Genomic DNA, 72089 nt, shown 5'->3' with positions numbered 1-72089 from the left:
GTAACATAATTATTCAGGACCATACACACAATCTGCAGACCGCATACATCACTTGATGTATCATTCTGTGATTGTCCATTGTCACCACTAGGTGGCAGCAAAGCCTATATTTTCTTCTATGTTGTAAATGGAGCTGAAATTAAGTGACAGTACTTCTCTCTTTTCTTACACTGTACCTTATCATCTGCGCACGTGTAGGCACGCGCAAACACACACACACACACACACACACACACACACAGTCGAGCCGAGATGAGGTTCCTGTAGTCGAGCCGTCCACAAACAATGGATTAAACCTGGTTCACATTATCGTTATCTAAAAGTAAACATATCAGAACAGAGATAGAGTTGGTAAACTTCACACAGGAATGTAAAATATTAAGTCAGGGGTGAAACAAGCGCTTAAATCAGACTTAAATGAAAATGTAGTCCAGTCAACCCTCGTCCGCATGCGCAGTTCTGCTTCCGTAAGATTGCATTGTGAAAACATGGTCCTGTTTGTCTTCATGAGCTTTGTTAGGTTGTTTCATCCCCGGTTCTGATACCTTTACTTTAGGGAAACGATATTTAACCCACTGGTTAAGTACGGCTCGACTCCATTTCTACCTGCTCAGGGATATCCTGACACGGACCCTCCTCTCGGAGCTAAAGCATTAACTCGCCTATTAGTTTGTATTGTTGCTCATTTCAGAACGCGCCCAATATTACTGACATACAGACTGTATGTATGTCAGTAATATTAGGCTAATAGGCTCTTCTACTGTATGATACAGTAGAAAAACATGTAGAAATAATGCGCAGCTGAAAGGTCCAATATTAGACTGACCAAACACACATACATGTAAATAGAAAATAGAAATGCGCAGCTGAACTCGTCAGAGTAAACACAACACAGAGAACTCTGAAATAAAATACCTCGTTACATTGACCGCTATTGTTATTATTATTACCCGTTTGGCCTCTCGTTCTTTACATTTACTTCTTGTTGTGGAAAACCACGTGTCGTGTAATTTGAATCATATATATATACTTGGTTAGTTATAGTGCAAGCCTTTCTCCCTTCATCCCATTTGCATATCAATTGTCCTACAGGCAGGAAGCCTTGTGGGCCTTCTTGGGGCATCTGATATTATCTATAGGCCTTCCTGTTTGTTTGATAAGGACAGGAGGCTACAGTTTGGCTGCATGCATTTTATGAGGACTACAGGGACTGTCACAGTTGGGGGTCTTTGAGTAGCTGTTTACACACACACACACACACACACACACACACACACACACACACACACACACACACACACACACACACACACACACAGGGACAACAGGTTACAACCCACTGCATGAGAGAGATGTACGGTATAAAGGTGGCAGTTGGAGAGAGGTGGGGGGACTTGTGAGTTGGGAAACGGAGGAGGCGAGGCAGGACAGGGCTTGACCTGGCCTGGAGGTATACCATGAGAGGATGACTTGAATGCTTGTAACTTGATGTAACTATGGGACATGCCTTGATTGAATAAAAGAAGGACTTTGCCTGGGAAAACGGAGCTCATTTCTCGTTCTTGTACAGTGGGGAAATAAGGTCATAATCTACAAACTCCTGGAAGAAAATATACCACACCCGTTCTGTTCTTCTGGAGTTGTTGAAGTTCTCAGAATGTTGGAGCGTCTGTCCTTCCATGGCTCCACACAACAGCACCGCGATATATAATAATAATAATTATAAATAACTAAACACTGACAATATAAGCTGCAAGTGTAGAGTTATAGTATAGTACAGTAACTATGTAGGCTATGTAGTAATACATTATAGTAGTGTACAGACTCCCGAGTCCTGAGTGAGACGAATTGTTTGCACCAGCTGTGTTCAATCAATCAATCAATGGTCCAGTGTAGTCAGAGATGAGTCGGTCATGAACGAACGAATCAAAAGAACTAGTTCTTTTTGGTGAACGAAACCGATCCGGTCACTTCCGTGAACGATCCGTTCTGCGTCCGTTCTTAATGACGGGGATTCGCCCGGCGGCTCTTCTCATTCAGAGCCTGCTCTTGCTCTGTTACTTTATTATGAATCATGGAATCACTATGCATTATGTTTTATGAGCTTATGACCATGAATGTTAGTATTTTAGCTGTTTTAGTATTTTTTTTATAGTAAGCATTTTAATGACAGCATTTACAAACTTTAAATTAATGTTTGTGAATTAAATTAGTATAATGTTAAATTCTATATAACTACAACTAGTAGTTTATATTACTTTAACTTTAAACCAAAACTAGTATTTATATTACAATGTAGGCATTTATCAGGCATTAATCCATTTATCAGGCTTTATCCAGTGATTTACATTATGCAAGAACACATTGTAATACATAAAATGCATAGCCTAGAAATAGTCAAGGACCATATTCATAAGCATTACAAATATAATATGAATTATTCATAATTGTTTAATTTAAATGAATGAATTAATGATAGGTGGACAGACAGACAATGTTGGAACTATGCACAAAAACAAACTTCACCCATTTTTTTTACTTGTAAACTGTGATGCATTTCACTCCTATGCCATATAAAGTTAGGTGTGAATCCCTAGACTCCTTCAAACCCGCTCTCAAAAAGAGCACCTACGGACAGCTGCAATGGACCCTGATGTTAACCAGTGTTGTTTTTGGCAGCAAATTTAGATTTTAGTTTTAGTCAAAGTCTCTTACTCTCTCAATAGTTTTAATTTAGTTTCAGGCACATTTTAGTCACCTGGAATGTTTTAGTGTTAGTCTAGTTTTAGTTGACTAAATATCATAAGATTTTAGTCGACTAAATCCACAGTTGATTTAGTAGACTAAAATGTACTTTGGTGAGCCGTGATGCCGTCGTAATGACTGATTTTACACTTGCTGAAAATAGCTGATCTACAAGCTCACGTGTTGCGCTGCGACACACGAGTTTGTAGATCTCAGCTATTTTCAGCATGCAATCAAGTGTAAAATTACTTATACTGGATCTCTTCCTATAGCATTTTAAAGTTTAGTTTTTATCTGTTGACAAAATTGTTAGTATATTTAGTAATCATAGCTTAGTTTTCATTTAGTTTCCATTTAGTTTTCGTCAGTGAAAAAAGGTAGTCGATGAACATTTTTCGTCTTAGGGCCGATTCATACTCCTATTTTAGAGCCAAATAAAAGTCGGTTCGGCTCTATAGAGCCTACAATGTGACGTCATTTGGCTCTGTAGAGCCTACAATGTGACGTCATTTGGCTCTGTAGAGCCTACAATGTGACGTCATTTGGCTCTGTAGAGCCTACAATGTGACGTCATTTGGCTCTGTAGAGCCTACAATGTGACGTCATTTGGCTCTGTAGAGCCTACAATGTGACGTCATTTGGCTCTGTAGAGCCTACAATGGGACGTCATTTGGCTCTGTAGAGCCTACAATGGGACGTCATTTGGCTCTGTAGAGCCTACAATGTGACGTCATTTGGCTCTGTAGAGCCTACAATGGGACGTCATTTGGCTCTGTAGAGCCTACAATGGGACGTCATTTGGCTCTGTAGAGCCTACAATGGGACGTCATTTGGCTCTGTAGTCGAGCCTACAATGTGACGTCATTTGAGGTTCGGGGGGGGGGGGGTGGGGACCGTCCTAAAGTCGGCTCTTCGGTGCTACTGAAAAGTTCTGACGAGTCGAAATCATTTCGGCACTACAGCGCCGAAACAGCGGTAAAATAGGAGTATGAATCGGCCCTTAGTTTTAGTCAACGAAATCAACACTGTTGTAAACAAGTGTTTTTTCTGGTTTTATCGTCGTAGCAGTAGATTTTGTATTGACCTGTATACTTTTGTTTGAAATGTACCCATTCTACATACTGTGAAATAAACATTTCAATCAATCAATCATACATGCTGTACCTGTTGATCACAGACAAGGCCTTCTACTGTCCTCTGGCTGGCTGAAGTGTGTAGAACATCTCCTCAGTATGAACATTCTGCCAAAATAACCGAGCTACAAGCTCTGATAGACATTCAGCCAAAACAACAGATCTACAAGCTCACAGTGCAATGCATTGTTTGGTACGTGGTCTGCTCTTTCTTCCCTCTATGCTGAAAATAGACGATACACACTTAGGGATGTCAATGGCTAACCGGATAGCCGTTAAAACAAATCTGAATATACTTATGGGCTTCACGGTTAACTTTAAAAGTAATAAATGTATGTTCCTGATGGTGTTATTTAGTTATGGAGAGATGTCATCATTCTAAACACTCACAAGGTGCAATAGAGATTTCTATGTCCAAGAGAACACTAGATAGATTACATACATTTTGGGTTAAAAGAAAATAAATAAAATCAGCAACCGTTAATTAAGCTATGGGGTAACCGAATGGAAAATTATCCGTTAGCGACATCCCTAATCACAACATAGAGCATTAGAACAACGGTCAGGATATTTAAGCGCCTTGGAGAAAGGCACTATATAAATGCACCATTTACCATTTATTTAACACCACAGAAGAAGACAGCAGGAAGTGAAGTCGGGGTTTCAGACATTTTATTGATTTAGAATTCGTTACCATGTCAAAGGTCGTCAGGGACAGGTGGGTGTGGCAAAGCTTCTTATACACCTGTAAAGGTCAGAGTTCAAAGGTCATCAGGGCCAGATGTATGGAATAAAGCATAACTAAATCTAAAGATGTAATGATGTTTTAGTCCGACCAGCTGAAGAGATCATTAAGGTTGCTTTTATTACATTTAACTGAGACCATTCAGTTAAAGGAGAATTCCATACTAAAAGGCTTTCTTACCTTTCTTTGTAGTTGTTACGTCCCCACCAAAGAGGTCCAGGTGTTATTTTGTGCATAAGCTCCTTATTGGCTATTTCCCCTACCATGAGCCCTACATGAATTGCATTGAATTGAATGGGAATTGAATGGGGCTATGGGGTGTTGTGCTAATTCACTTATTTCCATCGCTCAAAATTATATCCTCTTTTCATAATGTAAATAATATCCCAAGCGGCACACTTTACTACTTCTTTCGATGGAAATAAGCGAATTAGCATAACACCCCATAGCCCCATTCAATTCCCATTCAATGCAATGCAATTCATTGAGGGCTTATGGTAGGGAAAATAGCCAATAAGGAGTTTTTGCACAAAAAAACACCTGGACCTCTTTGGTGGGGACGTAACAACTACAAAGAAAGGTAAGAAAGATAAGAAAGCATTCTAGCATGGAATTCTCCTTTAAAGCTGCTTCTAAACTTGTATTCTATTGCTAGTTTGATCACTTCAAATTAGAGATGCTCCAATAATCGGCCACTGATCAGTGATCAGCCAATATTCAGCATTTACCCTATCTGGAGAAACCGATCTTTTATACAGATTATTAAAACAACAACAAAAGAGGCAAGAATGGTTCAGCACTAGTTCCCGTCCTGAATGGGTTAGAGTTCAAAGGTCATGTTACCTTGCCGATGAGGAAGTAAACCAGAGACTCTTTGGGAACGATTTGTTTCAACTCCTCCGACCTAAAAAACCCCCAGACTCTCCTGTACTGACCGTGATGCAGCGAACGTCTGCACACACATTGCTTGTGTGTCTTGCAACGACAGGTCACGGACTGTGTGCATGTGTGCGTGTTCATTATTCAAACAGGTATAAGGACTAGTCATTATAATTATCATACATACCACGCCAATATGACAGAAGCACTGACGACTGAGGGTTGATACTCAGAGCTTTCTTGAAGTGAATTTCTGCGAAGTTGAACTTCTCCTGCTTAGATCATCCCATATCCATAACTATAGCGCACGCACACCCATACACACACACGGACGCACAGAGAGAGAGAGAGAGAGACACACACACACACACACACACACACACACACACACACACACACACACACACACACACACACACACATATTTTTTGTGGACATATTTACCAGGCATTGTGTAACTATGATTCCTTTATTTTTTATTTTTGTAACCCAATTTCTACGGGGACACGGGGAGAACATGTGAGGGTACCTACCCTAGGGGACACGGGGAGAACATGTGAGGGTACCTACCCTAGGGGACACGGGGAGAACATGTGAGGGTACCTACCCTAGGGGACACAGGGAGAACATGTGAGGGTACCTACCCTAGGGGACACGGGGAGAACATGTGAGGGTACCTACCCTAGGGGACACGGGGAGAACATGTGAGGGTACCTACCCTAGGGGACACAGGGAGAACATGTGAGGGTACCTACCCTAGGGGACACGGGGAGAACATGTGAGGGTACCTACCCTAGGGGACACAGGGAGAACATGTGAGAGTACCACTACCTACCCTAGGGGACAGTGTCTAATGTGGACTCTAATAATAATTATAATAATTACCAGGCATTGTAGTGTCTACTGTTGACTAATAGCGTTCCTGCAGCAGGATAAGGCTTTGTCCAACTCCTCCATCAAAACAAACTTGTGTCAGAGCAGAGTGTAGGCGTAGGCAAAGCTGGGGTCCACCTGGGGAGGGAGCCAGAGAGACAATTTAGTCATTCATCAGACGCTCTTAATCCAGAACGATTCACAGTAAGCAACAACAACAACACCACATGGTAATACATCACATACATGAACCATAAGCACCATAATCATTGTCCGGGCCCAATTCTAAAAACGCCTACTAAAAACTGACCTAAGTTTTCTGGAAAAACTTCAAATTCAGCACGTTTGTGAAACAAGCTTGTATACATCTGGAAAACCCTTATTTGTATTGTAATAAGATTAGAGAGACCCACTAAGAGAAACCTGTGTGGAACGAGCTTCTTATTTATTTCTTGCCTTGATCTACGTCCTCTCTACTCTTCTCACTTCTCTAAAACACCCTGGACAACGCTCCACACGTCCTAGACTCATCTCCCTTCTCTAAAACACCCTGGACAACGCTCCACACGTCCCAGACTCTTCTCTAAAACACCCTGGACAACGCTCCACACGTCCTAGACTCATCTCCCTTCTCTAAAACACCCTGGACAATGATCCACACGTCCTAGACTCTTCTCACTTCTCTAAAACACCCTGGACAACGCTCCACACGTCCCAGACTCTTCTCATTTATCTAAAACACTGAATAGCCTCTCTGTCCGAAAGAAAATACAATATATAATTGCCGTGAAGTTGCTTGATTAAGTATTTAATATTCATTTGATCCATTAAAGCCAAAGGCCATTCAACTTCAAACTCCATGTTGAAAACACACGTCTCTGCTTCTGGTGACTGATATTGTCCTTCCAATGAATGATAGGACGCGCGTGCGTGTGTGTGTGTGTGTGTGTGTGTGTGTGTGTGTGTGTCGCAGTTAAGTATGGAATTGTGCATTTCCCGTCAGTGTGTGTTAGTCACACCCAGGGTGAGAGAGCATGTGACATCACGTTTCATCATCAGGGATGGAGATCCCACATGTCATCAATATTAAGCCCATGTATGGAGATCGCTGATGTCATCAATATTGGCCAACAACTCTACATCTGACCTCAAAACTCATACTCTTAGATCTCCATATATGGAGCAGACCTGTTCTGACATTCCATATGTTGATCCTTCCCCATCCATCCTTCCTCTTCGATGTCTCCTTTTTGACTGATACCTGTCCATTTAAACTCTAGACGGGCCTGTTGACTGATACCTGTCCATTAAACTCTAGACGGGCCTGTTGACTGATACCTGTCCATTTAAACTCTAGACGGGCCTGTTGACTGATACCTGTCCATTTAAACTCTAGACGGGCCTGTTGACTGATACCTGTCCATTAAACTCTAGACGGGCCTGCCCAAAAGTTATTAGTGCAGCCGCGCCCGGCAGCCGGCGAAAACTAGAGTTCTCAACAGGTCCGAAAATTAAGATATGCTGTCACCCAGGTGGATGCGTGCACGCAACCTCGAGGTCGCTTCTCGCCCTCAGGTGTCTTACTGGTATTGTGTGTGTTGTAGTGTGTGTGTGTGTGTGTGTGCGTGTGTGTATACACCTGTACATATTTGGCCAGTTCAAAGTGTGCGGTAGCGATGTGACTCAATGGTCTGTCTGTGTGTAGTCTGTGCGTGCCTGCGTATGAATGAATAAACTGCACTGACCGTAGCAGGCAGGCTCTGGGTGCCAGGCTGGGATCTGCAGGCTGAGCAGGGTCTGACGCGCTCAGAGTTCCATCCCACATGAGGCAGCAGGTGTCTGGGCTCGGCCTGGTAGAACTCCCCCGGGGGCCACGAGAGGCTGGCCAGGGCCTGGGAGTAGGGATGTCAATTATCAATTCAATCATTCATTGATCACTGATAGCCTTATCGATCGATTAACCAGTTAGTTTACATTAGACATAGTGAAGTCACGAAACTATCAAATAATGAATGTTCAAATGTTTTCTTGCAGTCAATGTTCAGTTCCCGCGTCACTCAAGTGTGAACCAATAATGTTCAAATGCAATATGACGCACAAAGAATGTTCAAGCACGCAACACCAATATCAGACTTAATGAATGTTCCCCACCTCAAATAAAAGAAACCAGTCAGTCAAAACGTCAGGCAGTCGCGGTCAGAGCGCTGTGGAATCCCTTACTCCCGCCGTAGTCTGAAAACCCACCTTTTCAGACTCGTGGCCCATAGCACTTACCCTACCCCCTTAGATAGCATTTCTGTAGACTTAGATAGCATTTGATACAGACTTATAGCATGTTATGAAGACAATTGCATTGTATGTAGTCATAGCACGTCATAGTACATATGTATAGCATAGTAGTATTATGTATAGTTTATATGTATAGTTTCATTATATAGATATTCCACTGTTACGTTCTTAGCTTACGCATGTTTCATGATAAATGCTTTTTATATATGTGATGTATTCCCATGCTTTTTTGTTCTTGCTTAATGTAAGTCACTCTGGATTTAAATGCCTAAATTGTAAATTGTAAATTGACAGTTGATGCAGGTTGGCGTTTCTTCATCGAAACCTTCTGGGATGAAACCGGGCGTCGGACGAGCAGCCACGCTCCGTTGGGGAAATTACTACAACTCACTTCTTGGATTGTGTGAGTGTTGACTAACCCACAGCGGGCTACAAACTACAGAACGTTTTTCTCTCACAAGCCAGAGGTAGGCTACACACGGACGCGAGCAGCGGACAGCTGAGCTGACAGCTGACAACAGCAAACTCCTCAAAGCGCGCGCCCGTTCCGTTCATTCATTCTCGCTCTCGTAGTGTGCGGGCATGTGACGTAGGGTAGTGTTAAAGGCACAGAGCGCCACAGTGTGTGTGTTTGTCTGTGCGCGCATGTGTGTGTGTGTGTGACTGTGCTCGCATGTGTGTGTGTGTGTACCTGGCCTGTCGGTCTATGTTGGCCACTCGGAGGCTCTCCCAGCGTGAGTTGAGGAAGTTCATCTGCTCCCTGATCTCCTCCTCCTCCTCCTCTGTGAGGTTGCCCTGGGCGTCAGCTGGCAAGAAAAAAATAAAAAAGGTTAAGGAGGTTCTGGGTCATTCCATCTTCCACCTGGGAACACTGGCTGAATTAAAAACACACACAAGCTCGTAGCGCGGCACCGAGTGCCGCGCTACGAGCTTGTAGGTCTGCTATTTTTGAAAAATCGCGAAAATGTGGCACAACTCTTTTCAGAGCGAACATTCTTAACTCAAAGCTTTGCTTCTGGGGGGGTCCCTGGAACAACATATTTTCAGATGGGGGTCGGTGGCCAATTACATATCATTTTTGGGGTCATTGACATGAAATATGGAGCACCACTGATACAGAAACATAGTTATTTCAGAAAACTGTCAGAATTTAGAAGACATTCTTTAAATTTCGATGTCAGGCCTAAATGGGTTAAGGCCTGCCAAAATACATTGTTTTGTCAACAAATTCAACTGTAGACGAAAATTGCACAGCAGAATGAAATCAACTAAAATCTTGATATTCAGTAGACACACTAAAACATTTTAGATGACAAAAATATGACAATTTTTTTATTCAAAGGACTATGAAATTTGCAAAATGAAGACTGGCTTTAAACACATCACTTACACTCCATCTTCAACAGTTTAGCCATTTATCGATTTAACGAGCGTCGACTGACTTACCGATAGGGTCTCTGCAGTCAGACCATGGGTCAGAGGTCACCGATGGGGTCAGTGCAGACCACGGGGTCAGAGAGGTGGGCAGGTTGACCGCGGTCACTCTGAAGTGGTAGACGGCGAGCGGCAGCAGGCCTGTGACAAAAATGATGGCGGCCGACCCCCATCTGAAAAGATGTTGTTCCAGGGACCCCCAGAAGCAAAGATATGAGTTAAAAGAATATATATTCAAAGATCTGCGCCACATTTTCTTGACTTTTCAAAAATACCAGATCTACAAGCTCAGACAATTATTTGACAACTTTAGCTCAAATTACTTTGTAGACCGTTTAGAAAAATAAAATAAATCTAATCACAATGCTGGCACAAATATGTTGGTCTTAAAGTGTATTTATACCTGCCAACCAGTGCTGCCCGTCTGAAAAAAATTGTTTCTTCCATATTCATTTCCAAAAGTAAAAATATCAATTGCCTTCCGTCTGTTAGAAAAGTACTGTATTTGAAGGCCCTAGTCAAAGATATTGGTTCTGTTCTAGCCCTGAAACATGACTGTCATGATTATCATGACAGTCATGGCGCAACTGCAGCCTGTTTTACGCAATCGCTACATTTACAGTCCAAACGTGTACATAAACACTCAGATTCCAAATATAAAGTCCTCGCCACATGTGCCACGGGTGTTAGAAATGTGTTGGTACAGCGATTAGCATTGCTGCATCCCGCGTTGTTTAATAAAAAGCATTTTTATCCGAGCTGTTATTTTGCCATTGGCTTTCAACTACGCGCCCCTATCGGTCGGGAGGAGTGTGGACCTCTGTGTTCGATATCGGCACACTGACCGCCCTGTCAATGCAGACTAATAGGGAGTGCGCTCCCGGTGTGCAACTGTGGATTTCCCAAACGAACCCCGTTTGAGAGTCATGTTTCAGGGCTAGTTAGTAGTTACTCCATAGCTCTGGTCCATAGCTCTAATGAAATGCAATGCATTAGAGCTATGGACCAGAGCTTAGAGCTACTTACTCCACACCTTTCAGTTCAGTTCCAATACAGTTCCCAGTCTATCAAAGCCCTTCAGCACGTTGCATAAAACCAGACAGTTAAATTCATTGTAAAGCCACATTGTACCAGTTTATAAACAACCGTATCGGTACTCACTCACAAAAGGTTTGTTGTTTAAATCCCCATGCACTGCTCCTTGTTCTCCAGACCCGTAAGGGTCCATTTGGTTCCATGTGTTACTCTGAATACTTTCAGAGTTACAGGGTGCATTTCGTTACAGGCAGCTACAGAATGGCGTCACGTACGTCAGCTGTAGCTCCCTGTGTTGTTTGTTGACGTAATCACTAGCAGGTGTGAAAACAGCCGATGTTCTGAGCTTGAAGATCGGCAGTACAGAGTCACAGAATTCTATAGGTTCACCGACTTCAATGTAACACACCGGAAACTAATTAAATAACTAATAATAAAAATAACTAAAAACTAATTGTCCCATTAATAAAATAGATCCATTAATTCACATTTTATTACATTATTTGTTCTGCCTGGTTTAAGAAAATAAACATAATTGTCTATTCTTTGTATTAAATAACTAGTTGTTCCATTAAGTTCAAACTAGTTCTATTCATTAATACATTTTAAATATGTATTTATTTAAAGAAATAAACACATTGTCTATTATTTATTGTATTATCTAATAACTAGTTTTTCTATTAATAAACTAGATCTATTCATTAGATTGTTAAATTATACTTTATTACATTTGTTCTGCCTGGTTAAAGCAAACATTATTAAAGACTTGTTTACATTGAGGTCCATTTGCTTCAGAACATTTAATAACTAAAAGTTATTCTAATTTCTAAAGTTTTCAAAGGAGTACAGAGTCATTTCCTGGAGGAAAAGTACCACACTACAACAACAAGCCAAACAGTCTTATTACTTAAAATTCTGTCTGGTCTTCGTGGTAAAAAATGTAATACAATTTAAAATTGCATACAGTAATTTAATTACAATATTCAACATTCATGTTTGGTGGCATGGCTCTGTTCTGGGAGATTGTCAGCATTCATATTAATAAGCCAGGTCATTCTGTAGAGACCTTGGGGTGAAAACCTTTGAATACCTGAGGCCTCCTTTTAGCCCATTTAGACCTGGTGAAACCTATACCTTATACCATTCATGCCGGGATCCACCCGTCTACATCCTTTATTTATTGTTTCAATAAGAATTTGAAGGTTTTCAGAAAACCTTGGGCTAGGTTTTAGAAGGTCAAAATGTGTAAAATACATTAACTATAACTAAATATTCCTTAAACATGTAAATAGTACCACTGTATTCCTCATCCTTATTATGAACCATTTGATCTAGGGGTAATGGACCCATAACGGACACCCGGGTATAAATGCAATAATTTATTAAGAAAATAATGATTTACAGATATATGGCATCATTAATAAAGTACAATCAACATGAAACATATACTATGGCGTCTTCTCTCGTGTATCATCAGATGTCCGGCTCCATGCCTCTCCTTGGAGGCCAGTTGGGTCAAAACACAGTTTACCACATTGTGACAGCTGTAGTGAGTCTACAGTCCACCTGCCTGCTGGCAATATAGCCTGGTTGTGATATGTAGATGTGATTGATACGTTTGTTTTTTTAAGTAATTCTATAATTACAATACAAAGTAATTGTATTTATTTTATGTATTACTATTGTATCAATTGTATTTTATACATTACTATGTTATTACTAATTTTATGTATAACTTTATTACGAATTGTATTTATTTGATGGATTACTATGTTATTACTAATTTTACTTCATGCATTACAAATTGTATTTGTTTTATGTGTTACTGTTATTACTAATTTTATTTTTATGCATTTATTTTATGTATTACTGTTATTACTAATTTTATGCATTACTATATTGATAATTAAATTTATTTTATGTATTATTGTCTATATTAATTAAATTTATTATATCCATTACTAATTTTATTTTATTTTGTGTATTATTTATTTTATTTATTTTATTTATTTTATTTATTTTATTTATTTTATTTATTTTATTTATTTTATTTATTTTTTACTATTTTAATTTACTTTTATTTTAATTTATCTATTATTTATCTATTTTTTTATCGTTCGTTTTATCCATTTATTTATATTATTATCTAGTTATTTATATTGGTTTATTATTTTCAAAGAGCCCTGATTGATCACATCTACATATCACCACTACCAGTCAGGATCTGAGTGACTCAGAACCCTGCTGACCTCCAGATGGAGCCACACAGGAGACCAGCAACGTCCTGAAGAAAAGAAAGAAATGCTCATTACTACTTTGTTCATAAAACAATATTGATTGAAATATTTATTAACAGTTTGCAGAATTACAGTACATGTCAAGCACAAACTCAATACAAAGACTGTTAACTTTAAGTGGACGATCCAATTAAGCATTACACTTGTTTACAAGAGGGTCCACCATGTTCAATTAATCAAAACATTTAGAGACGTACAAATAAGACACTATGGGGAAGGGAGGGAAAATAAACTTATACAGTGAGGGGGAAAAAGGGAGTCAAGGGATTCACATGTCTTAATGACTGTTGGTAGGGCGTTCCACATTTTGGTGGCATAGGAGTGAAAATAATTTAGTCCCTTGTTAGTGCCGAATCTGGGTTGTACATGGTTCGTTGCACTCCCTCTGGTGTTGTGGGTGTGGACTTCGTTAACATTAAGGAAGTATCTAGACAGGTACATGGGTATCTTGGTGGTGTATCGAATCTTGTGGACCAGACCCATTGCAAGATGCTGTACTCAGTCGTCGACCCTAAGCCATTCCAGCCTGTCAAAGTGGGCAGGAGTGAGGTAGGTTCAGGGGGTGAGGCCAAGTAGGAGCTTGACCAGTTTGTTTTGGGAAGTCTGGAGCCTAGTTTTAAGGGCCTTTGAGGTGCTGTGGTACCAGGAGGTGCATGCATAGTCAAAGAAACTTTGTACGAGGGCTCCTGATAAGGTCTTCAAGGTGTTTTTGTTGAACAGTGAGGAGATCCTGTAAAGGAATCTTGTTCTTCGGTTGACTTTTTTGATTACGATGGTGGCCATTTTATCACCGGAAAGATTAGCCTCCAGGATGGAACCTAGGTAGGTAATTTCATCTTTACGTGTGATAACATTGTCACCAACTCTAACCAAGAAGCCATTTGCCTTGCTGAGATTACTATTAGATCCAAAGAGAATGGATTCAGTTTTTCCCAGGTGTAAGGATAGTTTGTTATCAGCGAGCCAGGTACAGATTCTACCGAATTCAGAGCTGAGGGCCTTTTCAACCTGCAGTTTGTTCCTGTCCGAGACTAGCAGTGCCGAGTCATCTGCGAACAGGAACAAGAACAAGTTGCAGTCACAAGCTGATGTCATGATCATAGTGTGTGTGTGTGTGTGTGTGTGTTGTATAGTTACCTTGCTGTGATGTAACTCCAAAGGTGATCAGAAATAGTTGCTCCATTGGCTAGAAACGTGCTCTTCACCGGCATGATGATCTTGTTCCTAAAAAAAGTCTGTAGTCAACCCTAACTGATTACAGAACATGATATAAAAACACAACTAGAAGGATTTAGGCCTGTCACAATTACCTAATCGCCAAGTAATACTTTTTTAGAGATAAGTCATAATCGTCTCCATGTTGAAAATGTTCATATATTTTCAAACATTTTAAAGAAATAATGGAAGCAACCGATCTACAAGCTCTAAATGTGTCACTTTGTAATTTACTTATCTTTTTTAGTGTATAAAGTTATTGAATTATGCCATGTGCAGCTTTTTGTTTACAAAGCCTACAAAAGCCAAGGTTTTATTTAGAATGTTAGTATGACGACAATTAAAATGATAAAACCTTAGATTCTGACAGGCCTAAACGGGTTCCAGTGGCGTCAACCGAACCTTCCAGCTCCGTCCGAGCCTCCCAGCGACCCAGAAGTCCTCAGCGGAAACACCCGGGGAAAGCTTCGGATCTCGGGCATCGGCTGAGATCTCCATTCTAACAAAGAACGAAAGAGACACACCACAAATTAGCTTTGCTGTGTGTGCGTGTCCTGTCACAACATACACATGCACTTACAGTAACGTTTAAGAATAGGGATCGACCAATTATCGGCAACGGACGATTATTGGCTTTTTACGAAGCCTAAAAAAGCCCTAACCCTAAAGCGGTTCGTACCGTTGAGTTCCTCATAGGGATGTCAGTAACGGATAGTTTCCCAACCGGTTACCCGTTAGGATTAACCGGTTCATTAACGGATAGTGGTTGATTTTTTTCTTTTTTTAATAGGCTACCCCAAATGTAATATGCATGTATAGCAGGCTACATAATTAAAGTTGGTAGACGAATGGCATACATTTATTTATGCTCCTTTTATAAAAGACAAACAAAAAAGCAACATTTAACAATATAAATAAATTGTTGTAGGCTTCTGGCTTAATCATCAATAAACAACGCATCGCATCTGCATGATGCATGCATCTGCGCGTCTACAGTACAGAGGTCCGCCGGTTCTAGTCCAACAAAACATAAATAAATCCAGTCCAGATCCGAGCAACCTATACCTATAAAGCCACTGGACGCATGGGCTAAGCCTTTTTTTATTATTAAGGAAGATCAGCATGCATGTCACCGTGTTCCGTTTGTTGACTTTTCGCTGACGAGAAAACCCTCAAACATCGAAAGCACATGGCTAACTTTTGATAGCCGTAAGCCGTGCCAGTGTGGAGACGGATAGGAGGAGAAGGAGGAGGAAGCGGCAGCGGCGGCTGTAAACGTTCTCCCTCCAGGCCAAATGGCCAATAATGGATTTAATAATGTAGGTCTCTGCATTGATACGGTCGACATGTGTTCATCTCGTCTCGCTGTCACTCGCTTACATTTTGACTACCGCAAAGCTACCGTTGTAACTTGTAGCCAACTAGCCATTGAAGTACAACAGAGAACGGGGACATTGAGCCCGAGCGCTGTTCATGTAGCCTGGAGTGCGACAAGCTGGGCGGCGCAAATAGCAATTTTAGGCATGTGTGCAACATGACAACTGTTTTAAAGTATTGTACAGTGACAACTACAGTCTCTGTAATGTTTATGTTGTACCATTACTAAAAACGATCTAAAATAAAGGGATTTAAGATCAGAAGACGCATTTATTATTATGCAAATTAACCGTTAAAAGCTGATAAAAATATCCGGATGTTTCTTAACGGTCGGCTAACCGGTTAACCGGTTAACCCCTGACATCCCTAGTTCCTCACAAGGCAGGCCTAGGTCCGAAGTCCTCCAGCGTCTACCCAGATCTCCGTCCTCCCATCCATCCATGGACAGACCTGCAGATCTCCATCTCTAGAGGCTCCAGCTGTGTCTACTATGATCTCCATCCTGAGAGAGAGAGAAAGAAACCATTAGCTCTACAAGCTCACAACATGTTGCAACGCAGTGCGAGCTTGTAGATCTGCTATTTTTGCTGAACGCTCCCCCAGAATAGGGATGCTGGGGTTAAAGTGGTTACAAAAGTGTCATTAAGACTTTGATTAGCTTGGAAAGCTGACAGACATTCAACCACAGTGCCACTAGGAGGCATCAACACATGTACAGTCCTCAACATCTTTTGTAATTTGTATTCAAGTGCTTCTAAAAGCAGATGAGATTGACTCTCAAACTATTGTGCGGAGTCATTTAGATTTACCATAAAATATTTAAAACATTTGGATTACTGTCAATGGCATTCTTCGTGCCATAACAGAACAAAAGCAGTTATCCATCCTCAGAAACAAGCAAGAACTGTTCCTACTCACAGCTCATCAGAGTCCTCTGAGGAAGCCCCCAGGGGGGGGGGGGGCTTTGGAACGGATCTCTGTCCAGGGAACATCAGCTCGTCTATCGATATCTCCATTCTAACAAAGAAAAAAACACACCAAATTAGCCTTTCCGTGTGTGTGTGTGTGTGTGGGGGGGGGTGTGTATGTGTGTGTATGTGTGTGCGCCCCCTGTCCAGCAACGGCATTCCAGCGACATCCACCACGATCTTCATCCTAACAAAGAAAGATTGATTAGAGTGACCAAGAGCCAGATATATATTCTATCCTGTCACAACATATATACATCCTAGTACATCAAACTTTTATTTATAGAGAACATTTAAACAGAAGCTAAACATATCACTTACAGTAATAAACGTTTAAGTTAGGGTTCTTTTTGACAGGCCTAACAGGGTCTCTTACTTTGAGTCGTCTTCAGAGGAATGCAGATTCCTGGACAGCGGGAGACCTGCAGTACATCTGGAAGAAAGACATAGCGGTTTTCATCTATGAACGGCTGAAGAGCTTCGCACATCACTCCCTTGTTGTTGCTGCCAATAGTCTACTGTTAGGTTCTTAGCTTACTTCTTATTCTTGATGACAATTGTTTATGAATTTGATGTATTACTATGTGTTGTTGTTGCTTACTGTAAGTCACTCTGGATAAAGTATGTGATAACTGCCTAAATTGTTGAAATTCCTAGACGTGATCAATTAGGGTGTGCTCTTCGGTGATAGCAGTGGTGTCATTTGTATATTTTTACAGTCCCATTCCTCCCCATCATATCTTGCGGTGAAGCTGGACAGAACACTGTCCTTTAAACAACACCTGACAGCGTCAAGAGAAAGACCCCCACCTGTGCCGCACCGATACGGCGTCTAGCCGGTACCGAGGCTCTACAAGCTCTAAATGTGTCACTTTGTAATTTACTTCTTTTTTAGTGTATAAAGTTATTGAATTATGCCATGTGCAGCTTTTTGTTTACAAAGCCTACAAAAGCCAAAGTTTTATTTAGAATGTTAGTATGACGACAATTAAATCGGCCATTATAAAACCTTAGATTCTGACAGGCCTAAACGGGTTCCAGTGGCGTCTACCGAACCTTCCAGCTCCGTCCGAGCCTCCCAGCGACCCAGAAGTCCTCAGCGGAAACACCCGGGGAAAGCTTCGGATCTCGGGCATCGGCTGAGATCTCCATTCTAACAAAGAACGAAAGAGACACACCACAAATTAGCTTTGCTGTGTGTGCGTGTCCTGTCACAACATACACATGCACTTACAGTAACGTTTAAGAATAGGGATCGACCAATTATCGGCAACGGACGATTATTGGCTTTTTATGAAGCCTAAAAAAGCCCTAACCCTAAAGCGGTTCGTACCGTTGAGTTCCTCATAGGGATGTCAGTAACGGATAGTTTCCCAACCGGTTACCCGTTAGGATTAACCGGTTCATTAACGGATAGTGGTTGATTTTTTTCTTTTTTTAATAGGCTACCCCAAATGTAATATGCATGTATAGCAGGCTACATAATTAAAGTTGGTAGACGAATGGCATACATTTATTTATGCTCCTTTTATAAAAGACAAACAAAAAAGCAACATTTAACAATATAAATAAATTGTTGTAGGCTTCTGGCTTAATCATCAATAAACAACGCATCGCATCTGCATGATGCATGCATCTGCGCGTCTACAGTACAGAGGTCCGCCGGTTCTAGTCCAACAAAACATAAATAAATCCAGTCCAGATCCGAGCAACCTATACCTATAAAGCCACTGGACGCATGGGCTAAGCCTTTTTTTATTATTAAGGAAGATCAGCATGCATGTCACCGTGTTCCGTTTGTTGACTTTTCGCTGACGAGAAAACCCTCAAACATCGATAGCACATGGCTAACTTTTGATAGCCGTAAGCCGTGCCAGTGTGGAGACGGATAGGAGGAGAAGGAGGAGGAAGCGGCAGCGGCGGCTGAAAACGTTCTCCCTCCAGGCCAAATGGCCAATAATGGATTTAATAATGTAGGTCTCTGCATTGATACGGTCGACATGTGTTCATCTCGTCTCGCTGTCACTCGCTTACATTTTGACTACCGCAAAGCTACCGTTGTAACTTGTAGCCAACTAGCCATTGAAGTACAACAGAGAACGGGGACATTGAGCCCGAGCGCTGTTCATGTAGCCTGGAGTGCGACAAGCTGGGCGGCGCAAATAGCAATTTTAGGCATGTGTGCAACATGACAACTGTTTTAAAGTATTGTACAGTGACAACTACAGTCTCTGTAATGTTTATGTTGTACCATTACTAAAAACGATCTAAAATAAAGGGATTTAAGATCAGAAGACGCATTTATTATTATGCAAATTAACCGTTAAAAGCTGATAAAAATATCCGGATGTTTCTTAACGGTCGGCTAACCGGTTAACCGGTTAACCCCTGACATCCCTAGTTCCTCACCAGGCAGGCCCAGGTCCGAAGTCCTCCAGCGTCTACCCAGATCTCCGTCCTCCGTCCTCCCATCCATCCATGGACAGACCTGCAGATCTCCATCTCTAGAGGCTCCAGCTGTGTCTACTATGATCTCCATCCTGAGAGAGAGAGAAAGAAACCATTAGCTCTACAAGCTCACAACATGTTGCAACGCAGTGCGAGCTTGTAGATCTGCTATTTTTGCTGAACGCTCCCCCAGAATAGGGATGCTGGGGTTAAAGTGGTTACAAAAGTGTCATTAAGACTTTGATTAGCTTGGAAAGCTGACAGACATTCAACCACAGTGCCACTAGGAGGCATCAACACATGTACAGTCCTCAACATCTTTTGTAATTTGTATTCAAGTGCTTCTAAAAGCAGATGAGATATTGACTCTCAAACTATTGTGCGGAGTCATTTAGATTTACCATAAAATATTTAAAACATTTGGATTACTGTAAATGGCATTCTTCGTGCCATAACAGAACAAAAGCAGTTATCCATCCTCAGAAACAAGCAAGAACTGTTCCTACTCACAGCTCATCAGAGTCCTCTGAGGAAGCCCCCAGGGGGGGGGGCCTTTGGAACGGATCTCTGTCCAGGGAACATCAGCTCGTCTATCAATATCTCCATTCTAACAAAGAAAAAAACACACCAAATTAGCCTTTCCGTGTGTGTGTGTATGTGTGTGTGTATGTGTGTGTGTGTATGTGTGTGCGCCCCCTGTCCAGCAACGGCGTTCCAGCGACATCCACCGCGATCTTCATCCTAACAAAGAAAGATTGATTAGAGTGACCAAGAGCCAGATATATATTCTATCCTGTCACAACATATATACATCCTAGTACATCAAACTTTTATTTATAGAGAACATTTAAACAGAAGCTAAACATATCACTTAAAGTAATAAACGTTTAAGTTAGGGTTCTTTTTGACAGGCCTAACAGGGTCTCTTACTTTGAGTCGTCTTCAGAGGAATGCAGATTCCTGGACAGCGGGAGACCTGCAGTACATCTGGAAGAAAGACATAGCGGTTATCATCTATGAACGGCTGAAGAGCTTCGCACATCACTCCCTTGTTGTTGCTGCCAATAGTCTACTGTTAGGTTCTTAGATTACTTCTTATTCTTGATGACAATTGTTTATGAATTTGATGTATTACTATGTGTCGTTGTTGCTTACTGTAAGTCACTCTGTATAAAGTATGTGATAACTGCCTAAATTGTTGAAATTCCTAGATCTGCTAATTGCACAAATTCTGTGTGTGTGTACGTCTGTAATCCACGTAACTCGAGAACCGTTCGCCCCACCGACTTCAAATTCGACACACACGTTCCACACACCCACAGGGAGTGCAGTGCCCGGTCTCGAGTCGGTCGGACCCACGGTTGTCCAGAACCGCCACAAATGGCCTTTTTAATTTGGCGGCCATCTTGAAAAATGGTGTCCATTTTGTTTTTTCAAGTGGACAACGTACTTTTCTGAGAGAGTAGGTTCCGAAGCACTCGTGTGCCAATTTTGGTGTTTGTACCATAAAGTGAACGATTCTCATGAAATATTGACTTAATATCCTCCACTATAGACAGGAAAGGGGGAAAGAGATGGGGAGTGACACGCGGCAAAGGCCGTCGGGAGTCGAACCCGCAGCACGCCATCCGGCTGGCTTGGCAGCCTAGGTGCCCAGACAGTTGAGCTAACCATCCGGGCCACACTTAAATATTTAATTGCAATTTATTTAAGCGACAATAATCGTCCAGTAAAAAGAAACCTCATAATCATGAAAGGCCTAGAGTGGTTCTTACTGTGCGGTTCCTCACCGGGCAGGCCCAGGTCTGAAGTCCTCCGGCATCTACACAGATCTCCGTCCTAAGAAAGAAAGAAATAAAGACCAAATTAGCTTTTGTTGAGCTGCATATTCAGAACCACTTAAACGCTCTATAGATTTGATAAAACAGACCTTTAAAGAGAGCATTTGGTATATGCTCCGATTTCACTCTACACAAATTGATTTGCCAAAAATAGCAGATCTACAAGCTCACAACACGTTGCAACGCAGTGTGAGCTTGTAGATCTGCTAATTTGGCTGAACGTTCCCCCCAGAATAGAGATGCTGGGGTTGAAGTGGTTAACAAAAGTGTCATTAAGACTTTGATTAGCTTGGAGAGCTGACAGACATTCAACCACAGTGCCACTAGGAGGCATCATACTGCCATGCTATACTTCATACCATAACAGTACAACAGATATCCATCCCAACAAGAAATATTCCTACTCACAGCAGAAGTCCTCCGGGAGGGAAGCTTTGAAACGGATCTCTGTCCTTCCACGACGTCTACCACGACCCATCCACCCTAAGGAAGAAAGAACGAAAGATTAATTAAAGTGACCAAGAGCCAGATTTACGTACATTGCGTCCTTTCACATCATACACAAAATGTATAGAGAACATTTAAAACAGAAGCCGACCATAACACTCACAGTAATAGAAAAGTCTAAGTGGTTTCTTACTTTGAGCCGCCTTCAGAGCCCCCCATGCAGATTCGTCCATGGACAGTGAGAGCCGCAGATATCCACCTGTAGGGGCTCCGGTTGAGCCTCTCAGCATCTGGAAGGAAGACATGGTGGTTATAGTCTATGAATGGCTGAAGAGCTTTGCACATCACTCACTTGTTGCTGCTGCCAATAGGAATTTGTGATGTCTGTGTGGCGACAATTGCGTTTTTTTTTATAATACATACAATTTATATAGCACTTTTCAAGGTACCCAAAGTTGCTTCACAAAACAGAAGTAAAAACTAATTTTATTTGAAAATAAACTAGATTAAAAACTAGAAATTTTTGGCATGTTTGTGAAGCTTTTCGGTTCCACACCAGTAACTGCTGTTCAACAGCTACATCCACGACCTCCCTGCAACAACATCAATGTAGTATGGCTATGCAGACGACCAGAGTACTGTTCCCCAGTCTGGAGCCGTAGCTCTCATGTCAAGAAGCTGGATGCTGCCCTCAACACAGGATGGGCCACCCCAAACAAACTGCCTGCTCTCGCTGGGATCACTCCAACAGAGGTCAGACGAGAAGCAGCCACGCTGGCCCTCACCGGGAAGGCACAGCTGAGTGAATCCCAGCCATCTCCTCCACAAGGTCATCAGAGACACCACAGCACACGTGCCTCAAGTCACGGTGCCCTTTGCCACAACACACACACACACACACACCAAGTCACGGCACCCTTTGCCACAGCACACGTGCCTCAAGTCACGGTGCCCCTTTGCCAACACAGGCCCAAGAACTGCTCCACACAACACCAGCTGACACCTCCAAGGCATCCTGGGTGAAGGCAAGACAGAGGGACCAGTGGAATACATTGAGGACCCCAAATATGTTCTTTGCCAGCACCTCCCCTGCAAGGAGTGGACAACCCTCAAAGCAGAAGTGGGACATCTCGGACAGTGCCCACTGTGAATGCGAGGATCCACTACAGACTGTGGAACACGTAATGACCATTTGCCCCAAATACCGGCCACCGAATGGTGATCGTGGCTTAGGTGACCTAGACAATGACACACTGTACTGGCTTGTTCTATGGACATACGGCAGAAGATGTTTATGAAACGTATTTTTTGTAATTTCTTCATTTTTTCGGCACGTTTGTCAAACCTTTGTGGCATTTAATTTATGGAACTTGTGGATGTTTTTTTATTTATTGGTGAAGTTTTAGTGGCACTTTGAAATGTATTGACACATTTGATATATTTTTTTGTTAGGGATGTCCGATATTATCGGCCGATAAAGGCATTAAAAATTAATAACCCTAACCCTTAATTTTACTTTATTTAATTTTTTTACATTAAAAACATCTACAAGCTCACAATACAATAAGACACATGTGAGCTTGTAGATCTGCTATTTTCAAATGATTTTTATACATTTGAAAACTTGAGATGAGAGATTAGATCATTTTAGATGAGACATTTTGCATGAGTAATTATTAATAATTACTTTTGGTATTTTAAGTAAATTTTTATACCAAAACCTTTGTACTCGAGTACATGTTGAATTTACTTGTAACGGAGTATTTCTATATTGCAGTATTTATAGCCTACTTTTATTTAAGTAAAACATTTGAGTTATGTTTCCACCACTGGAAAAAGCCTATATATATATATATATATATATATATATATATATCTGTTGATATCGGCAATTAGGAGTTTGACACGGACTGTCGGACATCCCTTGATTTGTGTGATTTTGTGCAGCTTTTAGTGAGTTTGTGGCATTTTGTTTACTTTAGTTTTTTTGTTTTGTGAAGGACCAAAGAGCACACCCAGTATGTATCACAAGGCTATTTCCACCAGTCAGGTGTACTTATATCTACATCTCATAAGCGGCCATGTACTAAACACTACAGATATCACAATTTGACTTTGGCAGCAGCAAGAAACGACTGATATGCAAAGCTCTTCAGCCATGCTTCTCTCTATACAAACACTCATAATGTCCACATGGACATCTTAGCAGCCAGGATGGGGTGGTCGGCCTGGAGGCCACTCAGAACCCTGGTGACCTTCACATGGACATCTTAGCAGCCAGGATGGGGTGGTCGGCCTGGAGGCCACTCAGACATGGGGACACAGGAGACCAGGGCATCTATGGTCATCTCCATCCACATCTAGAAAGAAAGACATCAGAAGCTGACCATATCACTCACAGTAATAGAAACATAAGACAAATATTCCTTAAGACATCTAAAACTAAAATGTAAAAATAAACCTTCTGTAACATAACACCTTCAATATATTATTTCTTTCATAAATAGAGAATATTTTACTCCATAGGAACTGTTCCCGTTGCAGGTTGATGATGTCCATGTGTGGTCCAGCGCCATGGAATGCATAAAAAAGTATTTAAAATATTGCTTTGATGCTTATATTAATCTTAGGAAGTATTAAGCTGTTTTTTATTAGCAGACGGTATGCATTCCATAGGGATAGACCATATGGACATGACATAATCAACTTGCAACAGGAGCAGTGAAAGTGAAAGATTATTTATTTATGAAAGAAATAAAATAGTTTCCATTTTAAGATTTGTTATAGAGGGTTAAGTATAATGTCTTAAGGCATAGGCCTATTTGTCTTTAACCAGGGATCCTTTAAAGAATATTTAAAAGTGCAATATCAAAATGTAACCCTATGCACAATAGTCTGTAGAGTCAATAGCTTATCCGCTTCTAGAAAGCAATTTAAAATACAAATTACAAGTAATGTCGAGTACTTTTGGAAGTCACTGAACAGCCATGCCTACCACCTGTTTCGAATTGTCACAATGCAGGAGGCAGCAGCACTACCCATTAATTAAAAACAAGCGCTTCCAGTAGCTCAACGTCACTTACAACACGTCTGCGGTGTATTTTTATGAAACAAATTTGCTTTGCAGATTGAGAGTAGGCTATAATTCAAGCTTGCCCTACAGCTGCAACGTTGGGGAGTTTAGTATTGTTTAATACAAGCAGATTGTAAATTCAATGTGGATCAATGGGCTGTCAATGGACGGCATGCATTACAACTCTAGATTCATCCCATTGCACTGGTGATGCCAATTAGTCATTTGACTCAGCTGTGTGGCGTCAGTGTGTCAACACAACTGAAAGGTTACTTTTTCCAACACATTTGGTTTAAATACCTTACATTTCACAGCAACCTTCTACATACAAACCAAACGAAATGATTAAATTCACACAACTCAAGAGGCTCACTCCTAAATGTTCCACAGTTCCTACCTTTCTCTCAAAACAAAAAACAACTTAAAACAGTTCCTCTGTCAAACCACGCAATAAATCCACCATTTATGAAAGCCCTTCTAAAATGATAAATCCTTTACCAGTAGCAGGTACGGTTAGCACAGGGTTTAAATGGCTACAGCCAGGGGGTCCGCCGCTGGTCCGTCAGGGATGGTTTTGGGTTTTGGCTGTTGTGTTTTGTAATGTTAACCTGCCGACGTGAGTGGAAAAGGATTCATTCAACATGGTCGGTCCTCCTCCTCCTGGCCGTGATAAGACGCCGACACAAATGCTTTCAATCATTCAATCAAAATGACGCGGGGCAGGTCACGTGCGGAGAACGACGCGATGTGATTGGCTGACGAGATGAGAGATGAGATTCAATTTATTGTCAATGTACAGTACAAGTACAGCACAGCGAAAAGTATTTTCGCATCTCACCAATAGTGCAAACATGTCAGCAAGGAGGATACATTAATTACAGTAGTAATGAACTGAGCAGTAGTCATTTAAATAAGTAATAAATAAGATAAGAGAGGAAGAAGAAAAACATGATCTGTCCATATTGCACGTAGCCCTTATTGCACGTGGCCCAGTGCTAAACTAAGGTCCAGAGACCATATTCCACAAGTCCAGTGGCCATATCGCATGAGTCCACATAGTGTTACAGACTAGGATGAGTCTGGGTTGGGGGAGGGGGGGCTGGCACTGGGGGAGGGAAAGGAGTGGATGAGGAGTTTAGGTAGATGACAGTGGAGGGGAAGAAGCTGTTCCTAAGTCTGCTGGACTTGGAACCAAGGCTCCTAAAACAGGATGGATGAATGGAGTGACATACTATTCAAGTAGGGGCGGGGCCGTGGGCTGGGTTGTACCTGTGTGTACGTGTGTGCGTGACTGCGTGTGCGGCCTAGGGTTAGGGTTAGGGTTAGGGTTAACCCTAACCCTAACCCTATTTAAATAGTTTTGAGGGGAAATAAATGTTATTTGTCCCAAAGTGACTGCTAGAGATTGCTATTGTTTTCATAAAGCATTATATTCATTATCACCCTTGCAAAGTTCTGAGTTCTGTTCTTATTCAACGGCCTTTGTCCCTCAAAGGAAAATAGGGTCTCTGACGCCCTCAAGTGGACAAAATCAGTAACAGCTCTATAACCATTTCCCCTGATGCCTTTTGTAGAGTTGATGAGGAAAGTTATATTTGAAAATAGGGTTAAAATAACTATAGGCCTACAATATAACAGACCACATAATGTACCGTGAAAAAACTTAAATGGATAATAATTAACCCATGAATTATAGTTACATTATTTCATTCCTGAAGGTTAATTCATAGATTGAACCCATTGTAATTTAGGCTGCTTGTTGACACCAACAGAGAAAGAAGCATGTTATTATTTTCTTATGAACACCAGACTCTAGCTATCAAAAAAAGAGAATACAGAAGAAACATTTAATTCTTTAAAACTATGGATGGAGCTGAAAATATTCACCATTTCAGCAACGCCAAGGAGCACTTTCTTGTTTACAGGTGGAGAGGAACTTTGATAAGTCTGTCAGGGACACCTATGGGTGTAGTGGTGAAATATTACACGTCACCACCAACCAGTTCATTCACTGAGCTGACTACAAGTTAAAAAAAGCATTACACTAATCTACTGACAATTAGTGGACAATAAAACACTGGATAAAACAAAGATACACAATAAAACATCAGCACTCGACTGTAGTAATAAGCACAGATCAAATAATTTAAGGGCACTATGATCGTGTCGCAGGATTCCCACACATTTTTACCAATGCATTTCCAAAACATTTACAGGAATATGTAACAATAATTCAGTGCAATGATTGATTGATTGCTTTATTTTGTCATTCTTCCCAACTGTAGCAGCAGAAAAAAACGAAATCACGTTTCTCCTAGTTAAAAAGACACTAGGAGAAACGTAATTTCGTTTTTGAGTCTAGCAACAATAACCCTATCTAACCCTAACCCTAAACCAAAGACAGGCAGTGTAGCAACAATAAAGCACAGAATATAAAACGGTATAATTCTATTCCAAATGTTGTGCCTAATCTTTGCTACACCACCACCTATCCTAGGACATAGGATCATAGATTCTACATTTGTATAATAATAATATAACATAATATTTGTTAACCATAAACATGTTTGGTTCACAAGCTGTAACAATGATACATTTCAGTTATAATGTGTGGTGTGTGGTGTGTTTCAATCTGGACGTCTTCCTGAGCTGTAGCAGACTTTAAGTCCACCAAAGTGCTAATGTTTAAGGTTAGCACTGAACGAGTACGACAATTATGGCCTAAAGTTTGGCTGAATGAGTGTGACGAGGCTCACTGCATCGTCACACTCATATGTGGTGAAATATGTGCTGCATGCTCCTATATAAAATGATTCAAATCATGCTCTGTGCTCAGGAAAATAAATAAAATAACCATGGTGGACTTAGACCCCTGGACATTCAGCTGTCGCCATTTTTCTGCTAGCCTGGAGAAAACCTGACTATCAATTCATGCTGGGCTGAGCTCTCATCTCTGGTTTGTTTGGCTCCACTCACACTGCAATCATGTTCCACTCCATTACCCCTTGAACAGGAGAGAGCAGAATATTAGTTAAGAACAGATAGAACATAGTAGATACTGAAATCACATATCATATTGGTCTGAAATAATGTTTTTTTCCTAATGGAAATAACTGGGTCGTATTATAACGCACCAAACAAGAAACAATAGAGATACAGCTGATAAGGAGAAAGTGGAGCTGGATTGGTCACACACTAAGAAAAAACAACACAGCAATAACTAAACAGGCACTAACGTGGAACCCACAAGGAAAACGGAGCAGAGGGAGACCCAAAAACACCTGGAGAAGGAGCACGGAGCTAGATGTAAAGCAGAAGGGACTGACGTGGAAACAGCTGGAGAGGATGGCGCAAGACAGACGAGGGTGGAAACGACTCATCAATGGCCTATGTTCCGAAAGGAATTCAAAGGCCTAAGTATTATAATCAGGGACTAGACTATTTGACATTCAATGTTCTTTTTCCACAAATGAGTCTTGAAAAATGGGGGTCGTCTTAATCAGATGTACCTTCGACGCCAGCCTCTGTAGTTTAATAACACTGTACCTTCGACAGGCAACCTCTGTAGTTTAATAACACTGTACCTTCGACAGGCAGCCTCTGTAGTTTAATAACACTGTACCTTCGACAGGCAGCCTCTGTAGTTTAATAACAATGTACCTTCGACAGGCAGCCTCTGTAGTTTATTAACACTGTACCTTCGACAGGCAGCCCCTGTAGTTTAATAACACTGTACCTTCGACAGGCAGCCTCTGTAGTTTAATAACACTGTACCTTCGACAGGCAGCCTCTGTTGTTTAATAACACTGTACCTTCGACAGGCAGCCTCTGTAGTTTAATAACACTGTACCTTCCACAGGCAGCCTCTGTAGACACTTTTAAAGCACAGCTCAAGACTCACTTCTACACTACACTGCTTTTAGTTGAACTTTTAAATTATTTGTTGTTATTCATGTCCTCAGTGTATTGCATTACTGCCATCATTTTCATGTCATGAAATATATAGGTGCTATACAAATAAAGTTTTATTACTAATATTATAGTAGTAGTAGTAATTAATAACTTTATTAATCCAACGTTTCGGCAAACATGATGCCTTCTTCATACCCTGAAGAAGGCATCCTGCTTGCAGAAACGTTGGATTAATAAAGTTTATAGCATCGTGACTACGAGCTGTGCGGCCTCTTTCCTTTCTTAATCAAAGATTACAGGATAATACCACTGCACTGCAGCTGTTTGGTCTGTGAGTATCGTTCATTATGCCTCCTCTTAGTAAAAGGCTCATAGGATGCATAATGAACTATACTCACAGACCAAACAGCGGCAGTGCAGTGGCATTATCATATAATCTGCCATGACAACTCAGAGTTAAATGAATGTACCTTCTATGCGCCACACCTCTGGTTTCAGAACATCGATGGCCTCCAGCAGCTGCTTCTCTGCGCCACACCTCTGGTTTCAGAACATCGATGGCCTCCAGCAGCATCTGAAGAAGCACGGTGCACATACCGTTGTTAAACCCATGGAGACCTGAGAGCACATTAGACCAAAATAATGTCCTGAAAATCAATCCTGACGCTTTTCTGAAGAAAGAAAACGACCCCCATCTGAAAATATTGTCCACCAGAGGCAAATATTTGAGTTAAAAATGTTTGCTGTGAAAGAATATATATTCAAAGATTTGTAACCATAGTTTCATGTTCGGGTCAATGACTTATTCCCCCTCATACAAATACTTAGGTTTTGTTTTTAATGAATCTATGAGTTTCTCTGAGGGAAGGAATGTATTGGCTGACTCAACAGGTAGAGCATTAGGTGCCATATTAAGTAAAATAAAATTTGCCCTGATTTAGGTTTTGATACATTTACCAAGCTTTATGACACCATGGTTTCTTCCATTTAGTTTTATGCAGCAGGTGTGAGGGGCTTTGAGGAGGCTACCGAATGTAAAATCATTCAGAGTAGAGCTTTGAGGTGTTTTCTCGGGGTGCATAAGTATACCACTAAGTATTATTAATTAATAATAAGTATTAAGTATACCACTAAGTTGGCCATTGAAGGTGACACAGGTTGGGAAAGCTGCCTGACAAGGCAGAGATGTGAAATGATCAGATTATGGAATCGCTTTATCCAACTGCCAGGAAAGGAGCATTACGAAAATTATATTTAATTGGAATAAAATATGTAATCATCCGTGGATAAGAGAGGTCTCCTCAATTTTCTCACTTTCTGATTTAAACATATACGTTTTAAATAACCTTCATTGTAACATTAATACAGTCAAATATAAACTGTCTAAGTTACATCAGCAGAAATGGAGGGTGGACATTGTGAAAAAAGCTAAATTAAGAAGTTATATTCAATTCAAAGAGGACTACATGACTGAACCTTAGGGCCGATTCATACTCTTATTTTAGAGCCGAATAAAAGTCGGTTCGGCGCTGTAGAGCCTACAATGTGACGTCATTTGAGGTTCGGGGGGGGGGGGACAGAGGTCCCTCTGTGCCCAGTTAAGATCTGGTGCTTTACCTCTGGCAGTTGAGGTTGGCAGATATACTGGCATTCCTGAGGAGCAGCGACTGTGTGCTCTTTGTGACCTGGGAGTTGTAGAGGATGAGTTTCATGTTGTATTCTATTGTCCACTATACCATGATTTAAGAAACTCTTTATTTGAAAGAATTCAGGATAAGTACCCAGATTTGTCTGAATGTTTTATGTTAAATTGGTTGTTCAGTAATGAAGTTTTTGTTTTAAGAAAATTCGTAGAGAAGGCATGGTCAGTTACGTTGGAGAACGATGTATCCATGAGTAACTGTCTATTTGTGTATATGTATCATTATGTATGTACAATTTTGTGAGTGTCTTGTAAGCCGAAATGTCCAAAAGCACACTCAAAACCCACCTTTTCAAACTGGCTTTCCCTACATACCCCCCCCCCCCCACACACACACACACACACACACACACACACACATATTTTTATTTCTACTCTGTCTTCTATATATATCTATATGCAGTCTCTCTGCATTCCATGTATGTGACTGGCCAGGGGGAGGTAGTTTAGAGACCAGGATTACTGCATGTTTTTGGGGAGAACATGTCAGGGTATCTACCCTAGAGGACACGGGGAGAACATGTGAGGGTACCTACCCTAGGGGACACGGGGAGAACATGTGAGGGTACCTACCCTAGGGGACACGGGGAGAACATGTGAGGGTACCTACCCTAGGGGACACGGGGAGAACATGTGAGGGTACCTACCCTAGGGGACACGGGGAGAACATGTGAGGGTACCTACCCTAGGGGACACGGGGAGAACATGTGAGGGTACCTACCCTAGGGGACACGGGGAGAACATGTGAGGGTACCTACCCTAGGGGACACGGGGAGAACATGTGAGGGTACCTACCCTAGAGGACACGGGGAGAACATGTGAGGGTACCTACCCTAGGGGACACGGGGAGAACATGTGAGGGTACCTACCCAGTAAACACTCCCCCTGCTAGACATTTTCATATTTACGGAATGTGCCATTTTTAAAGTTTTCAAAATGTATAAACAATAAACATCTCCTGTGTGTGTGTGTGTGTGTGTGTGTGTGTGTGTGTGTGTGTGTGTGTGTGTGTGCGTGCGTGTGTGTGTGTGTTGCGTGCGTGCGTGCATCTTACCTGTAGTGAGCAGGGCACTCTGATCCATCAGGTTCCTGACTTCCTGGGGCTCTTCAGGGGCCATGATGAAGACTGTATGTTCTCCCCGTGGCCCTTTCTGAAACCAGTCGCTTGACTTGAAGTGCTCTCGGGAGGTTCCCTCGTCAGGAAGTGCCCCTCCAGCTGAATCAAGTTCCCTTGATTAGGGTCCTGGGTATAAAAAACAGTTTGGAAATACACTCGCCCTCCTTGTGCAGAAACAGGAAACAGACACCATTCGTTGCCATGGTTACCATCATGCAATTGTGTTACCTGTTATTTTGTTTGTACAGTTATATTGCATTGCATCGTGTACGTTTGTGTGACATGTGGATTTCATTAATATGGAAAAAGGAAATACAGCGTGACTGTCAAAAATGACATGTCATATACATCCATGGTGTTTATAAATCATTGTTAAAAGTTGTTTTGTTTGTGTGGTTTCATTTATAGCTTTTCACGGTGGGGTAAATAAAGAGCCCTTGTGAACATCAGTTAGAGCGTTGTCTATTCTGCATCAGATGAAGATTGTTTAGGAGGAGTTTATTTATCATTTATTTGTGGTGGTACTTCCATTTGTAGGTGGCGGTTTCCATGCGGACAGAGAGCAGGGCTGCACAAGGCAATCGAGTCTAGATCGGCACAGACTCGCTCTTGAGGGCTTTATAAGCCACTTCCACTCAAGGCTGCTTGGTTTCAGACGACACTTAATATGGCGCAGCCTCGCGTGAACACGCATATCGAGGGCAAGTGTGTAGGGCGAGTGGGCGAGTGGCGAGTGGGCGAGTGGCGAGGAGCTGGTTTCATCCAGGTCTATCAGCTTCACGTCCACCTGCATGCTAACAGACACACACAGACCAAACAGATCAGCTGTTATAGTAGTAGACCACAGCTGACTTGTAACCTCTTTTTGGGAGAAATGACAGCTAATCAAGTCACTTTGTGTTGGCTTACGGCTCTGCTGGCAGGTAAATGAATCCCCTGGCAGCTAAATAAAACACTAAGGGTTGCCCACCTTCCCCTGGCAGCTAAATAAAACACTAAGGGTTGCCCACCTGCCCCTGGCAGCTAAATAAAACACTAAGGGTCGCCCACCTGCCCCTGGCAGCTAAATAAAACACTAAGGGTTGCCCACCTGCCCCTGGCAGGTAAATAAAACACTAAGGGTTGCCCACCTGCCCCTGGCAGCTAAATAAAACACTGGGACTGGGAGAACCAGCCGTCTACATTCCGGCTGTCACCCGTCTCTCCAGTGGTCACCATAATATAGTATAAATACACACAATAATATAGTATAAATACACACAATACATTACCCTGAAATACACACAATAATATAGTATAAATACACACACTACTAGTTGAAATACACACAATACATTACCCTGAAATACACACACGATACATAAACAGAGTTCTTATGGACTTAATATACTTGGCTGTAGACAAATGTACAAGAAGCAGATCCGACTACATTTCTTTTGGCCCCAGACGGTTGAAAAGGGTTTGGTTTCATTAAGGATCTTAGATGTACAGTCCAACACGGATTGGATATAAAGGCTATTTTATGTGACTACATGTTGTATTTATATCTGGGCCACAGACAAGACAGTACTTTCATTACAGATGTGACTACAGGTTGTATTTATATATATCGACACCACAGCGGTCAGTAAATACTTACTGAATGCCTCTGTGGAGGAGACGTACGTTAGCAGTAATAATAATAATAATAATAATAATACTTACCGTATGTCTCTGTGGAGGAGACGTACGTTAGCAGTAATAATAATAATACTTACTGTATGTCTCTGTGGAGGAGACGTACGTTAGCAGTAACAGTCCAGTGTTCTCACACAGAGAACACAGACACACCGCGGCCGTCAGCAGGCGGTCAGTCAGGCTGCTGCTGCGTCGCCAGTATAACATGCAGTAAGAGGCGGTGATCAGATAGCGGGGGGCGCTGTGGAGCCCGATGCACGTCCTCCAGATGTAGCGCTCTGGAACCAGACTGATGGAGGTGGAGATGGAGGGGAGGTAGTTATCCACCTAAAACACAATGCACATACCAGACAGTTGAGTACAAGTCACAGGCGTTGACACTAAGGGTTGCCCACTTGCCCCTGGCAGCTAAATAAAACACTAAGGGTTGCCCACCTGCTCCTGGCAGCTAAATAAAACACTAAGGGTTGCCCACCTGCCCCTGGCAGCTAAATAAAACACTAAGGGTTGCCCACCTGCCCCCGGCAGCTCAATAAAACACTAAGGGTTGCCCACCTGCTCCTGGCAGCTCAATAAAACACTAAGGGTTGCCCACCTGCCCCTGGCAGCTAAATAAAACACTAACGGTTGCCCACCTGCCCCTGGCAGCTAAATAAAACACTAACGGTTGCCCACCTGCCCCTGGCAGCTAAATGAAACACTGTTTACTTACTGTTATCCTTATATCCTAATGTTTTACTGTATCTCAACGGGTGAGCTCTGATTTTGGAGTAAGTTAAGATGCAGTCAAAACCATGTAAAACTAATAACTAATAAACTAATTTATGTGTGTGTGTGTGTGTGTGTGTGTGTGTGTGTGTGTGTGTGTGTGTGTGTGTGTGTGTGTGTGTGTGTGTGTACATGCGTGTGTGTCACCTCCTAAGTAGACTTATCTTAGCTCATGCCGCTAAGTGGCACATTATGAAACAGGAGAAGGAGAAAATGTCCGCATACTGTTGAGTAGCTCCCACTGGCAATTGTATTTGAATAAAGGATGACAACGTTTCGACCCCTTATGGGTCTTCGTCATGTATGACATTATGAAACAGGAGCATGTCCAAACACGAACGCTTGACATGATGTGTGGTGAAAGTTAATTAGATTGTAGTTTAAAATATATTATGTGAAATGATTTTCAAGACGTGAGTCTGTACCCCTCGCTCAGTCCCATTAGGGAAAAACCAGGGCCACACAATACGTTGCTCCGGAACTACTCTGCCGGGACTGGAAGAACCAGCCGTCTACATTCCGGCTGTCACCCGTCTCTCCAGTGGTCACCATAATATAGTATAAATACACACAATAATATAGTATAAATACACACAATACATTACCCTGAAATACACACAATAATATAGTATAAATACACACACTACTAGTTGAAATACACACAATACATTACCCTGAAATACACACACGATACATAAACAGAGTTCTTATGGACTTAATATACTTGGCTGTAGACAAATGTATAAGAAGCAGATCCGACTACATTTCTTTTGGCCCCAGACGGTTGAAAAGGGTTTGGTTTCATTAAGGATCTTAGATGTACAGTCCAACACGGATTGGATATAAAGGCTATTTTATGTGACTACATGTTGTATTTATATCTGGGCCACAGACAAGACAGTACTTTCATTACAGATGTGACTACAGGTTGTATTCATATATATCGACACCACAGCGGTCAGTAAATACTTACTGTATGTCTCTGTGGAGGAGACGTACGTTAGCAGTAATAATAATAATAATAATAATAATACTTACTGTATGTCTCTGTGGAGGAGACGTACGTTAGCAGTAATAATAATAATACTTACTGTATGTCTCTGTGGAGGAGACGTACGTTAGCAGTAATAATAATAATACTTACTGTATGTCTCTGTGGAGGAGACGTACGTTAGCAGTAACAGTCCAGTGTTCTCACACAGAGAACACAGACACACCGCGGCCGTCAGCAGGCGGTCAGTCAGGCTGCTGCTGCGTCGCCAGTATAACATGCAGTAAGAGGCGGTGATCAGATAGCGGGGGGCGCTGTGGAGCCCGATGCACGTCCTCCAGATGTAGCGCTCTGGAACCAGACTGATGGAGGTGGAGATGGAGGGGAGGTAGTTATCCACCTAAAACACAATGCACATACCAGACAGTTGAGTACAAGTCACAGGCGTTGACACTAAGGGTTGCCCACTTGCCCCTGGCAGCTAAATAAAACACTAAGGGTTGCCCACCTGCTCCTGGCAGCTAAATAAAACACTAAGGGTTGCCCACCTGCCCCTGGCAGCTAAATAAAACACTAAGGGTTGCCCACCTGCCCCCGGCAGCTCAATAAAACACTAAGGGTTGCCCACCTGCTCCTGGCAGCTAAATAAAACACTAAGGGTTGCCCACCTGATCCTGGCAGCTAAATAAAACACTAAGGGTTGCCCACCTGCCCCTGGCAGCTCAATAAAACACTAAGGGTTGCCCACCTGCTCCTGGCAGCTCAATAAAACACTAAGGGTTGCCCACCTGCTCCTGGCAGCTCAATAAAACACTAAGGGTTGCCCACTTGCCCCTGGCAGCTAAATAAAACACTAAGGGTTGCCCACCTGCCCCTGGCAGCTAAATAAAACACTAAGGGTTGCCCACCTGCCCCTGGCAGCTAAATGAAACACTGTTTACTTACTGTTATCCTTATATCCTAATGTTTTACTGTATCTCAACGGGTGAGCTCTGATTTTGGCGTAAGTTAAGATGCAGTCAAAACCATGTAAAACTAATAACTAATAAACTGATTTATGTGTGTGTGTGTGTACATGCGTGCGTGTCACCTCCTAAGTAGACTTATCTTAGCTCATGCCGCTAAGTGGCACATTATGAAACAGGAGAAGGAGAAAATGTCCGCACACTGTTGAGTAGCTCCCACTGGCAATTGTATTTGAATAAAGGATGACAACGTTTCGGCCCCTTATGGGTCTTCGTCATGTATGACATTATGAAACAGGAGCATGTCCAAACACGAACGCTTGACATGATGTGTGGTGAAAGTTAATTAGATTGTAGTTTAAAATATATTATATGTGAAATGATTTTCAAGACGTGAGTCTGTACCCCTCGCTCAGTCCCATTAGGGAAAAACCAGAGCCACACAATACGCAGTGTTGGGGAGTATTAAGCTACATGTAGCTGAGCTACGTAGCTGAGCTACATTTTGCTGTAGCTTGTGGTATTTTAGCTACATTCATATTTGTGTACCTCGTCAAGTAGCTCAGCTACCTTTTGGGTCATTTTTTGTAGCTTAGCTACTCAAGTTACAAGCTACAATTTTGGGCAATAACATGAAAGAAATATATTAATTTTGACCATTGGTTGCTGTGTTAATTCTTGTACTAGAACCCCCTTTGAAAAATCAAGGACTGTTCCTTTTTCTGATTGCTTTGAGGGCATATCAGCACTTGACAGCTGCCTCTAATTGGCCTCTGATTGGCCCTGGTATCACAGGGTGGGAGGGGTCTCCCAGAGGGGAGCAGGGGTCTCCTAGAGGGGATGAGGGGTCTCCCAGAGGGGAGCAGGGTGAGGAGGGGTCTCCCAGAGGGGAGCAGGGTGGGGGGGTCTCCCAGAGGGGAGCAGGGGGAGGAGGGGTCTCCCAGAGGGGAGCAGGGTGGGGGGGTCTCCCAGAGGGGAGCATGGGGAGGAGGGGTCTCCCAGAGGGGAGCAGGGTGGGGGGGTCTCCCAGAGGGGAGCAGGGGGAGGAGGGGTCTCCCAGAGGGGAGCAGGGTGGGGGGGTCTCCCAGAGGGGAGCAGGGGGAGGAGGGGTCTCCCAGAGGGGAGCAGGGTGGGAGGAGGGGTCTCCCAAAGGGGAGCAGGGTGAGGAGGGGTCTCCCAGAGGGGAGCAGGGGGAGGAGGGGTCTCCCAGAGGGGAGCAGGGGGAGGAGGGGTCTCCCAGAGGGGAGCAGGGTGGGGGGGTCTCCCAGAGGGGAGCAGGGTGAGGAGGGGTCTCCCAGAGGGGAGCAGGGTGGGGGGGTCTCCCAGAGGGGAGCAGGGGAGGAGGGGTCTCCCAGAGGGGAGCAGGGTGGGAGGGGTCTCCCAGAGGGGAGGAGGGGTCTCCCAGAGGGGAGCAGGGTGGGAGGAGGGGTCTCCCAGAGGGGAGCAGGGTGAGGAGGGTTCTCCCAGAGGGGAGCAGGGGTCTCCCAGAGGGGAGCAGGGTGAGGAGGGGTCTCCCAGAGGGGAGCAGGGTGAGGAGGGGTCTCCCAGAGGGGAGCAGGGTGGGAGGGGTCTCCCAGAGGGGAGCAGGGTGGGAGGGGTCTCCCAGAGGGGAGCAGGGTGGGAGGGGTCTCCCAGAGGGGAGCAGGGGGAGGAGGGGTCTCCCAGAGGGGAGCAGGGGGAGGAGGGGTCTCCCCGAGGGGAGCAGGGTGGGAGGGGTCTCCCAGAGGGGAGGAGGGGTCTCCCAGAGGGGAGGAGGGGTCTCCCGCATGTACATTCTCAATTTAACGCTGAAAAATAAAAAGTAGCTGAGCTACTTTGAGCTACTTTTTCCATGTAGCTGTAGCTTTACAAGCTACATCTCTCCAGGGGTAGCTATGTAGCTTGATCAAGCTACTGCCATGGTGAGCTACTTGTAGCTTTACAAGCTACGCTTTCAAAGTAACTTGCCCAACACTGACAATACGTTGCTCCGGAACTACTCTGCCGGGACTGGAAGAACCAGCCGTCTACATTCCGGCTGTCACCCGTCTCTCCAGTGGTCACCATAATATAGTATAAATACACACAATAATATAGTATAAATACACACAATACATTACCCTGAAATACACACAATAATATAGTATAAATACACACACTACTAGTTGAAATACACACAATACATTACCCTGAAATACACACACGATACATAAACAGAGTTCTTATGGACTTAATATACTTGGCTGTAGACAAATGTACAAGAAGCAGATCCGACTACATTTCTTTTGGCCCCAGACGGTTGAAAAGGGTTTGGTTTCATTAAGGATCTTAGATGTACAGTCCAACACGGATTGGATATAAAGGCTATTTTATGTGACTACATATTGTATTTATATCTGGGCCACAGACAAGACAGTACTTTCATTACAGATGTGACTACAGGTTGTATTCATATATATCGACACCACAGCGGTCAGTAAATACTTACTGAATGTGGAGGAGACGTACGTGCGGGGGGGCGCTGTGGAGCCCGATGCACGTCCTCCAGATGTAGCGCTCTGGAACCAGACTGATGGAGGCGGAGATGGAGGGGAGGTAGTTATCCACCTAAAACACAATGCACATACCAGACAGTTGAGTATAAGTCACAGGCGTTGACACTAAGGGTTGCCCACTTGCCCCTGGCAGCTAAATAAAACACTAAGGGTTGCCCACCTGCCCCTGGCAGCTAAATAAAACAATAAGGGTTGCCTACCTGCCCCTGGCAGCTAAATAAAACAATAAGGGTTGCCTACCTGCCCCTGGCAGCTAAATAAAACACTAAGGTTTGCCCACCTGCCCCTGGCAGCTAAATAAAACACTATGGAAAGGCAAACGTCCCAGGCTTAAACTAGAGAAATTACAGGTACCAGAGATAGAAGGGGGATTAGCGCTCCCAAACATAATGTATTACCACTGGGCATCACAAATCAGATATATAGCAGAGTGGGTAAAAATGATACAAATTCATCTTTTCTTGACTTGGAGGGTGTTGGATGTTTGTCCGCTCTTTCTGAGTTGCCAATTATAAAACGGAGCTATTTCACACTTTATCGTGAGAAATACCTTGAAATCTTGGAATCAAATACGTAAACATTTTGGTATTACTAATACATACTCAGTTCTTGCTCCTGTTTTTTGGAATCCTGAATTTGCTCAATCATGTTCAGATGTTGGGTTCAGAGCCTGGAAAGAGGCTGGAATTTTAAAAATACAAGATCTCTTTCTGGGTGGAACCTTAAAATCCTTTTCCCAAATTAGGAATGAATTTAATTTGCCTCAAGTACAATTCTTCAGGTATCTACAATTTAGGAGTTATATTCAATCTGTACCATTTTACAAAAGAGAGGCGAGGGAAAACAATTTGGAACAAATATTGATGAAAGCCTCTTCCTAAAAGAAGACGGTGATAAGCTATATATACTCTCAAATGTTCATTAAAACCACAAATATAAGTAGTAAAACATTTTGGGCAGAGGATTTTGGGTGCCAAATTGATTCTAAAAAGTGGAAAAGAATCTTGCTAAATGCAAAACAAATTACATGTTCTAACAGAACTCATGAGACACAGTACAAGATCATTCACAGGTTACATGTAACTCCAGCTATACGCAGTAAATATGATCCAACATGTTCTGGGCTGTGCTTTAAATGTAAAAATAATGAAAACCACCCAAAAAGGTAACTTTCATTCCACATAGCATTGATGGCCGTCCCCAACGTGCGTCGTTGCCGTGTTGGAAGTGATAGCGGTTGTATTAACGTCAGCCTCAGTAGTATCATCTCATGTGCTTGCCTATGTTTAGCAGTAGTTGAGGCCCAGTTGGCGGAACTACTCACCTCATCCACTCCTCGCTCTTGGAGATGAAGAGGCGGTATTTCATGGCACACTCCTCTGTGAACAGAGACCTGGCCTTGCTAGCATGGAGGACCAACTTCTGCCTGCGGAGGAGAAAAAGAAACACACACACACACCATTGGAGCATTTCTCAAACAGTGGGTTGGGTCCCATGATTGGGTCGCGGATCATTTTGTATGGGTCGCGAGTAATTATCCCCTTTTTTGTCTTCCATTCAACTCTCTCTCTCTCTCTCATTATTAAGTAGTGAAAATAGCAGATCTACAATCTCATAACGTATGCTATTTTCACTTGTTTGGGTCGCGGGTCTTGAGCTAAAAAAGTTTGGAAACCACTGGGCAGAACACGTCAGGAAACTGGACAATAGAAGAGTGCCCAGTTAGTCTAGTGAGTGTTTATTTCCTCTGCGACATTGGGATTGTATAGCATCTACAACATGAAGAATGGATCCATCCTGCCTTTTCAATGGTTCTTGTTGAATCTATGCCACAGTACTATCTATGGCTCTATGCCAGTGGTCCTCAACAGGCGGACCGCGGCACACTACCGGACCGTCGCACACCTCTCTGCGGACCTTGGAGAAATGATAGAATAAAGAGAAAAGGCCTGGGCCGTGGCTCAGCGGGAGTGACCCCCCATCTCTCTCCCCATTTCCTGTCAGCCTACTGTCTGTCAGCCTACTGTCTGTCTGTCTGTCTGAATATTTGTCAAAGTGAAAACATATATTTTCATACTCTGCCACCCCAGTGTTGGTTGGAATGGGACCCGGTTTGTATAGCTTGGTTTGACTGTACTAAAAAGGCATAGTTGTTTCTAGGGGTGGGGGGCGAGGGGGGCAGCCCCACCCCGTGGGGCCCACGTGGCCTGCGACCTGCAATTGTAGTGCGCATGAGACTGGACCATGGTCTGATTCATGAGACTGGACCATGGTCTGATTCATGAGACTGGACCATGGTCTTATTCAAAAGATATTTGTGGACCTTCAGCATTTCTAGTTGAGTACCTGCTCTATGCCATAGTTAGGCAGTTCCAAAGGAAAAAAGGGGATCGAACCCTGTACTAGCAAGTTTTGATGGATTTATCCTCAAACAGAGGAGTCACTCTACGACACAGTAGGGGAATTACGTTCTCCTCTGCATGGATTCATTGTATTGTAGACATAATATTCATATCTAGCTAAAATAAAGCATGCCCACACATGCACGCACGCACGCACACACACATGCACGTGCACACGCACAGCTTACTTGTCAAATTTATGGATCTGTTCCTCATTGTAGGGTAGACCTAAATGGAAAGGACAGGAAGAGCAAACCTGGAATCACATATTGCCTTCTATGCATACTAGTATTGCATACAGTAGGAACACAGCTAAATCATTCTTCATTTATCAATTTGTAACTCTGAGAGTGTACACTTTGTGTATGTAAGCAAATGTACCCATAAATAATAATATTTCTACACTCAATATTGTGATGCTAGGGTTTAAGTGGTTAAAGGTGCCTCAAAAGAACAAAGAATGGTTAAAAGAAGAAAAAAAACCACATACCAAATGTTCAAGCTCACAGCACGTTAGCGAGCTTGTACATCTGCTATTTTTGAACATTTTTGAAATAATGTTGAGTGCGAGAACTACCGAATTAGAAGGCATTGGAAGAATCGGCCTCAGGTCTTATAGTCTGGCAGCCGAGGTGGACGGGTGGGAAATTTGGTATATAGTCTTTTTTATTGGCCTAAAATATTGTCTATATACATACCGGTACATTCATGAATCCTCTTGCTGAACGGGCTGAAAGTATTGGGCAATTCTTTTATAGGGGTTTCTTGTGACCCTACCACTAACATCCTATGGCTGGCAAAAATGTCAAACATTCCTTTTGCTTTAAGTAGCATGTGATATGTTAAACTAGGGGGTTGTCATGAATGTATGTATATAGTATATATTTTAGGCCAAAAATGTCACACTTTAAACAAAATAAGTCTGTCAGCTGCCGGATTAACTCATTGCCTAGGGACGAGTTTGGAGTTCTGAGCAGTCCTAGACAGTAGACGGCCATCTTTACTTACGGTTCATTGGGGTGAATTTGGGAGTTTTGAAAATAAAAGGCCCTGTACATCATGTTGGCAGTGAAGGGACAGCGCCGGAGTTCAATGGTGGCAGTCAAAGTGTTTTAAGAAGCATTTCTCTGTGTTCGCTCGGTTCATGTACTCACGCCTCTCCGCCTTGTCCTTCTTGAACTGCTGGTAGATGGAGGAGATGGCATCCAGCAGCACTTTGATCTTCTCCACACTGTAGAGACATGACAACACTCACACACCGAGACCCTGCTTTGATGTGTGCGCACTGCTGCACAGCATGTGACTGGACGCATGGGCGCACAATGCACATACACACACACACACACACACACACACACACACGCACACACACGCGCGCACACACATGCATACATACTTGCGATCTTCTGGGTGTGTCCCCACTTGCTGTATCCATGTTTCTGACAACTGACCCCCTGGCATGATCTTGTTCTTGATGTCCTGTGTTGTCCTTTCCATGGGCTCCAGGGAGCTGGAGATCTGCAGTGCACACACACACGTTACAAAGGTGAGACAGTTGTTGTCATACAGTGATGCATAGCATTACAGACACGTCAAAATCAGTTAAAACATAGTCACAACAACCCGCAGATGCTATGATCGACGAGTGACGCGGTCGCACGACGGAGCATAAATGAGGCTCCGGGGTTGGCGGTGAACTCACTCTCAAAACCTTCTTGCGCATGTCGGAGATCTGGTCGTATTCTGACGACAGCATGTTGGCCTGCATCAGCACCTCGAACCTAGAGAACGACACCATGAGACAAACAATGATGACACACAGACACCACGAGTCACACAAACCTATACAAAGACACTGTGGGAGTCCCTCTGTAAGCAGTGCTCATTTGGTTGACTAAGACTAAAAGACTAAATATTTTTGACATTTGGTCGACTAAACTATTTCAGATGATCAAAATAAGACGTGTGGTCAGGCCCGGATTAACAATGGAAGTAACTGTGTAAGACTATTTCAAATAGGTACAGCTGTTGCTTCCATTGAAAAATGTAACGCAACACAGGAACCCCAGCGAGTGTTTTGGTCGTCCAACAGTTTCTTAACCACTAGGTGGGAGGAGATCCAGCATCAGGGAGAAGCCGTATAACTCTCTGGGAACAGCGGTGATAGTGCTGGCGGTGCGCTGAACGCATGTGCGTTCATTCACTGGACGCAAAGTGTCATTCTTGATTGTATTACATGCATGCAGCGAATCACATGCACGCATGTGAATTGCACATGCATGGGGCCTTTTGATTTGGTATGGCTCAGGGCCCTCGGCACCGTGTGTGGTGTGTTATTCAAAAGACTAAGACTAAATGAGACTTTGCTGCCAAAATTAACACTGGATCAAGGGCATGTACTTATTTCTTGTCATTCGATACTAAAATAATAACAAGACATGTTTTATGTTGTTTTATGTGACTGTAATGCACATTCAAACCAAACGACTAAGAAGTCTAGACTTGGATAGATTATCATTAGTTCAGCCACTAAACCATTTCAGATGACAAAATTAGGACAGAAACTATCTGGTCTGCTAATGAAATAAGACTAAATCAGAAATTTGTCAAAGTGTGTGTGTGTGTGTGTGTGTGTGAGGGTGTGTGTGTGTGTGTGTGTGTGTGTGTGTGTGTGTGCGCAACTCACAGCCTATCCGTCCTCTCCAGGATCTGGGTGCAATAGTTACATAGATGGATAACCTCTGCTGTCTTGTGCACAATCTCAGTGTAGTCCTCCTTCATCAACTCACTGACGGACGGACAGACGGATGGATCGATGGACAAAGAGGTTAAATGTATAGAGTGACAGAAGGAATGCATTAGTTACATCCTACTCATCTAGAGCTTACATTCAAAGCCATTGTTAAATAGAGAAGTCCTGATGTCACTCGCTCATCGCTTGGTTTGGGGAAGTAATTTCTCAATTGGAGAATATCATCGGGCCATCTTAAAATAATCACATATAAGCATTGTGGTCCAAAGATAAACAAGCCGCCTCTATATCGTTTACGGCAGTCAAGTTACTCATATTTGATGCAGTCCGTTTCTGGGGAAAATGTAACAAATTTGGCAGCGGCAACATTAGCGTTTTCTCGATGTCGGTTGATGCTTCATATCCATACGAGTCAAACCGCCGTGCGCATTTGTTTATTTGTTTATCTCATAGCGCCACTTGGTGGCGCACTATGATCTTGTCATAGAAACATAGCTTTTTCAGAAAACTGTCAGGATGTAGAAGACATTTTTTTTCTCACCAGCTCCTGATACACCAACAGTGACTCCCAGGTCTTCCAGAGGTGCCCGATGTCACCTGCAAAGGTCTGGACGGGGGAAAAACACCACCACAACTGTGAATGTGTACAGTATGTCTAATATATCGGTTTGAGCAGATATTTATATCGGTTTTAGCAGATATTTATATCGGTTTTAGCAGATATTTATATCGGTTTTAGAAGATATTTTATAATAATTATGTTAAATAAATAAAAGATCCAACAGGCTCGTCTTGATCACATGACTACAGAGATCATTTGTACCGATTTGCGTGAGATTTGGATGAAATCTGTGCGACTAACATAAACAATGTGTTTTGCAGAAATCGGCCTCATGGTGGCGCTATAACCGGCAGATGTGGAGGGATGCAGGGAAAATGTTTTTCCATGGCCTCTAGTATAGGGAGTGCACATACATAAGTTGTATACAAATCGATGCAGTTATAGGTAAAACAGGAATTAGCCTGTTATAGCACCACCGTGAGGCTGATTTGGGGGGGGGGAAATAGTGGCATGTTGTGCTCGGCCTACTGGAAATGTGTGAGTATAATTTCATGGAAATTGGACACTGTTTGTGATTTGTGGAATTTTGTTCGAAACGGACCAATCATGTGAGCTTTGGAAGCCAATCAGGATGGCAGATGGGAAATTGTGCAGATCCGTGTTGATCACATGACTATGGAGATAGTGTATAGTACCGAATTGTGTGATGTATGGATAAAATGTTTACGAGTTATCTACAGAAATGTGTTTTGCCTAAATCGGCCTCATGGTGGCGCTATAACAGGCTGTTGAGGAATATTTGGGGCAGAGGTTCGTCGTTGGCATCCAGGGCGTTGTGTGTGCACAGTTTGGCATGGATTGGGCCAACGGTGCCGGAGATTAGCTGATAACGGACGGACGGAAGGACGGACGGAAGGATGGACACACGGACGGAGTGCAAAACATACTCTCTCCCCATACTCTCTCCCCATGCCTTCGGCCTGGTGGAGACAATAAAAATACTACATTCAAGCAGGTTAGGTTGGCATATGGGCCAACATTTCAATACTGGCGCATCCCTGTTTTCATTTACTGTATTACTTATGCACGTCTTTGTCCTCCGTTTTATGTGAGAGCAGTCAGGACCACAATGGACTTACTCCATTGACTTACTCCATTGTGTTTATTTTAATCCTCGATTGTTCTTTAACCCTCGAGTGTCTTGCGATGGTTTCAAACAATTCCAGCCAGTCCCAGATGAGTGTGTGAGTGCAGCTCTTTGTTGGACACAAAGCTGTGTCCATTTCCATTCCTGATCAATTATTCATGATCAAACAGCCTACAAAAACCCAGCAGCCTTTTGCAATTGTAATGTTGTACTCTTTGTCTGGATAGCATCCATTTTCTGTCATAAGTGACATGTCTGCTACTGTAGCGCCTAAACCCCTATATTAGGTGTTACTGGTTACCGGCAGCCAGCTTGATGTTATGACGTGCAGAGCCGAAGAGTTTGATCAATCCCCGCAGCCCCGCCTCCCCGCACCCCCCCCCCCCCCCCCCCCCCCGCCGCAGCGCGGAAAAAAATAAGTTGTTTTCGCTGGTACTTTTAAAGCAGCTTCTATAGGCCAATGTCCAAGCCAAGGTGAGGACTTTCAGGACTATATTATTATTATTATGAGAGAGAGAGAGAGAGGGAGATATAGAGAGATACGGAGGGAGAGAGAGAGAGAGAGAGAGATCATAGGCGGCGGGTGCGTTTTACCTTTGGGTAGGCTACAGAATTGCGTTGGGGGGGGACTGTCGCGGCCGAGCGAAGCGAGGCCGCCGCCGCGGATTTATTTATTTATTTATTTCCCAAAAGGTCTAAAAATGAGTTCTTTAGCATACTTTTACCAATGAATTAGCCTATACACAGACAGCGACTGATCAGCCTATTTTGGACGATATGGGTCTTTTCTCGAGTCAGTGTGTAGTCTCACTAGTCTGTGGTTAGGTCTCTTTGGTGAATTCTTGATCAGTGTTATTATGTCACACCTCAAGAACAACTACAAAAGAAACCCGATTAGCACTTTTTAACACCTCTTGGACGGCCGGTGTCTCTCAAGACAGACTGTTGCCTGAGGAACAACAGGGGAGGCGCTGTTTTCCCGAATATTTGACGATGGGATTCTCAGATTGCCGGCGGAGAGGTAATGTAAATGTAAAATGTCCACGAAAATCTTCATGGGGGCCGAAAGGGGCCCTAGGATTCTTCATGGGGGCCATGGCCCCGTGGCCCCCACAGACTCTACGTCGCTGATGACGTGTGTTCCAGAAACTGATGTTCAAACATGTGCGTAGAGTACATTAAATTATATGTATTAGCTCTGCTAAAGTGCTATACTTTTTACATACTTTGCCTATAAATAAACCAAAATAGTGTCTCAATCACACAGAGAATCAGCCTTGAATAAAAATGGTGCATTTATATAGCGCCTTTATCCAAAGCGCTTTACATAGATTGTGCATTACATTCACCCATTCACACACACATTCATACACCGATTGCGGCGGAAGCCATGCAAGGCACCAACCAGCACATCGGGAGCAATTTGGGGTTCAGTGTCTTGCCCAAGGACACTTCCACATGTAGACAGGAGGAGGAGCCGGGATTCGAACCGCCGACCCATGGATCATTGGACGACCTGCTCTACCTCTTGAGCCACAATTATTTTTGATTGTGTGTGTGTGTGTGTGTGTGTGTGTGTGTGTGTGTGTGTGTGTGTGTGTGTGTGTGTGTGTGTGTGTGTGTGTGTGTGTGAGACACACTTGAACAATGGGAAATGTGAAAGTGGAGAAGAGCTCTATGGTGGAAACTAAATGCTAATTTTTCATTTAGTCAGAAAGTTGCACTATATCTGAGTATTTGTTTTATTTATTTTGTATACAGTTCATAAACCTTTCAGTCTGTATGCAAGTTGCATAAATATAATTTAAGTTGTATATGTGTGTGTGTGTGTGTGTGTGTGTGTGTGTGTGTGTGTGTGTGTGTGTGTGTGTGTGTACCTTTGCATAGCTGGCGTCCAGGTCTAAGTCATAGCGAGGCTGGACTTTAGGTGGGCTGGCTGTAACGACAGGGGTCAGCGTTCAGTGGCTTTGTTTGAAGTTCTTCTAAATGGTAAATGGTGCATTTATATAGCGCCTTTATCCAAGGCGCTTTACATAGATTGTGCATTACATTCACCCATTCATACACCGATTGCGGCGGAAGCCATGCAAGGTACCAACCAGCACATCGGGAGCAATTTGGGGTTCAGAGTCTTGCCCAAGGACACTTCGACATGTAGACAGGAGGAGCCGGGATTCGAACCGCCGACCCATGGATCATTGGACGACCTGCTCTACCTCCTGAGCCACAGTCGCAGCAGCAGGTATCAGTGTCTAACTAAGTACATATACTCAAGTACTGTACTCCAAGGTGTGCCGTGATTTATTTTCTTCCAGTTTTTCATGTGTTTATGAGGTGACAGTACCCCTTGGAATGGTTCATATGTGCAATTTATATTTAGGGATTCTTCCTGGAAGCTGAAACCTTGACAGTCAAACGTGCCAATGAAAAAAACTGATATAGTGACATCACTATATCACTGCCACCATCCGACGCAGTCCACAAGTTCACAATGTGAACAAAGTGAACTTGAGAAGCAGTGTTGATTTCGTCGACTAATGACAAAAAATTGTCGACTACCTTTTTTCACTGACGAAAACTAAATGAAAACTAAGCTATGATGACTAAGACTAAGACTAAATAAATTGACAATTTTGTCAACAAATAAAAACTAGACTAAAATGTTAGGAAGGGACAAGAGATCCAGTATAAGTAAAGGACACAAGTAATTTTACACTTGGTTGCATACTGGAAATAGCAAGTGTAAAATCAGCCATTAGACAGCATCAAGGCCCGCCAAAATACATTTTAGTCGACCAAATCAACTGTAGATTTAGTCGACTAAAATCTTGTGAAATTTAGTTGACTAAAACTAGACTAACACTAAAACATTCCAGGTGACTAAAATGTGACAAATTGAAAACTATGCAAGAGACCATGACTAAAACCAAAATCTAAATTTGCTGTCAAAAACAACACTGTTGTGAAACTCAATGCTGCCCCCGTGTGGCGGAGTCAGGTTAGGTCTACTACCACCACTACTACTACTACTCACGGTCCTGGAAGAGGAGTCCAACGACGGACTCTGGGCTCACAGACATGATGGGGTTGTCCCGGGTGGTCCTGGGGAAGTTCTTGGCCTGCCGGTTGGGGTCCAGCACCAGGCGGCGCCCCTCGTACAGCAGCTCCTGGTTGTGAGGGGCGATGCTGGTCCGGCGAGACATCAGCTCCTGGAACAGCGTCGCCCTGTAGTGCAGAGGTTCCAAAAACGTTCTCATGTCAAGGACCCCCAAAATGACATTCATTAGCCCCGCGGACCCCCCATTTGAAAATATATGCCATAAGAGAAGATTTTTACGGCTCTAGCAATGAATTTCAACCATTTTCATTTCAAGGAGCCCCAGTTTGATACACAACAGGCTACGTACCCCCATTTAATGGCATTTCTATCTCTGGGAGACTATCATTTAGCTGGAGAGTGGACCCCCTGGAACTCCTCGGGGACCCCTAGAGCCTGGGATAATAACTACAAGCTATAAACGTGGTATGGCGATATAACGATCTATTCAGCAACGTTTTTCTTTTCTTTTCTGTGTAGAATAGATTCAGTTGATCCTTTATGCATACATTATCAATGCAAATGTTCCATCAACCAAAAACACATAGATTTTTTTCTTTCCTATGGGTGAGGTCATACTGTATGCGATGTATTCATATAATAATAATAATTATTATTATTATAATTATTATTAAATGTGTCCGTGGCAAATTCTACATTTTGTTTTTAAAAATGTCAAGCTCTACAAGCTCATAGCGCGCCACCGAGTGGCGCGCTATGAGCTTGTAGATCTGCTATTTTTCAATAGCTAAAGCATAACATGATGCTAACACCAAAATGGGTTCCCGTTCAGAATGGGCTAAACTTGTATTCTATTCCTAGAATACTCTTTCATCTTAATAATAACTAATGACCGAAAATAGCCTATCTAGTCTAAGCTCACAACACGTCGCGCAGCATGCTTTCACTGAAGACATGCTGGAACTCAATAGAATCCAAATGACTGAAATCAGTTGTGGCGACTGAGAACTTTAATCCATGCCGTAGTGCCCAACTATCCTGTTACCCAATAGAACTAGGAAAATGAGCCTATATGTTATTTAATCCGAAAAATAAGCACGTAAAATGAAAAAAAAATGTTTTTTGTTTTTGTGATTTAAAAAATGTATAGTTGCAGTATAGTTGTATAGTTAGTTCTGAATCTGAGAGCAGACCTGTCCCAGGTTAGCCTGGTTAATAAACCAGACCGAATCAGCCGTTGGCAAAAATAATTAGTCTGGTTTATTAACCAGGCTAGTCCCAGGTGACCTGAGTTCACACACGATCAATATATTTTGGCCCAACCAACCACTCAGCAAGCTTTATAGACCAGCACCAGATTTCTAAACGGATTCCACCTGGCTACCATCAGACTGCTGAACAAGGCCTGAACACCACCTGTTTCTCTTTTCCATATGTTGGTCTTGGTTTTTGTTTTCTTTATTGTGTTTTTCTCCTCGCTCTCCCTCTCCCACAAATGCTTTCCCGGATTTAATCCATTGAGACCTGGAACGCATCTTTGTCACCTTACCGTTAAGCATTATTTTAAACTTTAACTGTTGAAAAATAGTCAGATGCTCGTCGTAGTTTCGAGTAGTCGAGTGTGTAAATCTGCCATTTTTGAAAAATCGTGAAAATGTGGCGCAAATCTCAGAATATATATTCTTTCACAGCGAACATTTTTTATTCAAATCTTTGCTTGTGGGGGGTCCCTGGAAATGATTTTGAGATGGGGGCCAGTGGCCAAATACATATTCTTTTTGGGGTCGTGAAAAGGTTTGAGAGCCACCGACATAGAAACATGTACAGAACAGGAACGTACTTGAAGAGGCTGCAGGACACCGGCATCTCGGTGCTCCACTCGATCTTTCCATTCTCAAACTTCTGCTGACCAGAGATGGTCCCAGATGGCTTCTCTGTGATGATTTTATACCTGAACAACATGACAAACCAACTCAGATTATAAAGAAATAACTTCTACCTAACTAATAACTACCAGAGATGGTAGTTATTAGTTGGCTTCTCTGTGATTATACATAAACTAACAACCATGGCCTAGTATCAGTAGGCCTGTCACAATTATTACATAATCGGTTCATATCATATTTAGTTTGTGGAATAAAATATAAATGAGCCTTTGGCTTCTTTTCTATGTACGGTCTATACCTTTAAACTGACAAACGATTCAACCAATCAAGTAATAAACTGCAGTTTGTCATGAAAAACGGTAGAGAATTCCACTGAAGTTCGAGACCAAAGTTCAGCTGGATTACAGAAGACATTTGTCTTGTTATGCAGAGTGCTCTGCAACTTCCCCCCGGCTGCTACTCACATGACTTCCTTGTTCCTGCGCGGCCCTTCGAAGGGTCTGAAGGGGAGGCTGCCGGTGGCAGCATGGAAGAAGGTCACACCGATGCTCCACAGGTCCACCGTGGCCCCGTACTTCTTCTGGTGGTCCTTCCTCAGCACTGCACGCTCATACATGTCGGGATGCTACAACACGCGCACGGAACAATGTTTAGTTACAGTGTCCGTCCGACAACCAGCAGCACGCAATCTAACCTAATCTCTAAAGACCTGAATCTTTTCCTAAATCCACACACACACATTTGAATTATTTTATTTGGATCTGCACAAGAGACCCAAACAATACAATAGACCCAAACACTGATCAGAATTAGGTTATACATTATATGGTCCAACCAGATATAGCTGCTGCACATGCTTAACACACAGAGGGAAAAGAAGAAAATAAATATATAATAATATATATAGCACATTGTTGACATACTATTACTTGACACTACTAGACAGGTTTTTTTTTTTTTTTAAGCCACCTAGCGATAAATGAAACAACGCCTTCTCCAGACAGACAGACTGCCCATATTAGCTGAGACAGAACAGTATTTAGCCAGCTTTTTTGCATTTGTTTTTAACAATCCACCCAATTGCAGACCCCTGAGCACAAGTTTATGGACATGGCCCAGACTTCCAAATACAAGGACAATAAGTTGACAGTTATATCCCAAGGCCATAATACGTTCCACCAGAAGCTGATATTTCATAAGTTTGGATGTAAAACAAGTGTCCATATACAAATCAAATGGGCAGCCTATTTCAAATATAGTAACAGTTTTTCTAATTTCATTGATGAACACAATATCTGGGGTATTTAGAATATTTTGTAGTGCATTGACATGCGTGTCATTGTGATCAAACCAGTCTATTTTTACAGTGCTGTGTTTATACATTCTTGTTGTCCTGTCCTGTAACTCCTCTGATCTTGTCTGAGACCAGGTCCACCAGACGGTCATGTCTGGCAATGTACAGTCCTTTATAGTGGCTGCAACCATTTAATATGTGTGCGACTGTTTCTTTGTCATGTGGTACTGGATGTAGGATGCAGTGTGGGTCGTGTGCTGATGGGTACCAGGTTGCCAAGTTGAACTTGTTCGGCAACACCTGTAAACGGGCTTTAATAGTGAAAATGAGAATGTCCTCACCTATGGTGTTATTTGACAGTATAGAGTGTGATAATGAGTGTTTTGCAAAGGGAAGGAGAGACAGTTTTCCCTGCAGCCTCAGACTGGTCCAGTGTTGTGCACTTTCTGATCGCTTCATTCCTAGAATGGTGGCTCTTGCGGTTGCGGATTTGATTGACAGTTCATGGTGCGCACCGTCCTGCTCGTAGGTCGCACATGCACGGACACGCGGATCTATGATGATGCTGTTGTTGATCGCAGCAGTTGTTGTATCAGGCGCCGCCCACTTTAACTGTAATCCTGATCGCTGGCATAGATCATTAAGATCCATCCAGTCGGACCGCACACCGAATCCAGCGGCTTTAATGTCCAATTTACAATTCGCCTTAGTCTTGAATCCAAGGAACTGCGTCTCATTCTCCAGCGCGGGTGGTACTTTACGTCGCTGCATGTGTTGAATGAGTGACTCACAAGCCATTTCCCGGACTGTGGGGTCGTCGCTGTTGAGCATATTTATAAGGTGACTGGTTCTGGTGGCGGTGTAAACCCATTCAATATTCGGTACACCCAGACCACCATCTCTGATGGGTTGAAACAGTATGGCACGGGTGGAGTGAGTATTGAGACAGAACCAGCCCCTCACCAAGCGCACTGCCTTGTTATTCAGTTCTGTAAGGGTGTTCTGTGGCAAATGGATGTTCGAGAATAGATGTTGAATTTTGGCGAGTGCCAATTCTCTGATTGCCTGCAATTTCATTCGGATAGGGAGGGGGGAGGAGTTGATCAAGTCCAGTCTGACAGAGTAGTCATCATACAGTTCTCTGACTTGCTCTTTCCAGTCGCCTGCAACATTAAATTTATGCCCCAGGTATTGATAACTTTCATGTCTTGAATACACTCTGATGGGTTTTTGCATTAGTGAAAAGGATGGGGGCTTGTCGGTTTTACATTTATACCACCGATTACCACCGCTGCGCCTTTCATAGAACGCAGCACATTTGGTTTGTTTAGCCTCCAACCTTGACCACAGCAGAAACTCCTCAGTACGGGAGAGCATAGCTAGAATTACGTTCTCTTGATGTGACGCAATTTGCACATCATCGGCGTACCCCTGGACTGGGTTTGACACACACACACACACACACACACACACACACACACACACACACACACACACACACACACAGTGACTAGTTATTGAGTAGACCACTAACATTATGTCTTTCCTTTAACATGACTTGAAGTGCTAACAGAGAGCATTGTGGCTAAGTCTGTGCCTAATACTGCTTATGTTCTGCTTTAATTGGCCATATTACGAAGGCAGAACTCGTCAGGGACTAACGGAATTCTCCAGAAAAATTACACACTCGACTGCCATGGTATGAAATCGCAATCGTTATGCATATTGCATAACCATAGTTCCCTTTCCCAGAAGGTGGTATAAACATTTCCTGTTCTGGGTCAGTTTCTCATCAGCAGATTTGCACCGGAAACCAACATTTCCAGTGCAAATCCAGGTACTCCTCTGTCTTACCAGGTACTCCTCTGTGCCGTAGAGAGAGACAAACTGCTCGTCGTCCTCCAGCTCTCTGGCGGCGCCGAAGTCTGTGAGCTTATAAACGGAGCGTCCGTCCTCACCGATGACGTGCATGATGTTTCCTGGTTTGATGTCGCGGTGAACGATGCCGTACTCCCTCAGGTGGTTCATCCCCGCAACTGGATTCACACACACAGAGAGAGGATGTGAGGTAAACAATGGACCTAGCATCTGTTTATATCATGCTTATATGCATTACATTCTTAACATTGTGGTCACGAAAAACAAGCCTAACTTACAAGAAAAAAACATGAAAAGGAATGACCAAGGTATGTCTAATTGGTAGTCATATCTAGGTCAGTCTCAAGCCTCAATAAAGGCAGAAGGTGGCAGGGTGGGGAACAGGGAGAGTCAAGTGCTAGGCTAGGGGGTGAGAGGTGGAGTCTGAAGAGGTGAGATTTCAGATTACCGTGGGAAATTGGGAGCGAGTCTGGAGTTCTGATTTCACGATTTAAAAAAAATAGCAGATCTACAAGCTTGTGCGGTGCTGCACTATTGAGCTTGTAGATTTGCCATTTGCCAACAATTAAAGTTGAAAATAATGGTGGTTAAAAGCTATAAAGGTGACACGGATGCATCCTCAGGTCTAAATGGGTTTACACTTTATGTCAGAACTCTGGGGAACCAGCCTCATAGCGTGGATTCACTGAAGATTCCTCCCCTCTCTGGAGATTTTTGGAGTATCTGGAGTATTTTGAAAATGTTTTGAAATGATAATAATCAAAAACAAAATGCAGGAGAGAAAAAAAAAGCGACCCGTAAAAATGTGTCCTCGACCCACAAATGGTTCCCGACCTAGTGTTTGGGAAACGGTATTGTTTGTTTTTTTTGATGTTTTTTTGTGGCTTTCGTCTTTATTTTATATATTTTATGGAGGGACAGACAGTAGGCTGACAGGAAGTGGGGAGAGAGATGGGGGGAAGACATGCAGTAAAGGCCGCCGGGATCGGGAGTTGAACCCGCGGTACACTGCCAGACTGGATTACCAGACAAGGTGCCTGGACCGCTGAGCCATGGCCCAGGCAAAAAAAACTGTATTGTTTTAAAGAGTGCGTTGCTGCCGCCGGGCTCCAACTGACCTCTTCCTCCACAGCGAAGAGCTTGACGATGTTCTTGTGGTTGAGTTTCTTCAGCACCTCCAACTCCCTCATCTGCACGTCCAGCGGCCGCAGGAAGCTCAGGTTGTTGAACACTTTCACCGCATACAGGTCACCCGTTTTCTACAACGATAAGGCAAAAAGCTCAATTACTCAACTTGTCTTGTAGATGATGTGTACCAACCCGCTGGTGGCTGATCTTTCTGCATCTCTCTCATATTGTGACTTTATACTTTTTGCATGAGAGGGGGACAGGTGGTGTTAGCTGCTTTAGCAGACTGATTGAGAGTCCAATGGAGTTAAGAGGTTTTGTCAACAGCGCTTTTTAATACTTTTCATTGGTTCAATATTGTTTTAACCAACACGCAGACGTAAAGGGTGTTCAATAGCATTGATGTATGTACAAAATCAAAAACCTCAAAAATGGAGTTAGGTGGTTTCTGCCAGACAGCAACAATTGTTATGTATACTGTGTGTGTATATATATCTTTTTGTATTATTATCGATTATTTGATTAATGGAAAAAGTCATCGATAGAATAATCGCTAAGATTGATTGGTTGGTTGGTTATTTTCCTAATGTGAGAGAGACACTGTGGTAGAACAAAGTATAATTATAATTATTTTTGTTAAATCAAGCAATAGTCTTTAGTCTCCACTGCTGGATCAGACAGTGCTGTCGACTGCCAAACGGGCCAAACAAATCTAAGCAGGTAATCATTTAAAACATGAGACATATGATCTGTCTGCTAATGAAAGTCCATACAGACAAAACAAACAGGGCGTCAGGTCCAGGCCTATCCTCATACCTGTAGCTACGGCATACTGGCGTATACGCACAGACACTACAGAGAGGTGCTGGGAAACTCCCCACGAAAAAAAACATAGAGGGGCTAGGGGTGAGTTATATCGTCACTGTCAGGTAGAAACCTTGTACGTCCAAGTTAAAACTGTGGGGTCCGTATGCTTTTCATCATTGGTCTGACATGTGGAAAACGACCGGATTAAGGTTGGCGAACACGCGTTAAGGTTGGCGAACATGCGCTGCTCCGTGCTTGCAGTTGTAGGATCGGTCTCAAAATACTACTAAATCATTGATGACGCAAAGATAATGTCACCGTCAATGACTCTGTCTTTTGTTTTGTGTATTTCTAATGTTTGAAGGCAGCGTAATCCGTATCGGCAGATATGACCCTGCAAATAATGGGAGATGGGTCATAATTTCATAATGGTGCAGCCTTACAGAGATGTATACAAATGGGGGTCCGCAGGCTGATGAATGTCAATTTGGGGGTCCTTGACATGAAGTTTGGGAAGCACTGCTCTAATGGATCCAAATCCAATGTAGTTATTATTTAGTCACCAGCTCTTGTTAATACGTCTTATTGGTTCAATATTTATAGACACACACAAAACATTATTGAAAAATGGCAAAAAAAATTAGCAGATCTACACGCTTGTAGATCTGCTTGTAGCTGTTATTCTTTCTACGTTTGTGTAGTATGACAAACTTAGGATGTTATTTTAGGGAAACCACAAAAAGTTGAAATATGGAGATACAAGGTTTGCCAGGCACCGGTGGCGCCGGCGATATGCTGCAGAATTTGAAATGATGGTTTTCAAAGGAGAGCAAGAAATGAAAGATAGAGGTTAATAGTTTAATCTATGGGTGGGTTAAAACGTGTGCAATGAATGCATAAGCACACACACACACACACACACACACACACACACTGCAGAGAATCAAACTTCTACATTTTCAAAGGCTAAAGAGGGAGGGGGAAAAGGCAGCAACACACACTGTGTAAGTAATATGTGTATCCATGTGCAGACGCCTTGAGAGAGAGAGAGAGAGAGAGAGAGAGAGACTCTATGCATGCCTAGGATATATTCTATTCTAGGCCAAGGACCTAATTTAAAATATTATCAGGGATGTCTTAATGTAGCCTGACACTGGGTGTAATCATTTATAAAACTAATGCGTGTTGAGGAAAAACTTTGTATCAATGCGCACTGCGCAGCTAATGCTGTTGTCCTGCAACGTTAGCCTGGTTAACCAGACCGAATCAGCCGTTGGCAAAAGAAAATTGCCTGCCGGCGGATTACGGTCTGGAGAGGCTCAATTGTATGCCCATTTCCTACACCAGAGAAATGGGGCAGCCAATCGGGACACGGTATGCAATATGTGCGGGCTTTGGTACAGTGACTTTCAATGCTTGAGACCTTTGACTGACAGTAGCTCTGACCAATTGCGTCAAAGAGAAAATGTTTTAACCCGCCCCCCTGGAAATGAAATCCAAGCTGAGCCTCCCCAGACTAATATCCCGCGGTCCGTGCGATATTAGTCTGGTTTATTAACCAGGCTACTGCAACATCCCCTTATCATTCACTATACTCACCTGACTCAGCCGTCATTTGTTTTGTACTGAATCTGACAGTAGATTACTGAATCGTTTACTTTTTACAGCGGTTTATATTCTCAAGTCTCGAACAGCTCTATTTTTTTCAACAGTGAGAACGAAGCATGGATAGAGTGTCTGATGACGTATCAGCAACAACGTGGCTACGTAACAGTTAACGTTATGAAATGCAGCCTCTGTCCAGACTGAGTAGCGAAGTGACAATGAATTCAGAATCACAGAACGTAGCGATTCAGGCTGGAACCCAGGCAAGCATGTCCTCATAACTGCATCAGTGCTGGAGGTGAGAGTGAGTGAGTGAGTGAGCGCTGACAAGGGGATATTTGAGAAAGCGGTTTTCTCAAAGCCGCAGCAGAAGGTTATAAACAAAACGGCAAAAACAGTGTTGGTGTTTTCTCCTGTCTGCTAGTGCCTGCGGTGTCAGCCTATGAGCCTGGGAACACTGCTCCGACACTACTGTGTGCAACACTTTGACCATGAAGGATTTACAATGTAGGCATTTAGCAGACGCTCTTACCCAGAACGACTTACAAGGTTAATAATCACATACGTAGAATGAAGAGAGAGAAACCGTGTAGTGCCTCAAGAAACTAATAGGATGCCAGGTAAACCAAGACCCTGGCTGGCATCTGTACAAACAGCAAACAGTGTTGATTTTTTGACAGCAAATTTTTATTTTAGTTTTAGTCATAGTCTCTTGAATAGTTAGTTTTAGTCATATTTTAGTAACCTGGAATGTTTTAGTATTAATCTAATTTTAGCCGACTAAATATCATAAGATTTTAGTCGACTAAATCTACGGTTGATTTAGTCGCCTAAATTGTCTTTTGGCAGGCCTTGATGCCGTCGTAATGGCTGATTTTACACTTGCTGAAAACGCGTCGCAGCACTATTTTCAGCATGCAACCAAGTGTAAAATGACTTATACTGGACCACTCTTGTCCACTAGTCATGTCCTAACATTTTAGTCTAGTTTTTAAAAAAGGTAATTTTTTTAGTCATAGTATTAGTCGACTAAATCAACACTGATGCTATCTAAAAAAAAATCCGTACATGGAAACTATAGGCTACCAGGTGAACAATGCAGCTGGCATCTAAATAACTACTAACTACTACTAAGCACTTACCTTGTGTCTCCATCTGTCTAAATAACTACCAACTACTACTAAGCACTTACCTTGTGTCTCCATCTGTCTAAATAACTACCAACTACTACTAAGCACTTACCTTGTGTCTCCATCTGTCTAAATAACTACCAACTACTACTAAGCACTTACCTTGTGTCTCCATCTGTCTAAATAACTACTAACTACTACTAAGCACTTACCTTGTGTCTCCATCTGTCTAAATAACTACTAACTACTACTAAGCACTTACCTTGTGTCTCCATCTGTCTAAATAACTACTAACTACTACTAAGCACTTACCTTGTGTCTCCATCTGTCTAAATAACTACCAACTACTACTAAGCACTTACCTTGTGTCTCCATCTGTCTAAATAACTACCAACTACTACTAAGCACTTACCTTGTGTCTCCATCTGTCTAAATAACTACCAACTACTACTAAGCACTTACCTTGTGTCTCCATCTGTCTAAATAACTACTAACTACTACTAAGCACTTACCTTGTGTCTCCATCTGTCTAAATAACTACCAACTACTACTAAGCACTTACCTTGTGTCTCCATCTGTCTAAATAACTACTAACTACTACTAAGCACTTACCTTGTGTCTCCATCTGTCTAAATAACTACCAACTACTACTAAGCACTTACCTTGTGTCTCCATCTGTCTAAATAACTACTAACTACTACTAAGCACTTACCTTGTGTCTCCATCTGTCTAAATAACTACTAACTACTACTAAGCACTTACCTTGTGTCTCCATCTGTCTAAATAACTACCAACTACTACTAAGCACTTACCTTGTGTCTCCATCTGTCTAAATAACTACTAACTACTACTAAGCACTTACCTTGTGTCTCCATCTGTCTAAATAACTACTAACTACTACTAAGCACTTACCTTGTGTCTCCATCTGTCTAAATAACTACCAACTACTACTAAGCACTTACCTTGTGTCTCCATCTGTCTAAATAACTACCAACTACTACTAAGCACTTACCTTGTGTCTCCATCTGTCTAAATAACTACCAACTACTACTAAGCACTTACCTTGTGTCTCCATCTGTCTAAATAACTACTAACTACTACTAAGCACTTACCTTGTGTCTCCATCTGTCTAAATAACTACTAACTACTACTAAGCACTTACCTTGTGTCTCCATCTGTCTAAATAACTACCAACTACTACTAAGCACTTACCTTGTGTCTCCATCTGTCTAAATAACTACCAACTACTACTAAGCACTTACCTTGTGTCTCCATCTGTCTAAATAACTACCAACTACTACTAAGCACTTACCTTGTGTCTCCATCTGTCTAAATAACTACTAACTACTACTAAGCACTTACCTTGTGTCTCCATCTGTCTAAATAACTACTAACTACTACTAAGCACTTACCTTGTGTCTCCATCTGTCTAAATAACTACCAACTACTACTAAGCACTTACCTTGTGTCTCCATCTGTCTAAATAACTACCAACTACTACTAAGCACTTACCTTGTGTCTCCATCTGTCTAAATAACTACTAACTACTACTAAGCACTTACCTTGTGTCTCCATCTGTCTAAATAACTACTAACTACTACTAAGCACTTACCTTGTGTCTCCATCTGTCTAAATAACTACTAACTACTACTAAGCACTTACCTTGTGTCTCCATCTGTCTAAATAACTACCAACTACTACTAAGCACTTACCTTGTGTCTCCATCTGTCTAAATAACTACCAACTACTACTAAGCACTTACCTTGTGTCTCCATCTGTCTAAATAACTACTAACTACTACTAAGCACTTACCTTGTGTCTCCATCTGTCTAAATAACTACCAACTACTACTAAGCACTTACCTTGTGTCTCCATCTGTCTAAATAACTACTAACTACTACTAAGCACTTACCTTGTGTCTCCATCTGTCTAAATAACTACCAACTACTACTAAGCACTTACCTTGTGTCTCCATCTGTCTAAATAACTACTAACTACTACTAAGCACTTACCTTGTGTCTCCATCTGTCTAAATAACTACCAACTACTACTAAGCACTTACCTTGTGTCTCCATCTGTCTAAATAACTACTAACTACTACTAAGCACTTACCTTGTGTCTCCATCTGTCTAAATAACTACCAACTACTACTAAGCACTTACCTTGTGTCTCCATCTGTCTAAATAACTACTAACTACTACTAAGCACTTACCTTGTGTCTCCATCTGTCTAAATAACTACCAACTACTACTAAGCACTTACCTTGTGTCTCCATCTGTCTAAATAACTACCAACTACTACTAAGCACTTACCTTGTGTCTCCATCTGTCTAAATAACTACCAACTACTACTAAGCACTTACCTTGTGTCTCCATCTGTCTAAATAACTACCAACTACTACTAAGCACTTACCTTGTGTCTCCATCTGTCTAAATAACTACCAACTACTACTAAGCACTTACCTTGTGTCTCCATCTGTCTAAATAACTACCAACTACTACTAAGCACTTACCTTGTGTCTCCATCTGTCTAAATAACTACTAACTACTACTAAGCACTTACCTTGTGTCTCCATCTGTCTAAATAACTACCAACTACTACTAAGCACTTACCTTGTGTCTCCATCTGTCTAAATAACTACCAACTACTACTAAGCACTTACCTTGTGTCTCCATCTGTCTAAATAACTACCAACTACTACTAAGCACTTACCTTGTGTCTCCATCTGTCTAAATAACTACTAACTACTACTAAGCACTTACCTTGTGTCTCCATCTGTCTAAATAACTACCAACTACTACTAAGCACTTACCTTGTGTCTCCATCTGTCTAAATAACTACCAACTACTACTAAGCACTTACCTTGTGTCTCCCGCGGTAAACGTTAGCCGTTGCTCCCTGACCCAGCAGGTCTGATATGAGCCACAGGTAGTTGGTTGTGCTCTGCATGGTGGAGGCTTTGGTTGACCGGCTTGGTCACTAGATCACCAACTACTAGTAGGTTGATCCTCCTGACAGGGACAGAAAAAGCTGGTCAATATATCACCAACTGGTTGGTTGGTCCTGAGAGAGACGGAAATCACCAACTAGTTCCTGAGAGACAGAGACAGCTATCAAACTATTCAATATTCAATGAAATTATTGTGAATTAAATTGAATGTGAACGTTGTCTCAAGACAGAATCAGAATAAACTTTATTGTCACATCATATTTTCCGTGCATAGTTCCCATCATGTCATTTTTTCCAAGAAATACAAGGGAAGAAGAGAGGGGGGGGGGGGGGGGGGAGTAAGGAGATCAAGGCAGGAAGGATGAAAGTTTGAGCACTTTTACCACAGGAAGTACAAGGAAAGGGTTTCAGATCATGTAGAATCTTGTTTCACAAACTGTTGGGTTTCCCTTGTCTAATTTACAGGCTGTAGTACACATAGTACCTGAGATAATATAATTAGTGAGATTGGAGATTGGAGAAGCGACATTGTCCTACCCTGTGGAAGCAATTTGTGTGACAGTGGAAAGTGGCACACTCCTTAAAATAGAAGAAACGTCAGGCGAGGCAGACCTGGCATTCCCAGGAGAAAAAAAACAGCGAGAGACAGCGTTGAGCCCAAATTGTCATAACAGAGTCAGAGATCAGGAACAGGCTGTGTGTGTAACTGCAGTCCCGGGTTTCAGACAGTAGGTGGCATACGTGCAGCCTTAATCCCTTTGCTCGTGTGTGTGTTTTGTTTGATTGATCGAATACTTATTATTCAGAACTCAGAAATAAATTTGAATTTATTTTTATATAAATCTTCTCTTCTGCATGGGGGTCCTTGGCACAAACATTTTCAGATGGGACATTCAAAATGTTCCATTTTCTAAATAGCAGATGTACAAGTGTCACGCTGCAAGCTTGTATATCTGTTATTGAGTGGTGCAACCACTCCAAGGAACAGCAATGCAGTGTACAGTGTTGGTTAATGAGCACCAGTATGACTATTAGTACCAGTAGGGGCGCTGTTGTGCTGTTGCCTGCTAATGAGAGAGAGGGGGGGGGGGGGGGGGGGGGGGGGAGTTGCACCACTCAGTTAACGCGGGTGTGATTTTTTTTAAATATAATAGCCTACCAAAGTACTATAAAATATGGTTAAAATAATTGTAATGTGATGATGCTATATTAACAAATTTAGCTGGGGATCCCGTCTCCTCTCCTGTTCCAGTTCATTTCCCCCATAGCTTGGTCTGCTTGACCCAGCAGCAGATTTGAACTGGAAACACAGCTGAAGGTGTTTTGTGCTGCTTCCCCAGTTCCAAATATGCTGCTGAGCCAAGCAGACCAAGCTATGGGGGAAATGAATAGGAAACACTAAATGCCACCTTCTTAAACCTTGGAGTACAAAGCCTATATTAGCAGTGATGCAGTTGAGCTTATAGGACTAGAACTAGATAGTACAATCCCTTGGATTCCTTAAACTCACTAAACTGAGAAAGGACGCAATCAAGTCACCCTCCAGGGTTCCTGGGATGCAATACTGTACTCCGTACTGTACTCTAACGTTGTTGAAGTAGGACTCATAAAATGTCCTAATCTAAAAGACCACCCCTGGGTCCCGGGAACATTACATTGAAAAACTATTTACATCACTAGTAGAGAGAGTCTAAAATAATAATTTGACAACATGCTTTGACTTAGCTACTTCTTGCTATAAACCAGTGGTTTTCAACCCTTTTCATATCAAGGCCCATTATTTATCTGCATTTGAGCTGCTGTAAAGTAAACAACCAAGCTAGCAACCAAACATTGTAACCCTCCCAACCCACCCATCTATTTACACACAATAGAACATAAAACAGAATCTCCCTGTAGGAACTTTGGTTGTGGTGAGTCGACAATAGAAAACAAGACCTTTGCCGTCTTCCTCATTCAAAGCCAATAACAACACTATTACATTAATGTATTACTGTAGGTAGGAGGCCAACTGCTTCTCACAAAGGTCTATCTGTGTGTGTCTACAGAGACTTGGAACATAGACTCTGGACTACTTTTGTATTGTGGGAGCCACCCAGCAACAACATTCCTGTATACAACATTGGAGTATAGACCGGTTAGTCTCTTGTCTTAAATGTACAGTATATCAAACAGTGGTTCTCAAAATGGGGTCCCCCCCTGGACCCCATGAGTCCAGGGGAGTCCTTGAGGTTTCTGCAGAGGGTCCCGACTCCCCACTCCGTCAGCTAAATCACTTTAACCTCTTTAACCATCTTTAATCCTACATCGGCTCATTTCAAAAAAAGAAAGAAAAGAAAAATCTCGGGAATGTGGAAAATGTGGAATTATTTTAAAAGATTAACACAAATCTTGTATGGGTCCCACTATGGCAGTGGTTCCCAACGTGTGGTCCGGGGACCCCCAGGGGTCCCTGAGGGAGTTCCAGGGGGTCCCCAGCGAAATGATAGTTTGTAACCAAATGGACGCATCATTTTGGGGGTCCTAGACATGACAACGTTTGGGAATCTTCCGCCGTAGTCTGAAAACCCACCTTTTCAGACTCCATCATGGCCCATAGCACTTACCCTACCCCCTTAGATAGCATTTCTGTAGACTTAGATAGCATTTGATACAGACTTATAGCATGTTATGTAGACAGCACTATAATTGCATTGTATGTAGTCATAGCACGTCATAGTACATATGTATAGCATAGTAGTATAGATGTATAGTTTATATGTATAGCTTCATTATATAGATATTCCACTGTTACTTTCTTAGCTTACGCATGTTTCTTGATAAATGTTTTTATGTGATGTATTCCCATGCTTTTTTGTTGTTTTCTTGCTTAATGTAAGTCGCTCTTTTTTGATTGATTGAAATATTTATTAACAGTTTGTAGAATTTACAGTACATTTTAAGCACAAACTCAATACAAAGACTGTCAACTGTGAGTGGACGACCCAATTAAGCATTACACTTGTTTACAACAGGGTCCACATTGTTCAATTCATCAAAACATTTAAAGACATACAAACATTTAGAGACATACAAATAGACATTTCTATGTAGCTAAAGTACAGAACAGGAATTCATCATATGGGAAGCAAAAAAGGGAAAAGATACAATATACAGTGAGGGAAAATGGGGTGGGTGGGGGGGATTCAGATTTTACAGAGGCCAGTTTCGAATTGCAGCCATCCGTAGGTGCCCTTTGAGAGCGGTTTTGAAGGAGTCAAGGGATTCACATGTCTTAATGACTGTTGGTAGGGCGTTCCACATTTTGGTGGCATAGGAGCGAAAAGAATTTAGTCCCTTGTTTGTGCCGAATCTGGGTTGTACATGGTTTGTTGCACTCCCTCTGGTGTTGTGGGTGTGGACTTTGTTTACATTAAGGAAGTATTTAGACAGGTACATGGGTATCTTGGTGGTGTATCGAATCTTGTGGACCAGACCCATTGCAAGATGCTGTACTCTGTCGTCGACCCTAAGCCATCCCAGCCTGTCAAAGTGGGCAGGGGTGAGGTGGGTTCGGGGGGTGAGGCCAAGTAGGAGCCTGACCAGTTTGTTTTGAGAGGTCTGGAGCCTTGTTTTAAGGGCCTTTGAGGTGCTGTGGTACCAAGAGGTGGATGCATAGTCAAAGAAACCTTGTACGAGGGCTCCTGTTAAGGTCTTCAAGGTGTTTTTGCTGACCAGTGAGGAGATCCTGTAAAGGAATCTTGTTCTTTGATTGACTTTTTTGATTACGTTGGTGGCCATTTTATCACTGGAAAGATTGGCCTCCAGGATGGAACCTAGGTAGGTAATTTGATCTTTTCGTGTGATAATATTGTCACCCACTCTAACCAAGAAGCCAGCTGCCTTGCTGAGTTTACTATTTTATCCGAAGAGGATGGATTCAGTTTTTCCCAGGTGTAAGGATGCTCTGGATTAAGAGCGATTAAGAGCGTCTGCTAAATGCCTAAATTGAAAATTGTAACCAATGCACTATGCCTGGCACAGGGTTAGAATTTCTTTCAGAATGTAGATTTGTTTTAGTCAGGTTACAAACTGACGTCATTGCATAAGACGGGAAATTCCTCCTAGGCCTCAAGCAATGCGTTTATAATACACTTCATCAGATATTAACACACATTGCTTACTATATGATGTTATAAGTTATATGTATGTAACACATTCTTCCTATCCATGTCTGTTATTATATTTGAAAGGTAATGAATATTTTCTATTAAACGTAGACACAAATATTCATGTTGTTTTTACATACAGAAAACATGCTAGTTTAGAATAAGGGTAAAGTTAAACTCGACTACAAAACCGTTAATATTTGGCTTTTTAAGTTTCTAATAATTTTCTAACATGATGAGATATGAAAACAATTTCCCTTTCCTTTCCACACTGACATGGTGGACTGACTGACTGTGACAACAACAGAACTAAAAAACACACACACTGTCACACACTAAACATGGAATATAATCAGCCTTCACTGCAGCTAGATGCTGGAACAATCATTTAAACGAAACAACGTTTATTAATTAAAACGTAAAAGTAATTAATCTGAGAATAGGTTGATATTTTGTTATTATTTCCTCACCCGTTCACCAAGTCCTCTCTTCCGGCTGTCTCAGGTCACATGGTGTGGAATGATTCAATCAGAGAAGGCCGAGCTGCTGCTGCCTTACCGTAATGTCTGCAATATGGAAGAACTTTTATTAGTACCGTAACCTTCAGAGTAGTGGTCCACATTAAAATCCAAGGACCCCCGGCCAAAATGTATATGTATTTATTTTGGCCATGGACCCCAGCCCATTGGAGAATATTTTGTGAAAGCCTAGAAACTTCCATATAACAGTGTTGGGCGGTGGGCCCATAATAACGTTTCAAGATATATTTTTAAATCTGGGTTTTATTAAAGTGGAACCAACCAAAAAAGATTGTAAGTAAGTAAGTACTTAAATAAGTATTCATTTTCTTTCAAAATATTTTCCAAAAATGAATTGGCAGATGCCGCAGATCTACAAGCTCACAATGGCCATGATGCCACGTGTTGTGAGCTTGTAGATCGGCAATTTTTGAATAGGCAAAGTGTAAAAGAGCGCTTAACTAGAAAAAGTGCCCTTCTGGGCACAGGTCTCCACCAGGATAGGAATGTAGGACATTGCAGCTTGCCTTCATCTGGTGGTTGGATAAAAGGGCAACAAAAGTAAATTAGAGGTAAAAACACTTTTTGGCCAGTTATAGCGCCACCTTGAGGCTGAGTTGAAATTGTTCATGTGGCATTTCGTCCTCGGCCTAGTGGGAATGTGCGTGCACAATTTCACGGAAATCACGCGATGTGTTCATGATTTGCAGCATTTTGTTTGAAACTGAGCACTCCTGTGAACTTTGGAAGCCAATCTTAACCAATCAGGATGGAGTAGTGCCATCAAACAGAAGTTTACTTTCTACTTTCTGTTTTCTCCTCTCCTCAACAGTTAGTCTTGTTTTCTCCTCTCCTCAACAGTTAGTCTTGTTTTCTCCTCTCCTCAACACACTGTCTCTGTATCAAAAAGAGTCACATATGACGACTATAGGAACGGTTGCGACAGCTAAACTCACCGAACTGGAACATGTGGTCCCAGCAGGTGCAGAAGGTGTTCCATGGTTTGGGGACCAGCGTGTGGAGCCAGCGAGGCATCGCCATGGTCAGCAGGGTCATCACAAACATGGTGTTGATGGGCTGGATGAAACGCTCTGTGTCCTCTGGGACTATGGGGTCCAGACAGCCCACCCTGGACCCGAAGAGGACCGAGGAGATCCCTGGAGAACACACACACACACATTACACACACGCACACGCGCACACACACACACGCACACACACACACACACACACACACACACACACACACACACACACACACACACACACACACACACACACACACACACACACACACACACACACACACACACACACACACACACAGTCAAGAGGAATTATACCACAGGTGGTTTCGAGGAAGCAATCTGATTGGTTGAAACAGCATTCTAGCCGTGGTTCAAACCAGCACCATTCCACACCTAATCAAAACAAAGAATGCAGCTGCTCTGTTCTCCCAGAGAGCAGCAGACTGGGTGGCTAGGCTAGCTAGTTTCTGTTCTCCCAGAGAGCAGCAGACTGGGTGGCTAGGCTAGCTAGTTTCTGTTCTCCCAGAGAGCAGCAGACTGGGTGGCTAGGCTAGCTAGTTTCTGTTCTCCCAGAGAGCAGCAGACTGGGTGGCTAGGCTAGCTAGTTTCTTGGGACATTTGTGGTCGTATAGTGGCTATACTAGGCATGTGAATCTCAGCACTGAGGCCCATTCGATGTGCATCTCGATGCACTGCCAGCGATACGATACTTTAGCGATACATGGAATCTCCTGGCGATGCGATTCACCCCTCTTCCTGATACGATGCGATTTGATGGCGATTCAATTCTGGACATTGCGATACGATACGATATCGTATTGCTATTGAAAAATAGCAGATCTACAAGCTACGAGCTTGTAGGTCTGCTATTTTTGAAAAATCAAAGAACGACTGACATAGAAACATAGCTTTTTCAGAAAACTGTCAGGATGTAGACGACATTTATAGAATCTGATCTCAGGTCAAAATGGGTTAATGCAAGTGGATGGAGGAGAAACCCGGTGCCGTCTCTATTCATATATACTCGACACAGACACAAACATGCCCGCTAACAGGCTGTGATGTTTGGTGATTCGCTAACAGGCTGTAGGCCAATTCATTCGCTGTGAAGACCTTCATCAGTTACGCCTATGAAGAACAAACTCATTGTACCCATTTAGTACAATGAGACGTAGGAAAAACAAAAAAGTTAGCTCTGAAAGAATATATATTCAAACATTAGTGCCGCATTTTTAAGAATTTTCAAAAATAGCAGACCTACAAGCTCGTAGCGTGCCACTCGGTGGCGCGCACCTTGGCTGGCAGGTGGCGCGGGTTCGACTCCTGATCCCGACGGCCTTTACTGCATGTCACCCCCCCCCCCCCCATCTCCTGTCAGCCTACTCTCCATAAAAAAATAAAAGGCGAAAGCCACAAAAAATAAATACTTCCAATCAATAAAAATAAGAGAGAGAGAGGGAGGGGGGGGGGGGGGAGGGAGGGAGAGAGAGAGAGAGAGAGAGAGAGAGAGAGAGAGAGGGGGAGAGAGAGAGAGAGAGAGAGAGAGACAGACAGAGAGAGAGAGAGACAGAGAGAGACAGAGAGAGAGAGAGACAGAGAGAGACAGCGAGACAGAGAGAGAGAGAGAGAGAGACGTGAACACAGAGATTAAAATAGGGTGCATTTTGCATCCCAAAACACAGTTTCTAAAACGGGTAGTCCCAATACTTGATTCTGATTGGCTGGTTACCGTCAGGTGACCGCTGTAAATTCCACCGATAACCCACTCCTTCAATCACTTTATATCATTCGCAGCTGATTCCAGCTGTACTGGGGAAGGGGAGCGCTTGATTGCTTTACAAACACATGCCGTGCGGGAGTGTAAGCACCGCCCGGCTCATATGACTGTGAATGTGTGGCTCCAGGCAGCCCCGTAAAGACATCAAGCGCTATTCTCCCGTCACATAGCCTACTTGCCGAGCACAACAAGGAAGTGATGTGGCTCGCTCTGGTGGCGCAAAGTGTAGCTACTTTTGTGAATTCAATAGTTTTATTAGGTTAATAATAACCATCCCTGCATCCTGGGACTCATTTCTAAAAGACCATCCCTGCATCCTGGGACTCATTTCTAAAAGACCATCCCTGCATCCTGGGACTCATCTCTAAAAGACCATCCCTGCATCCTGGGACTCATTTCTAAAAGACCATCCCTGCATCCTGGGACTCATTTCTAAAAGACCATCCCTGCATCCTGGGACTCATTTCTAAAAGACCATCCCTGCATCCTGGGACTCATTTCTAAAAGACCATCCCTGCATCCTGGGACTCATTTCTAAAAGACCATCCCTGCATCCTGGGACTCATTTCTAAAAGACCATCCCTGCATCCTGGGACTCGGCGGGCAAATACAGATAATTCTGGGGGTCCTTGACATGAAAATGTTTGTCTGTCACAGAAACACAGGATTTTCAGAAAACCGTCAGGATTTAGAAGACATTTAGTAGAAATCCTCAAGTCTAAAGTGTGTTGTTGATCCATGATGGAACTCACCTCACCATGATCACCTCACCTCACCATGATGTAACTCACCTCATCGTACATGAACTGCAGGGTGAGTGCAGACTTCCCCACACCTCACCTCACCATGATGTAACTCACCTCATCGTACATGAACTGCAGGGTGAGTGCAGACTTCCCCACACCTCCGCTGCCCACCATGATCACCTTGTGGAGAACCAGAGAGCTCTGGTTCTTGTTCTTCCCGGAGGCCATGTTGTTTCTGCTGCTCTGAGAAAATACCTTTAAAAAGTAACACATCAACAGAACAGTAAGTTCTGACACACTTTCACAGTTTCCATGAATTAACAGAAAAAGAACAAGAATCTGCATCCTGTGTGTTTGATTTTAGCCTACCTTACTATAAGGGCTTTAAGCAACTAGTGGACTATTCAACTAGTGGACTAGTATATCCACTGTAAATCCACTACCTTGTTGGTACTAAATAAGAAAAGAATACAAATATATTTTTTGTAGGCCTCAAGATCAGGTAGATTATAGTTATAGTCACCAATCTACACAGTTTTTAAATGTACAAATATATATATTTTTACATAATAGGTAGTTAAACAACTAGTCAACTAGCAAACTAAACAACTTGTCAACTAGTAAAAATTACTAGAAGTGAATGCCCTACCTTACAGCCCCCCCCCCCCCCCCCCTTCTGCTCTGTGAAAGACAAAGCAAAGAGAGAAATAGACTGACTCTCATACATGATCCTCCAAAAATATAAAATACAAATACAAATACAAAAAGGAAAAAACTGCCTTGTTGACTTTATTTTTTTTGCTAGAGTTTTACTTTAAAAAGTAACAAATCAACAGAACAGTATATTCTATTAGTGGACAGGCGGTTCTGAGCAGGAGACAGTTTCCATGAATTAACAGAAAAAGAACAAGAATCTGCACAAGGTGCGTTTGATTTGAGCCTACCTTACAGCCCTCCCTCGGTATCTCCTCTGTGTACTGTCAGCCCCTCGGCCCAGCAGGTCTCTCCTCTCCTCTCCTCTCCTCTCCTCTCCTCTCCTCTCCTCTCCTCTCCTCTCCTCTCCTCTCCTCTCCTCTCCTCTCCTCTCCTCTCCTCTCCTCTCCTCTCCTCTCCTCTCCAACACTTGATGAGGACGACAAGAGCCTTTGGAATCTAGGAGGAGGAAGACGCACAAACACACGCCACGGAAATGAGGATTAGTGTGGCTGACATTTTGATGGATGTAATAATATCCAACTTTAGTGTAATGGCAACTGTAACCTCATCCAGCCACGGATTGTGATACCTGATCTAACTAGAGAACAGATGACAGTGAAGTGTCAATTTAAGCCCATTTTAATAATCAGGGCTGCACATAAGCGGTGCGCCAGTGCGCATGCGTCGTCAAAATTAAAAATGCGCTGTCAATCAAGCGCCGGGAAGCGCTTCTGTACCAACAGCGGGGGCCGACCAGAATGATTATTATGGCCAGAATACTAGTAAATTCTGTGGCGAGAGCATTTCCCACCGACTGTTGTTGTGGGGACTAATTGTGGGGGGAAATAAATAAATAACACAAAAAAGCAAACTGCAAAATCTGACTAAATGAGAGCATTCCGGAGCCCGGCCTCTTTATAGTCTGTTTTAAAAGCTTGGCAACTTTTTTAGTTCTGCTGATGGGACATCATTTCATTTGATTTAGCCGTTCAAACATGACATGCCTGCACAACGCTGGCTGTGGGATAACGGAGATGCATGCATTTCCGTATTGTGTTTGTCGGGAAAGCAAAACAAGGAAATTAGATACTATCTCACACAGTCTTGACATTTTACTGTGGGCTACAATTTGATCTGAAAATGATCCTAGAATTGTGTGCTAATGACCCATGAGTTTATTCATTTATTGGTAATTATTCGGAATTAGATAAGATCCATTTTTATTTATATAATGTAGCTACTGTAGCACCTTTTTCAAAAGTAATACAACAGCCTACTCTACTGTATATGCCTTACATAGTACCAGTTCACAGACTGATGGCAGCAGAGACAATTCAATCCCTCGGGATCAGAGTCAGACAGACTATAGTAGTGCATGATGGTTCTCAACTTTTTCTGGATCACGGCCCACTAGAAAATATCCAAAGCGTTCGCAGAAGGAGCAGTTCACCCAAACCCCATGACGCCTTGAATTCATGGACTGATGGACATGGGTTTTTTGCATTCCTAAGCCAATAATTCGATGCCCGGGTGGCTGCTCAGTAGGAGACTCAACTGAGTACTCATGAGTCTCCTACCGGAGTCGTCGCTGGTCATCAAATTATTGGCTCAGGAATGTGACAAAAACTAACAAAAATGTCCATGAATTCAAGGCTTCATATAGGGTTTTGATTCATACTTCACTAAACAGCGTCCCCGCTGTTTACATTTCTGACTATAAATGTTATAGTCAGAAATGTAAACAGCGGGGACGCCGATGGCCTAGCAATTAAGGTGCAATCACATATAGGCTCCAATGCAGCCTGACAGCATGTCAAAGGTTTGATTCCTGAGCACTTGGCCTTTGCTGCGCGTCACTCACTGTCTCTCTCCCTGGTTCCTGTCACTCTCCACTACTACTATATTCAAATAAAGACAGAAAAGGCCCAAAAATGTATCTTAAAAAAGGAAAACAAAATGTAAACACCACAAGGTATAGTCAGACATTTAGGCTAAAAGGATAACCGGGTGTGTACCGGTAATTGGAAGAAAATACGTAATTTTTGGGATGAACTTTAATGGCTGCTCTGTGACATTCATATAATATATAGTATATATAGTATATAGTATGTA

The 72089-nt window shown here is 42.6% G+C and overlaps 1 protein-coding gene and 2 long non-coding RNA genes across 3 annotated transcripts; all 3 read right to left on the bottom strand.

Annotated features, from left to right (window-relative positions):
- Nucleotides 1–13310: 13310 nt before the first annotated feature.
- Nucleotides 13311–15148, bottom strand: LOC310865884. Its single transcript, XR_014569848.1, has 3 exons — nucleotides 15048–15148; nucleotides 14568–14654; nucleotides 13311–13417 (listed from the first exon to the last, which is right to left on the bottom strand). It is a non-coding gene; the product is annotated as an uncharacterized lncRNA (long non-coding RNA).
- A 4837-nt stretch (nucleotides 15149–19985) lies between these two features.
- LOC310865922 lies at nucleotides 19986–21277 on the bottom strand. The gene is made up of 3 exons (XR_014569853.1): nucleotides 21214–21277; nucleotides 20369–20425; nucleotides 19986–20179 (listed from the first exon to the last, which is right to left on the bottom strand). It is a non-coding gene; the product is annotated as an uncharacterized lncRNA (long non-coding RNA).
- Nucleotides 21278–32865: 11588 nt separating this feature from the next.
- LOC310856471 (serine/threonine-protein kinase TBK1-like) lies at nucleotides 32866–65757 on the bottom strand (the record flags this gene model as incomplete). The annotated part of the gene is given in 20 exon segments (XM_083761936.1): nucleotides 32866–32870; nucleotides 33342–33534; nucleotides 35193–35366; nucleotides 38376–38517; nucleotides 39790–39891; nucleotides 41056–41095; nucleotides 42022–42098; nucleotides 42264–42385; nucleotides 42570–42648; nucleotides 43554–43655; nucleotides 44161–44195; nucleotides 44197–44226; nucleotides 47206–47264; nucleotides 48363–48553; nucleotides 50227–50337; nucleotides 50737–50897; nucleotides 53421–53602; nucleotides 54454–54703; nucleotides 60977–61125; nucleotides 65683–65757. Coding segments are annotated over 19 exon segments (2142 nt in total). The 5' UTR covers nucleotides 61064–61125; nucleotides 65683–65757.
- Between the last annotated feature and the right edge of the window lie 6332 nt (nucleotides 65758–72089).

Source organism: Protomyctophum parallelum (genome assembly GCF_964188405.1).
Source record: "Protomyctophum parallelum genome assembly, chromosome: 1".
Taxonomy (NCBI): Eukaryota; Metazoa; Chordata; class Actinopteri; order Myctophiformes; family Myctophidae; genus Protomyctophum; species Protomyctophum parallelum.
The sequence above is the reverse complement of the archived record's forward strand: the minus strand, read 5'-3'. Positions and strand labels throughout refer to the sequence as shown.